Source organism: Puma concolor, chromosome B1 (genome assembly GCF_028749965.1).
Source record: "Puma concolor isolate L17-30 chromosome B1, mPumCon1.1.hap2, whole genome shotgun sequence".
NCBI lineage: Eukaryota > Metazoa > Chordata > Mammalia > Carnivora > Felidae > Puma > Puma concolor.
Window position 1 is genome coordinate 19,672,398 of NC_141670.1, and position 72,089 is coordinate 19,744,486.

Genomic DNA, 72,089 nt, shown 5'->3' on the forward strand with positions numbered 1-72,089 from the left:
TATATGTTGAAAACCTTATCTCCATGTGATTTTATTTGGAGATAGGGCCTTTAAAGAGATAATTAAGATTAAATGAGGTAATATGGATGGGTCCCTAATCTGATAGCACTGGTGTCCTTAAAAGAAGAGGAAGAGACATCACTGAGAAAAGACGATGTGAAGATAGAAGGAGAAGTCAGCCATCTGTAGGCAAGGAGAGAGGATTTAGGGCTAAGTCAACTCTGCTGGCACTTTGATCTTGGACCTCTAGCCTGCAGAAGTGTAAGGAAATAATTTTTTTAAGCCACCAGTCTATGGTATTTTGTTATGGCAGCCCTAGTTGACTAATACAGGTATGCTCCAGAACACAGAATTATAAAACACAAAGGATATTTTCCAAATACATATTTTAGTGTTCCTCAATCTGTGTGGCATGAATAGCACAGAAGTTCAGAAACAGGTGCCTGGGTGGCTCAGTCAGTAAAGCATCTGACTTCAGCTCAGGTCATGATTTCATGATTTGTGAGTTCAAGCCCCACATCAGGTTGTCTGCTGTTGGGGCAGAGCCTGCTTCGGATCCTCTGTCTCCCTCTCTCTCTGCAACCCCACCCACAGGCTCCTGCTCTCTCTCTTAAAAACAAATAAACATTAAAAAAAAAAAAACAAAGCTCAGTAAAATTACTTCATTACAAAATTTCCATAGATACAAAATTATTTCATAAAATACTACGATATATTTTTAATGAAGAAAATGCTAGTGAATTCAAATAATAAAAATGACAATGATAGTTACATATATTTAATAACACAATATAATTATGTAAGATTTTGCCCTAATATTATAACATTTGGTAAGTATTTCTTCTATGCCAGACCCTGTACTCTTTTCATGCTTTCTTTACTATGAGAAAATTAAAGTGTGCAGAGATACTAATTAATGCATAAATGGTCCTAGAGTTAATAAATACCTTAGGAATCTAGCACATTCTTAGGAATCACTTGGCAGTGTGACCAACAGGGGAACAGCATTCATCATATACTTCAAAGCAGAATAAAAATTATACCAAAACATGGACCTGGTCCAAGACTGCATTTATCAGTTGAGTAAGCTAAATGCCAAGAAAGTTTAAGAAATATGTTCAAGATTAGACATCTAGTTAGCAGTAGAATCAGAACTAGAACCCACAGTGATTCAATAATAGTCAAAATCTCCTTCCTTCCTCTCCTATATATTAGGAAAAACATAAATTTAAAAAATGATTCTAAAACTAAAATTATGTACCAATAAAAGGCACAGCATAGGGAACATAGTCAATGACACCATAATAGTGTTGTTTGGTGACAGGTAGCTACACCTGCAGTGAGCATAGCATAGTGTATAGAGAAGTTGAATCACTATGCTGTGTACCTGAAGTTAATGTAACATTGCGCGTCAACTATACTCAAATTGAAAAAAATTAAAATTATGTATGATACTGAAAAATGTGAGTTCTAACCAAAACAAATATCAGATGTCAAAAATAATTTATGATTTACTTTATTTCCAATTCTGGTAGTTAGATTTCATACAATCCTAATAAGAACACTCACAGTTTTAGGACATTTTATACCATTCATGCTTACATTAAAAAAATGTATTCAATGGGAGAAAAGGAGAAGATGGTGGCAGAGTAGGAAGACCCTAGGCTCGTCTACTCCCATGATCTCAAGTAGATAACTAGCAAATCACCCTAAATGCCCTAGAAATTGACTTAAAAACTGATAGAATAAACTCTACAACTAAAGGGAGAGAAGAGGCCACATCAAAGAAGTGCCTAGACTATACAGCCTATTGGATTTTTGCTTTCATGAAATTAATTACAACTGATAGACCTAAAAACCTTGTCATTAAAATATTTTTCTCTCGTGGGGTGCCTGGGTGGCTCAGTTGGTTAAGCATCCAACTTCAGCTCAGGTCATGATCTCACGGTTTGTGAGTTCAAGCCCCTCATCAGGCTCTCTGCTGTCAGCGCAGAACCTGCTTTGGATCTTCTGTCCCCCTCTCTCTGCCCCTACCCTGCTATTCTCTCAGTCTCTCTCAAAATAAATAAATAAACTTTAAAAAAATGTAACAAAACTTTTCTTTTATATTGAAAAAATAATGTGTATCCTCTGTTTACTGGTGAAAAATGCTGTCCTTTTGGATCTACTCCCAATTAGACAAACTTTTTAATAAAGTAATTTAACATTAGAAAACTTATTCCATGCAGAACTGATGTTGATAAAATATGGGTTTAAACAAATTTTTAATAAACAAGAAATGATAAATAAAACTTCTCCATGATATCTTAAAGAAAAACAACTTGCAAATTGTAGATTGAGAGAATTTTGATAATGAAATATATATTTAAACATTCAGTTTAGGTTTTCATTTTGAATTTTAAGCTTCTTTATATAAACATTAAAGAGTAAGAATTGGGAGTACTTAATTATAAGTTTAGTTTTTAAGGACATAGAATATCTTCTAAGCATGCACATGAGTGGGGGAAAGAGAGGGAGAGAGAGAGAGAGAGAATCCCAAGCAGGACCCATGCTCAGCACAGAGCCAGATGTGGGGCTCGATCTCATGACTGTGAGATCATGACCTGAGCCAAAATTAAGAGTTGGACACCTAACCGACTGAGCCACCCAGGTGCCCTGTTTCTTTTTCTGACTTAATATTATAGGTGCTTCATCTGTTCTTCCCCCATCTTATCTGACTCATATAGGATTTAGACAGAAAAATCTTAGAAAATCAGTATGATTGGAATTTTCAGGAAAAAGGAATCTATGGATCAATCCTGAAGAAAATCTTGATGAAATGTTTTCATCTAATTTAAAAGGCCAAATTTGGAAAGAAAATAAAATATTTTGATAGAAACATGCTTTGCTTTTATTGTCATTGTAGGAAAGTTTCCTAGACATGTAATGGATCCTAGATCATAGTGAGCTTTCTATTACAGACAAGTCTCATTAGATAAATGTTAAGTGAACATCACCTATTCTTGGGGCCACTCCAATTGGGAATGCCATGTGGAAACTATCATATAGATATCTGAAAAGCCTCAAGCAGAAGAATGTGTATTCCTCCATTCATGTCTAATATTGATGAAGTTTATTAAATCACACCTGAAATCTAAATTTGGTTGTATTGTTTTTGTACAATATACAATATCCTGTTATATGGTATGTTATTGATAACAATAAGCTAGTAGTCTCCAAACTTTCAATTTGAATCCGGTTTCTTAAAAATATTGTAAGTAGGAATGTTCCATTTCTTGAAATATAATATCTACATAAAATGAATAGATATCCCATTAGTAGCTAATCACTCTTTAAAACATTACTAGGAATAATGTAAAATATAAGATTGGAATATCCTTCAAGAGTATAGATGCCAAAAATTCTCAAGTATTACAAAATTAATGAAGCAGCACATTAAAAAGCTGAAACACCATGATCAACTGGGATTTATCTCTGGGATACAAGAATTTTGGTTCAACATATGCAAAACAGTAAATATGATACAGCACATTAATAGAATAAAAGATAAAAATCATATGATCATATCAGTAGATGCAGAAAAGCACTTGACAAAATGCAACCTTGCTTCATGATAAAACCACATAACCAACTGTATATAGAAGGAAGATATCTCAACACATTAAGACCATATATGATAAACCCAGAGCCAACATCATACTCAGTGATAAAATGATAAAAAGATCAGGAATAAGACAAGGGTGCCCACTCTTAACATTCTTATTAAACATACTCCTGGAAGTCCTAGCTAGAATAATTAGGCAAGAAAATGATATAAAAGGCAATTAATAAGAAAGAAATAAGTAAAATTAACTTTGTTTACAATGACATAAATCTATAGAAAATCCTAAAGATGCCACCAAAAACCTACTACAACTAATCAACAAATTCAATAAAGTTTGCAGGATGTAAAATCAACATACAGGGGCACCTGAGTGGCTCAGTCGGTTGAATGCCTGACTCTTGATTTTGACTCAGGTCATGATCTCATTTTTCATGAGTTTGAGCCCCATGTCCGGCTCTGCATTGATAGGGTGGAGCCTGCTTGGCATTCTCTTCCTCTCTTTCTATACCTCTCTCTCTCTTTCTCTCTCAAAATAAATAAATAAACATACAGAAAAGAGTTGTGTTTCTGTACACTAACAATGGAATATCTGAAAAAGAAATAAAGAAAATAATCTCATTCACATTAGCATCAACAACACCAAAATACGTGGGGATAATTTAACCAAAAAGGTAGAAGATCTGTACACTGAAAACTGGAAGGCTTTGATGAAAGACATTGAAGAAGACACAAATAAATGGAACAATATCCTGTGTTTATAGATCAGAAGAATTGATATTGTTGAAATGTCCACACTAACCAAATCCATCTATAGATTCAATGCAATCACTATAAACATTCCACTGGAGTTTTTCACAGAGGTAGAAACAACCTAAAATTTGTTTGAAGTCCCCAAACAAATTTTGTCTCTGACTGGACAAAACAATCCTGAGAAAAAAAGAACAAAGCTAGAGGCATCACACTTTCTGATTTCAAACTATATTACAAAGTTGTAGTAGTCAAAACAGCATGATATTGGCCTAAAAACTGACATACAGACCAATGGAATAGAATCAAAAGCCCAAATATACATCCTCCCTTGTATCATCAACTAATACTTGACAAGGGAGCCAAGAATACTCAATGAAAAAAGGAATACTTTTCTTCAGTAAATGGTGTTAGAAAAATTGGATAACCACATGAAAAGAATGACATTGAACTCTTATTCCCCTCCACTCACAACAATAACTTGAAATAGATTAAGGGCTTAAACATAAACACGAAACCATAAAACTCCTAGAAGAAAACATAAAGAAAAAACTCTTTGACATTCATCTTGGCAGCAATTACCTGGATATAATAGCAAAAGTACAAGCAACAAAAGTAGAAACATATGAGTGGGACGATAACAAAGTAAAAACTTCTGCACAGAAGAAGAAAGCATTAACAAAATCTAAAGGCAATTTATGGAATGGGACAAAATAGTTGCCAGCCCTGTATTGTATACAGGGTGAATATTCAAAACATTTAGAGAACTAATACAACTCAATATTAGAAAAACAACGCAATTCAAAAATGAACAGAGGAACTGAATAGACATTTTTCCAAAGAAGATGTTCAAATGGCCAACAGGTTCAGGAAAAGATGCTCAACACCACTAATCATCAGGAAAATACAAATCAAAGTCATTATGAGATACCAACTCACCCGTTAGAATGGCTATCATCAAAAGACAAAAGACAAGAGATCACAAATGTTGGCGATGGTTGAAGAAATGTTGGTGGAGGGGCACCTGGGTGGCTCAGGTCCTGACCTCACAGTTTGTGGGTTTGAGCCCCACATCAGGCTCCGTGCTGATGGCTCAGAGACTGGAGCCTGCTTCGAATTCTGTGTCTCCCTCTCTCTCGGCTCCTCCCCCACTCATGCTCTCTCTTTCTCTCTCTCCTTCAAAAATTAATAAAAAGATTTTTTAAAAAATTAAAAAAAAAAAGAAATGTTGGTGGAAATGTAAATTGGTGGAGTTAGTATGGAAAATAGTAGGGAGGTTCCTCAAAAAAATTAAAAACAGAACTACCATATGATCCAGGAATCTCACTCCTGGATACATGTCCAAAGGAAATGAAAACAAGATCTTGAAGAAATATCGGCACCTCAACAGTACTATTCACAATGGCCAAGATATAGAAGCAACTTAAGTGTCCATCAATGGGTGAATGGATAAAGATGTGGTAGATAAATATACAATGAAAAATGTTTAAACGGGAGAAAGAAGGAAATCCTATCAATGGTGACAACTTGGATGAATCTTCACTACATTATATTAAGTAAAATAAATCAGACAGAGAAAGACAAATACTATATGGTATCACCTACATGTAGAATCTATAAAAGTCTAACTCAGATAAACCACAGTAAACTACAGTGGTGGTTATCAGGGATTGATGGGGGAGTTGGGGAGATATTGGTCAGAGGGCACGAACTTCCAGTTGTAAGATTAACAAGTTCTGAGTATCTAATATATGCATGGTGATTATAGCTAATAATACTGTATTATATACTTTAAAGTTGATAGGAGAGTAGATCTTAACTATTCTCACCACAACAAAGAAATGGTAATTATGTGATGGGATGGAGGAGTTAGCTAATGCTATGGTGGTATTTTGTAGTATATAAATGTATTAAATCAATAGGTTGTATACTTTAAGCTTACACAATGTTGAATCACAATATTATACACTTGAAACTAATAGTACATTGTGTGTTAACTAACTGGAATTTAAGTAAAAACTTAAAGAAAAACTGAAAAAAAATCAGCTCTCCCTATTTATGAAGTCTTCTAATTATGGATGTTTCTTTCCTTGTGATTGCAAATTCAAAGATAACATACCGCTGACCTCTTTTATGTGAAATATTTTTGTGTCTAAAGGAAAATTGTATCTGGGAAATTCTATGAACATAGTTAAGATTGCATTTACCAACACTAATAAATAATGTAAAAAAATCCATGAATATTGATTTCAGAAAACCTTCTCTTTTAGAGATGAACCACAAGTGTAAGTTAAAGAGCAGTTCTTTTGAAATACAGGACCATAGGGGATGAGCAGTGTACGTAGTTGCAAATATTAAACTTGTTTTTTCATTTAGAGAAGGTAATGGGTTTCCACATATAGCTATTATGTAAAGAAGGATTTGTAAATGCTGATTATTCTTTGACCATCTGCCATTCACTGGAAATAACTTTTTTAAACAGGTTATAAGTCACTGACTTCTGAAGGTTAATTTAAAAAATTTTTTAAATGTGTGTTTATTTTTGAGAGAGAGACAGTCTGCAAGCAGGAGAGGGGCATAGAGAGAGGGAGATACAGAGGGAGAGGGAGAGAGAGAGCTGTTAGCTCAGAGCCCGACTCGGGGCTTGACCTCATGAACTGTGAGCTAGTGACCTGAGCCGAAGTCGGATGCTTCGACTGAAGCCACCCAGACGCCCCTGAATGTTAATTTTTAAGAAAGAACTTTCATCTGTGAAAATAAAATATTTGGAAAACAAAGGTGAGATTTAAAAAATTATTTAAATATTAAGTAAATTTAACCTTACGTCAATATCCACTTGATTAGATAAAGAGATGGTGATTATAAAAAGACATGGAGAAACTTGAAAAATACAATGTGAACCAATACTTTTGAGGATAGTAGAACTATGTTTCATAAGATTACTCAGCTATGAGCTCAGATATAACTATTCCATGTATAAGTTTGCATAATCCTACCTTAAATAAATCTGCATCTTTCATATTTCCCCCCCTGGGAAGGGAATGCCAACATAAAATATCAGATCATCAACATATTAAAATCTCAACCACTGACATCATCTACAGTTTATCTTCCTCAACTCTTCAGCAGGCCTTCTCAAGCGTTAGCCATAGTTTTCGATCATAAGACTATACTTACTATATTCCACTCCACCCACTGCACTTGACTGTAAGCACTTATTAAAAAATGTTTATTTATTTATTTTGAGAGAAAGAGAGAGAGAGGAGGAGGAGGGGCAGAGAGAGAGGAGGAGAGACAATTCCAAGCAGGTTCTGCTCTGTCAGCCCAACGTGGGGCTGGAACTCATGACCTGAGCCAAAATCAAGAGTCCGATGCTTAGCCGAGCGAGCCACCCAGGGTCCCCACCTTTAAATACTTTAAAATCAGAAATGCCATTTGCCTTCACCATCCTAATTGAGGGCCTGTCATGGCTTGGCCAATTCTGACTCCCCACATGGTATGCTTACATGTATGTACAGTTTACTTGTTATCTTCAGCCCTACCTCCTTCACACTGGTGTTTCACCTGCCTCCTCATCAATAATTGTGAAATTACAAATTCACGAGCCTTCTTATTAAAATTAAAATTTGTGGAAGGGTCTCGAAATTATTTTTAAAAATTACTGAAATGCAGCAATTGTGGAATTGAATACTCTTTCCTCATTGCTTAGAAAGAGGTGCTGAGTACTACAGAACGTTAATGGCTTGTTGTTGACTGGGATTGACTGGAACCTATCTAACAAACTATTTTCAAACAATTAAAATAAATCACTGCAATTACATTGCCTCCTCTGGCTATGTTATTTTTAGTCACAGGTATAATAAGATTTCCCAGTAGGTTTTAGAGAAAAGCGGGGGGATCTACTTGTGGCATGCTAAGCATCCCAGAGATCGTGAATTAATGTTGGATAGAGCAATCAAACCAGCAAACACTGGCAACAGTCTTAATTTTCTAGTTAGAATTCGTTGTGGGTGGGCAGGTCAATCACTGCCATTTAAATCCTCACACCTGTGTATCTTCACTGTTTGGATCAATGACAAACTTAAAAGCAAAACAAGCTTCACCCCCAGAAAAACACAACTCTTGAAATGACGAGTGACAAATTCTACAAAGGAAAGTGCTGGCCTGTGGTGTTCTTGACTTTTTTTTTTTAAGAAGGATTTATGTTTACTGTAGGCAAGCGCACGTGTCTTTGCATACTGATGAGATCTCAGGTGCAGTGTCATTGAACTTGAGAAAGCAAAGCTTGCAAAATGGAGGAATGCAGTTAAGTAAAACTGCTGCAGATTGTAACCACCTGCTGTCAGGCTGGCTCTGTCAGTGCGGGAAGTGTATTTCCAAGTTTTCAGAAAACAGATCGACCACTACTCTTACTCTCACAGAATACTGATGAGTGAAATGGTTCTTAAATTAACCTGAATTTCACTATTAATCTCTACTCAAGAGAGAAAGATGTGAGTGAAGGTTCATGCTCAAAGTAGAATGTGTGTGTGTGTGTGTGTGTGTGTGTGTGTGTGTGTGTAGGGTCATTGGTCAGCGGAATCATTCACAGAATAGCTTAGGTTTTAAAGCATATTGTAAATTAGCAACTTAATTTAACAGATATATACTAAAATGTTAATCATGGATTACATATGATACCAGTTATTATTACCAGAATATAAGTTTTATGAAAGTGGGCATTTTCCTACTTTGTTCACTGCTATACCCTCAGCATTAAGAAAAAAGCTGATCTCGTGGAAGGTATTTAATATATATTTGGTAGAATAACAGGGTGTATACTTCTAAGTTTATATGATTATTTATAAATGTTTTTCCCTTTCACTTATATTAATGTCTTATTCTCCTACTCAGTATCCCATGAAATTCAAAGTAATTCATCCTACCGTGCACCAGGAACTTTCACATACGACACATTATTTAATGCTCATACAAGTTTATCACATTTCATATTTTACAAGTAAACAGAGTGAGACTCAAACGTTGTTCAAAGAAAAATCAAAGATTAGTTAGTAAATATTGGAGTTTGGTCTTGAGCCACTTGATGGTGTTTACAAAATTTAGGTATCACATGTATTCCGGCTCCTGTTTGGACTCTGTTGCATTGTGTTCATTTCTTCAACTAAAGTTGTGCATCTAAAGTTATGTTTACCCACTTTGAGTTTTTTTTTTTTTAATTCTATTCCATATCATGTATTCGCTCACTTATAATTTACCCTTACTTACTTGCAGAAGGAATGAAAAGCAAGTGCTCCTCACTCTACAGTCTTCACCAAAGAGACTAGAAGACCTGGCAGGTGTCCGAAACTCAATACAAAGCATCAGGGATGAAGGCCCAAAGGAATGGTGTGTCTCATCCTACATAACATCCGACAGTGGAAACAGGTGATGACAAGAGTCTCTTGGAAAGCAGGATAGAGGAGACCCAGTAAAAGAGGAAACCTAGACACACACACACACACACACACACACACACACCTGCCTTTAAAAATATATATACATAGTTTGGAAAAAATAAAACATAAACAAAAGAGAGAGAATAGTATAATAAAACTGTTGCATCTATCAGTTTCAGCAATTACCAAACTATAGTCAATCTTATTTCATCAACATTGCCCTCTGCGCTCTCCTTTTCTCATCCCCCTGGATTATTATGAAACATATTCTCAACATCATATCATTTCATCTGTGAATATCTCAGTATGTAACTAAAAATAAGAGTAATTCTTTAATATAATTAAATAGCCTAGCATTTCTTATGTATCTCATATTAGTTTAGGTTTTTTTGATTGAATCGGGATCTAGACCAGATCCATATGTTGCAACTCGTTGATATGTTTTCTAAATCTCTTTTGATCTTTAGTTTTCTCTACTAATTTCTTTCTTTTTCCTTGTGAGTTCTTCTTCGATTTTTTTTTTTGTCTTGTGGAATTTTCCACCCACTGGATTTTTCCAGCAGAAATTTTTCCCTTGATGTCATTCATCACATCCTTTGTTCCCCATATTTCCTGTAAATTGTTATTTCTAAATCTAGAGGCTTACTCAAATTCCAATCTGACATTTTCACAAAAAAAGATTTGTAAGTGGTGGGAGCCATCTGGAGGCATCCCTGTCGTGAAGACAGCAGCCATTAATGACCCATGCCTGGATCCATTATTGCATTAGGTGTTGCAAAGAGGTAATCTTATTCTACCACTTCTTTTCCACTAATTAGTGAGAATACATCTGTGAAGAGAAACAATCCCTTCTGTGTGCATACCCTGAGGAGAGGTTTATATAGGAAAGACAGAATGAAAGCTTGATTATTGAAAACTGGGACATGTTTGAGGGTAAAAGGGGGTCAGATTCACAATGATACCAGAGCAAAAGGTGTAAACTTGGTAAGTTCCAAGCAAGATAGAACATGTGGCTGCTATATACATAATTCATTGTTACTTTATAAAAACACACACATGTACTTTTTTCCCCACCAGCCTACAACATGCATATGGTGGGATTAAAAAATATTCAAACATGGCTATCTTATAGTCCCTGACTTTATGAAGATTTCTGAGAGAAACACTAAAACAGAAGTACACTTACAGCTTTATGGGCCAAAATAACAGAGAGTTGAAAGGTTGCAAATGGTTCTGCCCACATCCCATTTATCAGAATTCAGGCACATGCCCTCCCCCAACCAACAAGGGAGGCTGGGAAAATTCTGGCTATTTTCCCAGAAGGAAGTTGTAAAAGGGATGATGAGCAATTAGGAAAATTATACAGCATGCTGTTTTTGTGCAGTAAAAAAATGAATTTTGAATATATGGAATTTATTATAAGATACTCATATGCATGTGTACATGCAAGTTCATGATAATATTAGTTTCAGATTTTTGCAGGCAGAATTCAGACACACAGTTTCTAAGGTTTAATTATATAACCTCATCTTTAAAAGGGCTAGGACTATTATGGTAACTAAGAATAGGATCTTGGTAAATCTGCCAGGTCCATACATAAATTAATTTGATATTTAAAATAAAAGCTTAAAATAAAGCAAAAAATGTTTTGTTAGCTTAGACCCCCCAATTTTCTATTTCACTTGGTTTAGATGGATGATTTCTTTTTTTTTTTTTTTTTGGTCTGTTTTTGTGTTTAAATCTGAAGTGGTTTTCTTTCACAAACTAAAATATATACTTACCAGTTTAAAATTTCCATTACTACATCACAAAACACTTGACATGATTGAACTTCAGTGAGAGTAGCCTTTAACCACTAGGTCATTAGAATCAATACAGTAAAAGGACATCGGGATGTGGCTTCTCAGTGCAGCTAAACTAGCCAAGTGGATCATTCATCTTATTTGTAATTGCATCTATATAAAGTAATTGTTACAAGTGTGTTCCATCAACATGATTTTATCTTCTTGTAAAACCAGATCAAGAAATGGGTATTTTGGATTTGATGTGAGTCCATGTCAGAGAAGAAGCAAGGGACAGAAGTGCATTGATTGCTAAATGAAGTCTCAGCACCTACAACCTATGGTCCCTTCTCACGACGATGATAGTACATCAGCTGCTATGCTCCAATTTGAAAACAGAATTTATTAGAGGGTTGGGAATATTTCTTAGCTTAAAGTAGACTGATATTTAACTGCATGTGGGGATAGCAATAAATCATGCTAGATCAAAGGTCTGCAAGTTAATAGCTAAAAAAAGATTGTAGTATTTTCTTTCATTTTAGTCTAAAATCTCTCGAGTATATGCAATGTAATGGAAGCAGATAACTATGTCCATATACAAATTGTCTTGTGTTTTACATCCAGACATTGAAACCCCTGCTCAACATTTCCCTTCAGGTCCAATTCATGAACCTGACACTTATAAATTTAAGAATCAAATTGCAGATCATTTTAAGCTGCATGTAAGGCTGAATTGTGAACTCACAGTGAATGGAAATTTTCAGTACACATTTGTTCATTCAGGAGAAAATAGAATGAGGCTTTTTGCCATCTGATTTAAGAGGAAATCAAACATTATAGAATTGATTTGAAGATGCAAACTGATTTTAATTGAATTCTCATCGTCTTCTACCATTGACAGACACTTTAGCTTGGTTAGGTGATATGATTCATGAGATTTTAAATGTTTTCTTAAAAAAATAATTTGCATGCAATTTGATACTTGGATTCCAGAAAACTTATCTTTTGGCTATGTTTCCTCACAGTGGGAGATGGAAAACTAAAGCCATAATAGACTAATTAATCAAATTAAATACCATAATGCTTTCAATTCCCCACATCCCTCTTTGCTCGTAGACACAGACCATGTCTAAAAGGACTCTAGAATAATGCTCTGTCTTAAAAAGGAGAGAACATTACATACATTGCTTAAAATTTTGTAAAATCCATTCTAATACTCTTACATATACTAAGGACATGGGCTACATTAAGAAATGCTATTAAAATTATGGTATTTTCAATTATTGAACCAGTTCTGATTTGGGCCCCAAATTATCCCAGAGCCAAATGTGAAGCTGTTTCTAACGTAGAGAATATCTAGGGTAGAGGATATCTAAAATACTCTCAAAATTATTCATTTGCCGTCTTCTCTTTTTTAGTGACATTTTAATTGAATGTATGCATGTCTGAGTAGTTTTCCAAAATTCTTTAACCAGATAATTTCTAATTTTATAGGAAAAGCAGAAGTCAGTTTATCCTTAGGATTATTGTGCATCAAATAAATAATAGACGGACAGAAGATTCTAAGGAGTTTATCGTGGCTTCTCTACTCCTCCGTAATCAACTAAATGTCTTGTCACGAGCTTCCGAATCCAAGAAAACACAAAAAATTATTACCTGACAGATAATTCTTTATTACGTGGACAAGACAGCCTTGTACTGGAGGACCAATCTCCTTAAAAAATATTAGCTAAACTGCAGCGTTGGCAACATATATTGAAGGACAAAGCAAAGCTGCATGAGCCATGTGAATGCTTTCTCCTAGTTGTGTTTACCAAATTATCTTTGCCTTTTTTTAATGTGGCAGTGTTCTTTTTTAAGAATGCTAACGCTTTTATAACACATGGGCAGAATGTGGATTGTGAAAAAAAAGGGAAAGCCCATTCCACAAGTGAGGAATTGCTCATTAAAACTCATGTCAGGACTTTGTAGGGCACATTGAGGCCATGATTATTAGGACTCTCTGCTGGAATGAAGGTTCAGTTTATATGAATAATAAAAAATGCACGTTAAAATTTGGTAATACCACTTACAGGTTCTGGAATTTTTCTTCAAGAAGAAAGGACACATTGAGATACTTGAGTCACAGGTGATGTGATGAGAGGGAGGTTTGCAGAAGATTAATCTGGCAGTTGTATGCCAAATGTGTTGGATTAGAAGAGACTGGAACCTAGGAGGTCACTAATATTTTTTTAATATAAAATGTATTGAAAGAAGCCTATGGTATTGGTCATAAGAATAAAAACAATGGACTAAATGTAAGAAACATAATTAAAGAGGCTCCTGGGTGGCTTAGTCAATTAAGCGTCTGACTCTTGGTTTCTATTCAGGTCAGCATCTCGCAGTTTGTGGGTTTGAGCCCCATGTCAGGCGCCACACTAGCCTGTTTGGGATTCTCTATCTCTCTCCCTGTCTCTCTGCCCTTCCTCTGACCATTCTCTCTCTCCCTCCCTCCCTCCCTCCCTTCCTCCCTCTCTCTCTCTCTCTCTCTCTCTCAAAATAAATAAATAAGCTTAAACAAAGAAATATAATTAAAGAAGATGACACTTAATGACTAAGTGGACTTTCTATTTGGAGTTGATAACTCTAAAATGTTAATTACACCTTTATTATCAGGAAAAGTATACTGTTGTAGACAGAAATCATTATAGCCAACACAAAATAATTAATATATGAAATGAGAGCAATTAAACAAGTGAGTTGTAAAGAAAAAACTATGTGGTTCATACCTTGTTGCAACAGTTCCCTGCTGAGGAACACTGACCAAATGACAGTTTTTATAAGATTCTTCTTCCTAAACTATTAAATGGAATAATAAAGTACCTACCTGTAAAGTTTATTGTGAGGTTTATTGTTTATTAACAAATACAGTCCATGTAAAGTGCTTGATGCATGATGTCTCAATAAATGTTAGTAACTTCTGTTGTTGCTATTGTGCTGGTGGTTATTGTTGTGTTTCGGAGACCAGGGAGATAATCCATTAGGAGAAAAATTGGGGTATGATTTAAGATATAGTCATCCTACTGAATAGTCAAATAGGCTGCTCGAGATAAATGATTATAGTTCATGGCTGGTTCCCAGCTTGAGACGTGGAACTGAGAAGAATTAAAATAGGGATAAAAGTTCACATTATGGAATTGACTTCCTTTTACTGGGATGAGGTAAAATGAAAACAGGAGAAGTCAAATTTCTAGTTTTTCTTCACAAAAGAACTGGTTAAATGGCAATCACACACCAGGATTTCAGGCAACCAACTCTTAGGTAAAGAATCTAGAAACCCATGTGCCGATGCAACAAACATCCTTCCTCAAAGAGGTCAAGATGCTACCATATGGTATTAGGGTTTCCTAAAGAGTTTTCTGCAGAGTGCTCATTCCTCCAGATATTTCATTTAGAAAGTTTTCATATCTAATCTGCTTTAGAAATCTATTAGAGATCTGGAAAGTCCTGCAGGAATCTTGCTTACTTAAGCCAGAATTCCTGAAGTTATTCAAAGAAATCCTCCCCACTTCTCTATTATATCTAATAGCAATCTGAGGTATTTGTGTACTAAGGGATGGACTTACTCTATTTATTGGTCAGAATCTTTCCAACCCAGATAAACCTTTTGTGCAGGGAGAGATAATCAGCTCATTTTATACTTTGCACAAAGTAGATAATTCCTCAAAAATCCTCAAATTCCTCTGAATCAAAGACCACACAGAGTTATTGACCCCAGAATAAAACTGTTGGTCCTTGCCTCTGTCTTTGTCTTTTGCATCTGTCTTTGTCTGTCTGTGACTTACAACCTTGAACTTATCTGTTCAGACCCTGATGGCAAAGTTCTGTTCACCCCTTCCCCTGTTGAATTCAGACAAACCACTCCTCCCAGATTTGTTTTGTGACCGCTTTGTACACAGTGATACAATATAGGAAGGGAAAATATTGGTATAAATGTACAAAATTGTAAGGTTCATATATATTTCAGTAAGTTTAAATCTGTAACCTAGAGATAAGAGTTGCAGGGCCCAACAAGAAGTGTTACAATCTGCAGAGGACCATTCCTACTTATTCTTTGTTAAGCAGGAACTTAACATTCTCTCTGGGAAATGACCATAAAATCCCTCCCATTTTCTCTGCCACCGTCCAAGAATTATAATGAAGTTAGTGTCAGCCATCATTCCTTGTTGCTATGCAGAATGGATTTCCCCTGGAACTAAGGAAAAAACTCATGGAGAAAATTTCAGAATGAAAGAACATTCTACCATTCACTCAACTCTAATTAAACTGATAGACAGATAGAGATATATAGATATAGATACAGATACAGATACAGATATAGACAGGTATGTATATAAATATGTAAAAACAATGTTGCTCAGAATAATAACCACTTTCAAAACTCTCTGAAATACATACCTTAGAATAATGCAAATTCTACATTAGACAAATTGTTTCATGAAAACATAATACATTTTAGAGAGGCGTAAAATTTTGTGTTACTTTTGGAAACACAAAGTAATCTAGGGCTACTCTGTCACTACAACCTCAAATAATAGTACAAGATTACTAACAAACACAGTCTGTGTATCCTTTTCCTATGAATTTTGAATTTTCAGTGCATCAGCTTATGTTATTTCAGGTGAGTGTGTGTGTGTGTGTGTGTGTGTGTGTGTGTGTGTGTGTTAGGTGTGCAGCCCATAATAAGCAATTGATTGGTAGTAGTTATTTTTATGAAATCTTCTAAAAACGTTAGAATAATACAGTTTTAGTGTCAACACCACTTGGAAAAAACATGAGGCTTGGTCCTTATCTACTTTATTCTGGAATGTTGTCAAGAAGCCAATTTTTAAAGTTGGAAGAAACTAAAGGAACAAATTTCTGTAAATGTTGTAAGACATATTTGAATATTGTAAGACATATTTGTATGGTTAAATGTTGTAAGACATATTTGAATATCAGACACATAGACTGGTTTCAGTAGTATCTGATGTTATTGACAACTATATGTTTAGATGAATAGATTGCTTCATTGTTATTCTGAACATTTCCATAGACCAGGTTGTCTATGTGACTGGAGTTTGGGGAAATGAAAACTCTGACAATATTTGGTGGATTATGTAACCTGACATGCTTTGGCTCAATAAGGCCTCATACACCTCAAGCAAAGCAGTTGAAATCACAGAAGAGATAATGTCCAAAGGACCATGTTTTAAAAGATGTACTACAAAGTTTTCTGCTACTATTTACATGGTAGAATATAACTGGAGAGCTTTTAAGCTGGAATGTTATTATTACATTTATGAAAATCATACTGGTGTAGTAAGAGGAGTGGATTAGTGTGGGAGAAAGATTAGACTCTGCATGCCAAACTAAGTTAGAAATATGTTCCTGGCTTTCTCTAGGTGACTTAAAGTGATGAAAACTAATAATGCTTATATAAAACTGATGTTTGATAAACAGAATATCCACAGACAAGCCTGGTAATTTAATTAAAAAGTAGGTTTTATCAGATAGAAAATAATTTGGCTAAAAGTAATAGAAAAATCAACTCAAATTAACTTAACTGGTGTGGTTAACAATGAATTAGCTCACAAACACTAGTTCCAGAGGCAAGGTACTCCTGGCATCGGATTGCCAGAATGTTCTTCACTTCTCTGAATTCCCTTGGCCCTATTCTTCCTTCCATTTGTCTCATTTTCAAAATGGCTGAAGCAATTCCAAGAATCACATCCAGACATAGCAGAGGTGTAAAGGACCATCTCTTTTAGTATCTTCTTATGACTGAGAAAACCTTTTGTAAAAGTCCCCTTCCTGTCTTCTTTAAATTTATCCTTAAGTTTCACTGACCAGAAATGAGTGAGTTTTATGTCCACCCCTGTCAGAGACACCAACAAAACCAATGGAATTATAATGATTGGCTTTAACAAGAAGAATGTGTCCATGAGCTGTAAAAAGGGTGCCACTCTCTAAGGGTGGGTGACTGAAAAACTGAATTCTGGTTAGCATGGAAGGAACAAATGGTGTTGAGTAGTAAACCCAAAAAATTATACTGTCATGAACAGTCAACTAATATATATCATTACTGGAAGGGGTGCTTCATCTGGAAAGCAGAACTTTTTTACTAGCTGCTGCTGGTTTCCAGAACTCTATTATTCTAACACCATATTTCCAATCAGATCTTTACATCTACATAATTTTTCAGACTAATTACGGAAGAGCATGTTCCTCCTTTTCCCTTTTAAAAATTTCTACTCTCCCTTGAATGTATTTTTTTCTAAAGCAACTTGGATGACAGTGAATGAAAAGTTCGTTCAAATACAGCCATTTTCAGGGTTCTGGGTGGCTCAGTTGATTAAAAGTCTGATCTTGGTTTTGGCTCAGGTCACGATCTCACAGTTTGTGGGTTTGTGTCCCATATCGGGCTCTGCCCTGGCAGTGTGGAGGCTGCTTGGGATTCTCTCCTTCTCTCCCTCACTCTCTCTGCCCCTTCCTGATTGTTCTCTCTCTCAAAATAAATAAATATACATTTAAATATGCATATATATATATATATATATTTTTTTTTAAGATGAGCCATTTGAGTGTCACTTTCCACCCTCAAATTTTATGGATGATATAGTGAGAAATATAATGGAAACTTAAGGCAGTTTAATATTGTTTCTTATGAGACCGTGGTGGTGTACAAATGGTGGCTCTTCAAGTGCATTCTGTCTGAAACTGAAATTGACATGTAAACAGTCTAGTGGGTTTTCAGGCTGCTGAGGATTTGTTCTCCCACTTTTTGGCAGTAATCATCTTTACCCTCAATCCACTACTCTCTGTGACGTAAATTCTAAACATGTCCTATTAAGTGAAAAATAGTGAATGATCTTGAAATTAATCCTATTTGATGAAATCAGCAGTGAATGTACATAGAGATCAAGAGCATTGGTAACACATTAAGATTCATAATGTTATTTTCAGTAATTACAAACACTGTGTTCCTCTTAAATATGCACTATAAGCATTGTGAATACGTAAATGGTTTATTTGGCATTTCAGCTTTTATAATAGAATAAACAATAAAATGAAGATAGTTTTATCCTTTAAGATAGCACATTAGTAACTGAACATGACTTGCATAAAGTAGTTCAATTCAAAGGAAACAATAGTAGATTGAACAAAATCAATGACATCAATAACAAATTACGATTTGGGGAATTAAAACTTAGTTAAGACAGACAGCTGAAGATAGAAAAGAGAAATAAATGAAGGAAGGGGAGAAAGAAGGGATGGATAGAGGAAGGGAGAGAGAGATGGACGAAAGAAAGAAGAGACTTACTTTGGTTATATGTCTTAATTCGATTGTGAAGGTGCTGTAGCACATGACGTTTGGTGTGAGGCTTCACTAATTTATTTGTATATATTTTGTTGCCAGAACCTACAAATATATTGTATGCTTAGAATTATTCAATCAATTAATAAATAAATAAGTTCCCTAAAATTATCCATTGCAATCACATTACTTAATAGTCAATTGAAATTCCACATTAGAAACCAATGACCCTTTAGAAAGCACTATCATGGTTTTATACTGAATATTGGGACATTTCAAAAATAATAAAGGTATTTCTCCAAATAAAAAATAAATAAATGAATGACTCAAATATCCTTAGTGAATATTACAGAGAATGAAGTGAAAAGAAGATAACACCTCATGTGCTAGTTTTCTGATTATTGTCAAATAAAATTACAGGGCAAGAGACTGATTACAAGGTATAAATATTCTGAATATGCAAAACATATAAATGCAATGGAATCTCATTATTCATGAATCAACTCATTATCTATTGTTTTCTTCCTTTTTCTGCCTTTTTATTTAATAGATTCTACAATCTAAGAGTTTTGTAACCCCCAAAACTCTCACTTCTATCACCCTTCAATCTACTATGGGATTTTGCCAATTTCCAAGAGACTGGATATTGAGAAGACAAAAAAGGAAAAGCCTATAAAGAATATTGGAAGAGAAGGACATAGAATTCATGTGAACTTTCATACTTTAAAGACCTGTCCAGATCATTAAAAGAGCAAGTTTTTAGCCAAGGTTTTTGTTTTGTTTTGGTTTGGTTTGGTTTGGTTTTAACTTTTTCAAAGTAATTCATGTTACAAAGGCTGAACCCATCTGAAACTGTATGGTTGACAATTTCAAAAATTTTTCCAGTAGATATCAAGTAAATAAATCATCTGAAACATCTTGTAGGAGACTTTTCCTTTGTCTGAAAGCTGGCACTACCTGAAAATATTTCATCTACGGTGTCAGAGGGATTCCTGGAATGCTGTTAATGAATGAATCAGGAGGGCAAGAAAAGAACCTTGAATTTACTTTATTGGATTAATTATAACTCTGAAAAGCCATTACTGCTCAATTTGTGAGCTCATAAAAATCTCCTTTATAAATAAAGGAGACTGTGTTGGGCCCTGACTATTGGTCTGTTGTAGCCAGTGTGCTTTATTCTCTCACCTGAAGAAGGATAGATGTAAGAAGCAGGTTAACTGCTGGTTGCCTCTCAGATAATCCCTGCCTTGAAGTCACAGACCATGACCAAGATAAAACACCTAAAACACTCTTAACAGAAAAGAAGGAGACCATTGCCTGGAGGAAAAAGAGATTACCTGTATGCACATCAGATAGGACCCAGGAGCACAGACCCAAATACCATATAAATCCAAACTATTTTCAATCAATACTAGAGCAGTCAGTAAATACTCTATGATCTCAGGGTAAAATAACGCTCAGAATTTATTTCCTCATGGGAAAAAAACATATTTTCCAACAGAAATTATATTTTCTGAAGCAGGTAAGATTCACTTGGATAACCCCTGAGGCCTTATACTCACTCTAGACCACAAAATAAATATATGTCTGTCTGAATATTTGGCCTAGGTGAGGGAATCTGGGCACACTTTATCAGGCAATCCTATTTCCATACCATTTATTGTACTCAGGGCAGTTTGGAGCACACAGTGTACAACAGGCATCCCGTTAAATAGAGATTAGTGTGCTTGTTGAGCAATCATTCAAATCCAAGTGAACTTGAACCCTTAAAAGCTGCTTAAGCACTGCCAAAATAATACTGTCTTTCCTGTTCTGGTTCATTGTTTAATTTCAGGTGGGGGAAAGAAATCTGAACTGCCAGAACATGCATAATGAAAAATGTGATATGATTTCAGTTTTCAAATATACCAACCAAGACTTTTCTGCATAATATTTTAGTTCTTTGTATCAATAGAATACTTATCATGTGTAGAAACCCTTCCCATGAGACTTGAAAAATATTATACATATTCACAGTAGCCATATTAAAAAGAGATGCTACTTGACAGGCCCAGTCTTGCCTCTGGCACTTGGAGATTTCATACCATTTATTAAATTCAGCCAAATATATAGTTCAAGAGTCCTTCTCCAAAAGAATGGTAGAATAAAGTAAAGGTAGTCTCTCCTGCTTAGGAATCTCCACTTTAGGATGGGGTCAGTGGAAAATTACTTGACATTTCAGCATGTCTAACTCACGCATCAAGAGCCAGAAGCAAAGGGGCACAAAATCATTTCTCAAAACTTTCCAGTGTGCCTTGTTGCAACTATACGATATTCATTAAATGCGTTTTAGATGCCATGTTATAGTTTTGGTGTGGAATACTGAAAACAAGCATTACAGCCTAAAGCCTACAATAGAGAGAGCAGCTAACACCCCTGGAAGGAGTCCTGACCAGGGATACAAGAGGGTATAGTATTAAACTTTGTAAAAATAGGTGAACGAGATTTTGTACCTTCTCTAGGCAAAAAGTAAACTGCACACTGAGCACCATCTACAATGAGCACTTACTGATTTCACTTGTAGGAAAATTGATAAACGTGTATGGCACAAAGAAGAGCTAGATAAATCAATCCTCCAATATTTCAATGTGATAATACAGAATAATTGTAGTTGGCATACTACAAATAATCTTTATCTATAGAGTAAATGGTTATTGATTTAAATACATTTCATAAAGCATTCTTTCAGAGATTACTTTGGACTCATTTGGATTTACTTATTTTACTAAGTGAGGATGTATATGTTTCTTTTCTCATGGGCATGGTAATAAAAGTGGTTTCTCTCCTTATATGTAAATTCCATGAGTTTATTTGTACCCTGAAATTATTAGCCTGATGGGATATTTTGTAACAGAGAAATTTAGAAACATGATATAACTAGAACTCAAGTGGCATCAGGAAAATACTGACCGGAGGAAACCAGAATTGAATTCCAAACATATCAAGTTGGTTCGTCAAAGTCCTGGAATTTCTCAAGAAGAGGAAGGCAAGAGTGTATCAACTTTAATAATAAAAAATACAGAATAGAGGGTCTTAAAATGGCTCAAACTGATGAATCAGACAACAGGGGCAAAAGGATAGGTAGGATACAAATCAAAGCGGAGACACTGTGTCTAAGATCTAGGAGAGGTTTGTCAGTCTATAATTGGTAAGGATTGAGAACCACAGGACTGCAGCCTCAGGGTGATATGATGGCTACCATTAAAGATATGTTCTCTGAAATTCTAAGTAAATATTCAGTTGTTCTTGGAACAAACTTAGAAACACTGAGAATAGCTATACAAATTATTGAAAAATAGGAACAGGACAAATAATTGATTAAAAGAAATGGAATAGGACAAGAACTTGGTTTCTTTTATACTAGATGAAGTCATTGCAGATGGAATCTGCAAATGGAACCTTTGCAGTGTGAATCAACTAAACAGTTTTCTAAGTTTTCCTCTACTCTCCTGCTAAATGGCAAGACTAATCTGGAACTAAATCAGATATAAGTTGATTACATTCCACTACGAACACAGAAAACCACAGATGTGAGAAGCCCAGTCAGGATTATACATGTGTTGTACTTCCAAAGTGAATTATTTTCTTTGTCCTCTGAACCTGGTCGTAGAGATAGTCTAAATTTCCAAGTCTCTCTTGGAATACATATGCTAAAATGACTAGACTCAGGCTAATTAGATGTAAGGGGAAGTGATTTAATTAAAAGTCCAATCTATTTCCAAGTTAAGTCAAGCTGTTTCCCTGGACATTGATAGCACCGCCCACCCCCAACCACCACCACTTTTCCTCCTGGCTAGAAAATGAGCACAGTGCAGTAACCAAGCTTCAGTGTTTTATTTTTTTTTTTTTTATTTTTTTTTTAACATTTATTTATTTTTGAGACAGAGAGAGAGCATGAACGGGGGAGGGGCAGAGAGAGAGGGAGACACAGAATCGGAAGCAGGCTCCAGGCTCCGAGCCATCAGCCCAGAGCCCGACGCGGGGCTCGAACTCACGGACCGCGAGATCGTGACCTGGCTGAAGTCGGACGCTTAACCGACTGAGCCACCCAGGCGCCCCAAAGCTTCAGTGATTTAGAGAAGCATAGGATCTGAGGGAATCCACAAACAACAAAATGGAAGCAACCTGGGCTTTAAGGACCTCAAGGAGCTCCAGGGCCTTCATGGCCATAGACAGATGGGTACATGAGTGAGAAACAAAAATACATCACATTTAATCCACTGTGTTTGGAGGTCTATTATTTACAACAGCTTAGCCTTTCTCCTAATGAGCTCACTAGAAAAAAGAAGTGTATTTGTTATATCACTATTCTGGCCAATACCGAGTCTAGAAGAAAAGGTAAAAGGACACGCGAGGGAAATCGTCATAAAGCACCAGCATTGAAAAGGAGATGCTTTAAATTTGACTTAGTTATTTCCAAATATGGGAAAATTTTCTCTATAACATGGAGTTGTAAAGACAAGTGGTAGTTGTTAAAACTACTCATACATTTTCAGTTCAAAATTGAAGGCAGTGTTTAGTTAGAAACACCAAGAGCCAAACAGCACCTCTACTAGACTTCATCATGAAGCTTTCTCACTATGGAAGCTTCTCTGTCACCCTCATCCATTCTCTGTCACTGTCTTTGTAATTGCCCATTATGATACAGGAATACAGTAATGTGGTCTTTAATAGCAAGATGGTGGAGACCTTTCATTTACATGGGAGTTGTCACTTTAATGGATTGCAAATTTCATTGTTTAACGTGCTTTACATATGATGTTTTCTAGTTCTAGCCAGTTGTGATCTCTTCATTTTGCCCCACATATCAGGGTATCCTTGTTGACTGGCTTTTATACTCAATCTCAAAAGAGAGTACTTGTTCGACAAGTCTCTATAACATCATTTTATGGTCAGTTTCTATGGTCAATAAAAGCAATATCTAATTGTGTTTTACCACCTATTTGTATGAATTATTGATTTCATAATATTGATATTTGTTTGATGATTACATGCTGTAATTTCTAATAAGTTTATTGGCATGTACTATTATGTCAGTTTATTACAAAGATAATAATTACCATTACTAAACTATTAGTACACTAACAATTATTAGCAAATGTATGAGGCTAAGTTATTAATAACTTGAATCATAGCTAATATAATAGTTACTTTATCTGTAGGTTATCTCACAAAGCTTTGGCCTAGGCATTACAAAATATTGATTAGCTCTATTGTAACAAATGTTGTTATGCACTAAACTGAAATAATAAAAAGAAAAAAAAATTATTCTTTTAGTCTTTGATTTTTCCATTTACCTTTTCTAAGTCTTGAACTCATTAGGATCAACTCCTTGCAAAAGAATCTTATTTGTATTGTAGCTCCATTATTCACATTGTGAAAAAACTTAAAGTAGGGCACACATCTTTTATTATTTTAGTTGTCTGTTTGTGTTAATTAAACAGCATTAGGCTCAGACATTTGCCCTCAGTTAACATTGCAGGGTTTTTGTTTTCTTTTTTAATGTTGTGGAGAAATTCCTCCTTCCACATTTATTTAAATATTTACTTGTTCTGAGAGAGAGAGAGAGAGACAGAGAGAGACAGAGACAGAGAGACAGAGAGAGTGCACTCTCAAACATAAGCAGGGGAGGGGCAGAGAGAGAGACAGAATCCCAAGCAGACTCTGTGCTGTCAGTGCAGCGCCCCACGTGGGACTCAGTCTCATGAACCTTCAGATTATGACCTCAGCCGAAATCAAAAGCTGGATGCTTAACTGACTGACCCTCCCCGGTACCCTTCTCTCTCCACATTTTGTCAGAAATGAAACAATTCTCTATATAGCCTCTATTTTTAAGTTTGATAAGGCTACTATAATACACATTTGGATTTCTGTTTTCCTGGGGATTTAAAGTCAAGTTTGAACAGATTCATGACAATATCAAAATTAACACGGGGAAATATGTAGCTACGAAGCTATTTTAAGGGGTTTATTTTAATGAGGAGATTAGAAGATGGCAACCTTGGAGAATTATACATTTTGGTTATTCCTAAAATGTTTTACTATTTTACCTTAATAATTTGGAAAAGTCATAAAGACAGTCAAGAATAAATTAATATAAAGCTCTCTTCTATTGGACTTTATCTAAAGTTTAGAGTTAACATATAGGTTTGAAATTTAGTTTTGGATCAAACAATTTCACTTTCCATTAACAGTAATATGTTTTCTATGTAAAGAGCAGATGTCTGTATGTCATCTCACAAAGGTTAGTCCTAGGGATTAGAAAATATTGTTTAGCTCTATTGCAAAAAATATTGTTATGCACTAAACTCAAACAAGAAAAAGAAAAAAAATTACCCTATTAGTCTTTGACCTTTCCATTTACTTTTTCTAAGTCTTGAACTCATTGGGATCAACTCCTTGCAAAAGAACCTTAGTTTGTATGGTAGCTCGTTCCAAATATTTATTATATGATTGAACTGATTCAAACTACAGAATCTTTAAATTAGCACAGATGGAATTTGAACAGTCACAATAAATCATAAAGAAAATTTGAAGCATTCACGCTCAGCACTTACACCTTCAGCTATCATAAACTCTTAAAATGTTAAACTCAATTTGAAAATGTATTCATTTAATTCCCAATATATCGCTTGATGCTTTGTATGTGCTACCTGCTGTTCTATTTTCTCTGACAGGGGATGATACATCAGTAAATAAAGCAGACCAATAGCCTTGCCTCCTGGAACTTACCTTCTAGCAAGAGGAAGAAGGAACAAATAAACGTAATAAGTAGTTGAAGTATTTTATAGGTTCTAAGGTGATGCATACTTTGCTCTAAAAAACAAAGTGAAATAAGTCAGAGAAAGACAGATATCATATGTTTTCACTCATATGCGGACTCTGAGAAACTTAGCAAAAGACCATGGGGGAGGAGAAGGGGAAAAAATAGTTTCAAACATAGAGGGAGGCAAACCGTAAGAGACTTTTCAGTACGGAGAACAAACTGAAGGTTGATGTTGGGGGCGGGGGGGCAGGGGATGGGGGGAAATGGGTGATGAGCATTGAGGAGGGCACCTGTTGGGATGAGCACTGGGTGTTGTATGTAAGGTATGAATCATGGGAATCTACTCCTGAGCACACTGTATACACTGTATGTTAGCTGACTTGACAATAAATTATGTTTTAAAAACAAACATAAATAAATAAATAAATAAAAATAAAAAATAGAGCACAGTAACAGGACATGAGTGTGGAGAATGTACAGGCTGCAATTTTAAATAGGGCAGAGGGTCAGGTTAGATGTCACTGTGGAGGGGGAAATTCGTGCAAAATGTAAAAGATGTAAGCAAATGAATCAGATGGATATCTGGGGGCAGAGAATTCCAGAAAGAGGAAATAGGGATGAAAAAAGCCCTAAGGTGGGAGCATGCAATGTGAGGGTCTGCGCAGCAAATCACCCAGCAGGTCTCAGTACAGGGAACAATCAAACGCTAGAATAGTAGGAGAGGTGGGAATATGGAAGCAGTGAGGACAGGTCAGAGATGGGTAAGGAATATGTTTGTAGGACATTTTAGGATTCAGAAAATGATTCCAATAGAAAATCTTTCAATGCTTCAATAGATAAATTTTAGTGTTGTTTTCTAATTTTACTTTTGTTGAAAAAAATCTCTGACAGCAAAAGATAAGTGAGGATAATATGTCACTATGTGTTGGTTAGTTTTGCTCTACATCAAGCTTGAACAGGAAGACTAAAAATGATGTGTTAGTTTATTTTTATTTCCATCAGGAATAATTTTCCATCAGAAAATTGATAAGAAATGGGTCCTTCTTATATTTAAAGTATAGGAGGAGAAAGAAAGAAAACAGAATGGGGATTCCTGAATGTAGTAAGACCTAATTCTTTCCTGTGTTCGAGCATCCCTCGTCATCTGAAATGTAAATTTGAATCATGTACGTTATGTGTCAATGATTCCACATTTTTTGAAAGCCCAAAACCAATCCATAAAACTCATATGTTCTTAACTCTTCTGTTCAGAAATAAATGACATCTAACACAAGCAATGACAAATGACTCTTTTAACCTTGAATCAAACTACAGTAAATGCCAACTAGGCACTTAGAAGAAGCTATTCCATTTTGTGTACTTTGTATCTTTCGGAGGCTTAGCCACATACCAGACTTGAAATGGTTGTGTTCAGTCATTTTAGTTACTGGTACACCTATTCCTCCATAATTCAAAAATAACTAAAAGGATTATTTTTTCTCAGAGCTTTCCAAAAGAAAACACCTTATCACCTAGATGAAGTGTGGAAAAGTTGAATTCTAAAGCCAAAAGGGTTATGAATGTCCAGCGGACTGAAAACATAAGATTATAAAAGGCAACTGGAATGGACATTGTTTTTTTTTATCGTCTTGGCCATTAAACACTACATTTAACATCCCATTTTTATCTCCTGGTCTTATTATTATACCCAAACCTATGCTGTTTAAACACACATTAAGAAATCAATTCATGTTTTTGTTTTTGTTTTTTTCCTGGTAAAACTGATGAAAAACAGAGGAAAGTAAAAACATAATCTAAGGGAGGAGTAGAATGTAAACAATCAGCCATTTTGCCCAATAGGCTATCTATTCATGAAATAATTTACTCTTATTTCATACATACAGATTCTAATGGTATAGTAAAATTGTTTTTAGAGACCATATTCATTTCGTCTGAAGGGCACTCTCTTTGATATGTGGTACTGTGACAGCAAAGATAAAGTGCTAAGTGTTAGCTATTTCATCTGCAATTCAAGATTTACTGTGCTATTCAAATCAATCGTAATGTAATATTGACAGAGCGAAGGGGGCCATCTCAATATGTCTCAATATATCTCCCTCAGGGCAGATTTAGTCCCCTCAAATTTTCACTGTGTGGCCTCTTAATAAACATAGATTCTTTCTCACATAACAGTGTCTGCATAACTTCTGTTATGACTTTGAGGCAGTGACACTTATGGTGGAGTTATTCCAGCTTCTTCCATAACAAATGTATCATCAATTTTGCACTCGTCAAGGAAGACTGGAGTCCCAGTGGGTCCAATTGTAAAGAAGTTTGCCATGTTCTCTCAATCCCTGTTTCTTTCCCCCATTATGATATAATTTCAAGGGATCTTGTGAAATGAACCATGACATGCCAAAGGCTGGGCTGGCCTTATGGATGGGCAAGTAGAAATGGAAATTAAGTAGAGAAAGGAAAAAGGAGACCAGCTTGTGCTTAAAGGTCACACAATTACCTTATCATGCTATTTCACACTCAAAATTTAATTTAGATTTCTTAAAACTTCTACCTCTAGGGTGCCTATAAAAATCAAATACCACTGAGAGTGTTAGGAACATAAAGTTAGAATAAATTTATCTCAAATGGTTCCTAGAAGAGTTTGCTGGAATAGAATAGAACAATTTACATCTTGATAGAACTGGGGAAGGCTACCCGTGGTGCTGCTATCTGTGCATACATAAGCATCTTCAGAAGAAAAGTGATGCTGAAAATAGATGCACAGAAGGGAAGGCAAGTTTCACTCATGCCAACAATTTGCCTGAATCCACGTTAGGCCACCAAAAGCAAGCCTGTTTCACCTCCAGCTACTACTAAGGGGCAGTAAACGTGATTCTGGTGAAACATTAAGGATGCAGATTGCCCACCCCTAAGAAATTCTCAGGTCATCATTTCCTGCACCAAAACATTGCTGAAAGAACTTTATTCACCTACTCACTCATGCATGTACTTAAATGTTAATATGCGGAATTTGCTTGAAATCGTGGACAGCACTCTGAAAGATATAGAAAGGAAGGGAGCATGACCTTTTTCTCAAGGAACTCACACTCCAGTGGGAGAGATAAAATCAGAAAAAAAATTGTCATAAGAAGAAGAAGGTGATGGAGAGAGGTTAAAAATGCTCTAAAGAGTGCATAATTTGAAAAAGGAACTTTGACCAGGAAAATGAAAAAATTCTTGATGGAGGAAATAGCATTTGAAGTGGGCTATGAAGCCAGATGGTTTCAACAGGCAATACTGGTGACAGCAACACTCAGTATATATTGAATAAATAAATGAATAGTATAGAGTTGAAAGTGTATTGGATTAGTATCAGTGATGTGGAGTCTACCTCCAATTCTGTTATATTCTCTTGGGCAACCTATTAAACTTTTCGAGCCTCAATGTCCCCCTCTGCAAAGTAGGAGGATTACATTGTCTTTAAAAATTTTTTTTTAATGTTTATTTTTGAAGGGGGGAGAGAGAGAGAGAGAGAGAGAGAGAGAGAGAGAGACAGCATGTGAGCGGGGGAGGGGCAGAGCGAGAAGGAGACACAGAATCCGAAGCAGGCTTCAGGCTCTGAGTTGTAAGCACGTGAGATCATGACCTCAGACTAATCTGGACACTTTACTGACTGACTGACCCAGTTGTCCTGATTAAATTGTCTTTAAATTCCTCTGTATAATTCTATGAAGGCAGGGAGCCCATGTTTCTTTTTCAAGTTTCCTGTAGAGAAAATGACTATATTCTTGATAGTATTTAGTAAAGTGGCAGAATTCTACAGAAGATACTGTGGTTATCCAACTTCCATTCTACCCTTCTACACTTCCCTTCATTTTGTGTAGCTGCCAGGAAGTTTGAGTGGGGTTCTCTTTATCCCCAGATCCAAAGGTACTTCCTGCTTTTCCACTACTTTTGACCAAAAATATTATCTCATCATTCAGCATCTAACTCAGTCTCACACCAGGACTAGGCATAAATTGGTTCAAAGCTGACCAATAAGACCAAACTTGGACATTTATTCAATAATTGAGGAAAGTAGTCATTTTTCTCAAACCGGATGCACAAAAGAAGCTGACAGCTATCCAGTGACCACAAGGATAACATCTTGAGGATAAAGGTGACAGACAAGAGGTGAAGATGCAAAGACATCCGGTGACATGGAAACAGAGCTCTGCCCACACTGACTGAAGCCCATCTATCTTTGGACTTGTTCATTTGTGAGCTAATAAACCCCCTTCACTGTTTAAGGCATATGAGTTTGACTTTCTGTGTCTACCAACCACTGTTCTAAACCACTAAACCACTTAAAGATTTTTTTTAATAAAAGTATTTTTTTCTAAACCAATTTTACCAAACAAATCAAGTACTAAACCATGCATTCAAACATTCATCTTCTCAATGAGAGAGCTTACAAAAGCTTATCTGACAAAATTTCCAACAAAAAAGGCTATGGCTTTCTCTCTCTGAAGTGGAAATCACAGTTACCTTTTTGGGAGAGCTTTAACAAGAGAAAGGATTTTGAAGGATGAAAAGAAGAAAATGTCTATTCTCTAGAGACTTTCAATCATTCTGGTATAATTTTAGACCAGGATATTTTTGGTACGATCCTTACTTCCCACCCCTTTAAAACTTGAACCCCAACTCATTTCCCAGGGAGTGCCAGTGTTTTCAAGAATTGAAAAGAATAAGGAGTAACCTTTAAAGTCATGTAGCGCACAGCTTTCTTCTACATGGGAGGCTCCTGCCTCCCAAAGAGGGGAATGGCCTTGTTTGGGAAGGTCAGTGTCAGAGTGGGGACAGGATCTCAGGTGTATGTACATCCCCCGACCCCCAGCCAGGCAGTCTGTACTTCATTTCAGCTGCACGATGCTCTGATTTGGCTACAGAATCTGTTAGCCATCCATGTATGCACATACCTGCGTTAATGAATTATTTTCTTTTCATTTAACTCCCAATTCACAGATTATAAAGAAGCACTGAGAATCAAAGAACCCAAATTATTCAAACAAACATTAATGGTTGACACAGGACTAAATACAGATCTCCAGACTCTACCCACATGCTCATTCCTGACTTGCATTCCATTATCCCTACTGAGTAAACAGCACACCTTGAATAAATGTTTCCCTAAATTTTTTGATGAATAAATCAACTTTTGTGATTACAGTCATGAAAATGTTAGAGTTTGGGAATTGGAAAAAGCCTTAATGAAAACTTTCCACAATTAATTATGATACCAGAATCTACTTGCTAGGCCTGTTATTTCTTGAAGAAGAAGAAGGCAGTCTCCACTCTACAAAACAAACATCCTCTCATTTTTGTGGGGCAAGGCATGTCATGCAAATTTGAGCACTAAGGAAGTATTTGAAAATATTTCTCTTGCTATTTACTACAATACTTTTATGTAACAAAACCAGAGAGAAATATTTAGGGAATAGCACCCTATGTTACTATAGCATTTAGTATGTACGAAAACCGTTTCTTGAATTACACAGATTATTGTATATAACTGCACATTGAAATATGACTATATATGAAATGTTACTTCTCTTGTCTGTTAGTTTTTCCTGACTTTGAATTTCCTTTAATGAATGCCAGGAAGAAATGCCCTTGTCATATATTTGGCTGCCATACTTATGCTTTGCTTTGGTGGGGAGTTTTAATCACGTATTCTATCCCAGTACCAGAAAGATTTAAATTGTCTAATTCAAATATTCAGATGACCAAACAATCTTTTCCTTGTGATCAGAAATAACTACTAAGTATCATAAGCTCTGAGACAGAAATGCTCAGCTGTATACAAATTATAAGATATTCTGAAATATCTATGGAGTTTTGAGAAATTAGTTACCTATTTGGTTGACCTACCCATGTGGGCACTTGCAATGATATATTTTTTTTGTTGGCTCAACTTTCTCTTCAGACTGTGATTAATAATAGGTAGTGGTTAAGTTTTTTAGAATTTATTGAATTTATTGAGGACCACAATTATATATTAGATAAAAATTGAAATAAACAGCCTTGGTTACTCTAATGTACTATACATGAGGACATAGAAAGTATGCTGAAGAAAGAATGAACGTTAGCCCCAGATAGACTTCAGTTGAAATCCTAATTTTAATGTTTTTTAACTGATGTTTTGGGAAATTCACTGAAATATATTTGGCCCTCTCTTCCCTTTTTGTAAAAAGGGAATACTAGTATCTACTTCTAAGAATTTTTTTTGAAAATTAGAATTAACTATACATGAGTTAAAGAGAGTCAACAAATTTGTAAGTCAACAAATTGGATGTTTGTAGACAACAAATACCAAGTTTTCCATTTACAGCGATAGTTTAATAGGAAACCATATGACTCTAATCTTTAAAAGTCATGTCTATTTTTATCACTTATAAAAACAGATTCACTTTCACTTTTGCCATAATATTCATCATTAAACAACATAGCGGGCTACATCTCATACTTCAGTAACCCAATAGGACTGTCACAAATGGAATTATTTAGCACTGAAAATGAATGAGCACCTATGATTTATTCAATGTCATATGTTAGCATGGCCTCAGTTACTTAGAGCCTCTGTCCCTTCTTACTTTCTTCCAGTGAAGAAGCTTCTAAGAACTAACACAATTAAAAATTGATTTAATGCCAAACTAGGATGAGAACTTGTTCACATCCACTGGTGAAAACAATATTATGTGATTAAACTACAAAGATAAACAAGTTAGCTTATAAATGGAGAATGCCAGGGGCTCTCAGCCCTTTGTCATTCATATTTTTAATAACATGAAAACAATTTTTTTATGTCGTGTTATAACTTATCACCTGTCGTTTAAAGAACTATTGTGCTCAGATTAGTATCATGTTGGATGTGGTGTTGTAAACAGCTTTGTAGAAACGTTGTTTTCTGTTTCAGAAAATGCCGTGATGTGTGTGCTAATAACTAGCTGCACCAGAAGAGAATGAAATGGTTCTAGTTTCCCCACACTTTTACTTGTTGATAATCAACTTCTCAATGTCTTTTTTGTATGTCTTTGCTTTCATCTTTCTTCCCTATTTCTTAGCCATATTGTCAGCTAGGAGACAAATTTTTATATGTTATCAAATGTGGGATTAAGAAGTATCATGAGAGGATTTCAATATAGCAACTGTTTGGCTAAGGTCATGCCACAGTGAGATAGAAAGCGATGGATAAAAAGAAAAATCACTTAAACATGAGGAAGTATTAATAAATCAGGAGAAATCAAGTGTGCAAGGGGAAGCTGGGTGTTTTGTATTCTGTGTTCTCAGATATACAGTTTATCACCTGTGTAATTACTCTACCATGTAGGATATGCATTTGAGCAATTGCTGTAAAGTACTACAAAGTACATACAGCAAGACCTCTTCATAATATTTCCCCACTTAATCATTTCCATATGTAGGAAGCCCCTGACTTATACAGACATGACCCTCTAGGTGTGAGGTTCAAGCCAGGGACCCAACCAGCCCTCCCCATCCATTCCTTAGAATTGTATTAATGATGTATAAGAGCTTCATGGGTGCTAGGGTTAAAAATACAAGCCAAAGGACATCAAGATTCAGTCTAATGAAGAGGAAGGACAGAAAATAAGACACCGTTCCTTTAGTAGAACATAACTTTGAACAAGTTACTAATATGAACCTCTGTTTAGTCATCTATAAAATATGGATAATAGTTGCCTTGTGGAATGGTTTTAAGGCTTAAATTACGTGTGTATGGAAGATGCTTAGCACTGTGCCTGCAACAAAGGAAGAATTCAAAGAATAGGGGATATTTACGTATTGCTATTATAACTCATGCTAGTTTTATTATTGATGGTATAATGCCACATTAAAATGCTTTTCCACCCAATTAGATGATAGACTAGTTAGCACATTAAAATATGCAGGCATGTTAAAAAAGTAATTGTGCCAGAAATTATATGTGATAATTATAAATGAATGCCAGGGAACCCATGCCAGAGATGTTATTTTTAATATTTCTCTCCAAAAAAAGAAAGAAAGAAAGAAAGCAAATTAGAGCTGGCATGACATTCTTATTCACAAAAAGATCAAAGCGAAAGATAAAAATAGCTTCCATGATGGTTATTAGACCCATTCCTCAACACAAAGGTTATAAAAGATTCTACAACTATGTGTCTAATGTAGAACATCTGAATACAAATAACAATTTTTAAAGCCTTAATCAACAGTCTAAAAGTTAATATCTGATCAAAGATACACAGGACAAAAGTAGCTGAATAACAGATCAGAGATATTGGAAAACATCAAATGTGGTTTTCTTAACAGTTTTTAAAATGCAGATAGTTATTGAATTTGTCTGGTTGGCTCTCCTTTATCTCTTTGTTGACACAGAGAATTAAAACTTTCCATCACTGTAACGTTTGTCCCTAATTTTGTGGTGGTAATAACAATGGCCACTAGAGGACAACTCTGCCCCAGACTGGCAGCTAGTGTGACCGGAACACTTGTTCTAGGCTAATGAACATTGATTGCCTCCATGCACATCAGCTAAATCAGGGATAGTTTTGAACTCCTGGGCAGGAAATGATTTGATGACCAGGTAGGGCACTGGGGAGGGGACCATGGCAGAGAACATCTTATTGACAGTCAATTGTCAGGTTTGAGGCAGAAGGGGAAGGCTTTGTCATTGTTCTACAATTATGCTAATTCTGACCCAAACAAGTATACACAGGAAATGCCTAGGGATCCAAAGGCTCACCTGTCCTCACAAATACCATTCAAACATTTTGGCTGACAATGCCACTGAAATGAGAGAAAAATACAGTTTCAACCTTTTAAATGGGGTGTTTCCTTTAGGTATTACATATATCACAGAAGATAGAAATTACATGTGATGACCAGAATGCTGAAAACAGAGAAACATCAAACTTTTATTTCTGTTCCTGAATTTCTTTGTTTTCATGATAGAGTTACGGATGTTCCTCTTAAAAATATGAAGGTGAAAGTGTGATGAGGAATCTTTGTTTTTCATACTGGTTATATAAACTACATTTGTGGGGTTTTTTTAGTTTATTTATTTTGAGAGAGAGAGAGTGAGAGAGTATGCACAAGTGGGGGAAGAATAGAGACAAAGGGACAGAGAGGGAGAACCCCAGCAGGCCTCACATCCTCAGTGCAGAGCCTGATGCAAGGCTTGAACTTGCAGACCATGAGATCATGATTTGAGCTGAACTCAAGAGTTGGATGCTTAACCGAATAAGCCACCCAGACCTGCCAGCATTTGTCGTTTTTTAAGAAATCTGGCACACTACTGAAGAAGTTTACTAACACATGGGATGCTAAAAAAAAAATTTGATAAACTACCTTTATGCCTCCCTCATTTCAATGGACTGCTTCATTTGTTTTTGTTTTGGTGGAGGCTGAAAAGAGAGTTGGTAGAATGGCTTTACTGATAGGACTAGAAGAGGCAGACTATACAAACTGAGAATGTGTGAAAATAAGCAAAGGCGTTAATTTTGAGGAAAAACGCTTAATTCAGCATCTTAAATATCACTTCCCCATGAGATTAAAGATAACTACTAATTATGTATTGCACAAGAGAGCTATAAAATCAGCAAAGCTGAATCTTTTTAAGTCGTATCTCTTTTAAAATGATATCCTAGCCTCATTATTATATGAAAATAATGTGCTAAAGCATTACTATGAAGGAACTTCCGCTCCCACTACAATAAATAAGGTCTTGGTTTGCAAGTATTGAGAAGGAATGTAAATAATTATATCAATTTTAAAGATGTGCCAAGGATATAAAAGTGGCTCAGAGATTTGTGGGTAGTTTACTTAAGACATAGGAGGGATATACTGACATGCTACAAAATTTGGGGATAAGGTTGATAAAATACTGATGAAGCAAAAATACGTGAGCATTGGTAGATGTGCTAATAGTGAGTATTTTTTTCTCCATTAAGAGTTCACCACCAGGAAATATGGGATCACAATGCAATGATAACAAGGTGACGTGATGCTGTCTCTAGAAGGGCATTAGCCCATCTGAAGTCTTAAAAAGTAAAATTTAATGAAGTAACGTCTATTATTGTCTCCACTTCTCTTCAGTGTGGGAGGAGTCTATCCTCTGGGATAAACTATTGGATCTCACTGTTGGTCACTGAGAAGAAGCATCAGGACCCTGTAATACTATAATACCATCCCAAGTTATCCTTTACACATTTTGAATTATTTTGGCTTTTCACTCAGTTTACTATGCAAGGATGAGAATTTTCTGCTCAACAGAGGAGAAAAATCTTAACCACTTTGCAGTATTAATTTTATTTTAGGAATTTGGAATTTTGATATAGTCAAATCTTTTGCCAGCTCTTAATTCTAATACACAGTAGATAATTAAAATGACTCAGATTTGGTATTATATACACAGGCAACCTGAACTGAGAATTAAGCCAATGAAAAACTATTTTTTAAAAATAAGCTATTTGTTGTTCCTGTTACAAAATTCCTCTAAAATAGTAGCATAAAACAGTAATGATTTATTGTTGCCTATAATTCTGCACATTGGCCATCTGGACAGTTCTTCTGCTGGTCTAACTGGGGTTCACTCATGCAGCTCTAGTCATCTGCTGGCTTGAAGGGACTGGAAAGTCAGGAGAGTTTCACTCACTTGTCTGGCAATCTGTGCTCTGTTGTTGGGGGGCCATTCAAAAGGTCAGCCTAATATCAAGAGATTGGAGGGACCCCATCTCTTGATGGAAGGAATAACAGCACTACATAGCAAAGCAATGTGGAGGCAGCGATGTTTTCTGCATTAGCAGCGTAATTCCATCCACCCTGCATCCTGCTCCAGGTGTTCCCTTTGTGCCCTTCTGGGCTTGCTTAGTATCTCAGCTCAATACTTTACAAACGACAGAAGTAAGACCAAAGGTAGGGACATGGGAAGCAGAAGCAGGAGTTACAACAGTAATTGAAGAGTTATTTTTGGTTGTTGTGTTAAATCCAAACTCTGTCCTTAAACAAACAAACAAAAAAAGATTATGGATCTGTGCTGACCTTCACAAAGAAAAACAAAAATCAGCCAAATGTACATAGACTTTAGAGAAAAAAATATTCTCTAAAAAATATTCCATAAAAATAAGGCATGTGGGAAAATAACTGCTTGCTAGAAGGCTAACATAAGAAATTTGCACCAAAATGCACTTACATCCATCCAACATGGATTTCACAAGCAGATCTTTTGTGTAAACCTAAGTGCCTCAAAAATTGTTGGGGCGCCTGGGTGGCGCAGTCGGTTAGGCATCCGACTTCAGCCAGGTCACGATCTCGCGGTCCGGGAGTTCGAGCCCTGCATCGGGCTCTGGGCTGATGTCTCAGAGCCTGGAGCCTGTTTCCGATTCTGTGTCTCCCTCTCTCTCTGCCCCTCCCCCGTTTATGCTCTGTCTCTCTCTGTCCCAAAAATAAATAAAAAACGTTGAAAAAAAAATTAAAAAAAAAATTGTCCCAGCCACCTTGCTCATGTTTTTATGCTTTGTAATAAAAATATTTCCCAGCTCTGAATAAAATCTAGTTTGTATCAGAAAAAAATAATCAAAAAAGTATATGTTCCATGAGAGCTGGAACATACACATTTTTCAAGTTGTTTTAAAAACAGAAATAAATAGTAGGTATGATATCTTTTTTTTGTTTAAATTGGGGAAAAAAGTATGAAGAAAGAAGATCACTAACAAAATTCCCAAAGAAAATGAAATATTAGGTATAAGGGAACCACTTAACAGTAGCTAAAAGGAAAATTGATGACAACTGAGGTTCCTGGGTCCCTGAACAACTTCAGCTGTTCTGTCCTTAAACTTCAAACAAAGGAGATGTTGGGCCACTGGGAAATTACTGCTCAAGAACCTACCATGGCTTCCTTTTAACCAATAAATCAGACTCCTTCTTGTGGAGACATAAGAGTTTCTATATGCAGCTCCCACTGGAAGTGTCTAAGCTGGTCTGCCCCAGCTCGCCAGAAGGAGCCTTCCGTCAGCTTAGGGAGCCACGTTCACACTCACTATCAATCATGCAGCTTTCCATCTCCATGCTGGTGCTCACATCCTATGCATTCTCAGTCTGTCCATCTCCAACACCCTCTGTTAAACTCTATCCAACTATTCTAGGCCACACTGACCTTCTCCTTCCTTACTTCCCTAGGGAAAGTTTGGAACCGATAACAGGCAAATAATAATTCAAGAAACAGCAACAGCTTCTATGTTGGGTACTTTTTATGTGCCAGTACAATGAGTGAGGTCATATTTTGTTTTTCTAGCTCCTGCTCTCTCTCTCTGTCTCTCAGATAGCATCCTTACTGCCTAGTAAGCAATGATCTTGGCCTGTTGTATACAGTCTTGAGGAAAATTCCAAGAGACTATCTTCCAGTACAAACCCTAGAGGACAGATCTTTCTCTCCTTATTCCAGTGGCCCACAGGCAATAAACACAGGCCTTTGGCTCTCTAGCAAGTGATTAAAGGAGTAGTAGGATGGCCAGAAGTCATTCACCTTGGTGGTGGCTATCACCAGAGTAGGGTTCCCAGAGTCCTGTCAAGGCTCTTTCAGCTGTAAGACCACTGTTTTTCTTCCTGCTTCTTATCTTTCCGGAACTGCTTGGTTCATGTCATTCCTATATCGGCTCTAGGAAGATTTCCATTATTGCTGTGAGTTCCCCGCAACTTTTCAATAAATTGTTTTATTTCAATTAGCCTGAATCTCTTTCAGTTATTTGCAACCTGGTATTGTAAAAGAACCAAGCCCTATGGAAATTATAGACATAGCAGGTATAATTCCAAGTTACAGACACAGTCCAGAGAAAAGCTACTCTTTTTGTTTTCCCATAACTGCACTTGATGGCTATTTTGTTAGATGGTAGAAATGATTCTTAGTTAATTCAGGGAAATCTTAGTCATTCCCATGTTTCTTCAATCAGTTTAAAACCCCACCTGAATTCTCAGGGTTGCTTCTGGCTCATGAGGCTTATAAGACATGGGCAAGTAAGAAGGAGGCTCTGTTTCTCCATAGTTATCACCTGTCCATGCTGGTACTCATCGTGATGCCTGATTTCCCACCAGATTCATGACCATTGTTATGGGCTGAATTATGACCATTTCTCCTCAAAGTCACAGGCTGAAGCCCTAATTCCAGTGCAAGAGGATGTGAACCTATTTGGAGATAAGGCCTTTAAAGAGCTGATTAAGTGAAAATGACACTGTTTAGGAGGCCCTAATGCAATCTGGCTTGTGTCCTGATAGGAAGAGGGAATTTGGACACAAAAAGAGACACCAGGGATATGAGTGCACAGAGAAAGGACCATGTAAAGACACAATATAAAGGCAGACACCTGAAAGCTATGGAGAGAGGCCTAGGAGAATTCACACTTCCAGTCTCCAGAATGGCGAGGATATAAATTTCTGTTTAAGCCACCTGGTCTGTGGTACAAAGTGAGGGGAGCCCTGGCAGTCTAATACCATCGTTGCTAACCATTGCGGTTTACCAACTCCTATTCCTAACCTCTACAGATTAAAATCTGAAGCTCCTTCATACACTTCCTTGACCTTCCTGGGCAGTTCTAATTTCCTCTAAAACCCACATTCTTAAACACTACCTCAGACTATTTCCTGCCAAATTATACTATCAGATTGCCTGCTTCATGCATGGATGTATACCGTGTCCTTAAGGCAGAGTGCATTAGGTTACTAAATAATTAAACTCAAAGTCATATTGATGGCTGACACCTTCATGGATTTGGGGGCCAATTTAAGGTTGGAGAGTCTCTTCACTTTGCTCCAGGACTCCTGTCCCCAGCTAAAGTATCTTCTTATGAACTGATTAAAGAGGAATATTGGATGTGGGTCTCACCACACAATAACAACTGCTTTCTATGGAAATATTTAGGACAAACATTATAACAGTTTGATTTATACAAAATAAAGTTTCTATAAAATAACTAAAGATACACACACACACACACACACACACACACACATATATATATATATATATATATATATGATGACTTTATATAAAGTGGCTAATTCTAGAAATCCTTGAAGTGTTTATGTTACTAGGTTGGGATCAAAGTGAAACCAGTGTATTGTCCTGTTCAGAGTGGCCACTTAGTAAATATTTGTTTAATCTTTGATGCAGAGCATAATTAACATCAATTCATGATCTGCTGCTATCAACAATAATTTGTTAAAATTTTCACCTTTTGTTTTAGAAACCATAGGTGAGGAAAAAGAGCTGATTTTCCAGCTGAGAAATGAGCAAAAATGTTGCTGGACAGCCAACATCTGGTATCATTTAAGTCTGGACTGGATAGAGAGAGAAGAAAAAAGATTATACCAGAGGGAATAATCCTGTGTTGCAGGGAAAGGATGATACAGTTGGTCTTTTCAGAGATGAAACACCTTCCATTTTGCAGCCTCACTGCAAATAGAGTGTTTATCTTTGTTCAGTTTCTTGCGTTCCATTGTCTGGTAAACAAACTCTGGAGTCAAAAATGCTAGAATCCCATTTTCCCAAAGAATGATATCAAGGTATTTTAACCTTTCTAACTTCTTAGCAAGCTACTCTTGAAGGTTGCCATAGGTAAAAGTGCATTACATTCAAATGGAGGGTTTGGGTGGTGGTTCTTTCCAGGAAGGTAAGCAAAAGGAAGAAGGTCCTTTCCAGGTCAGTGTACTATATGATTACGAGGAAATTTGAGCAAATTAAATCAACTTGTGCTGGGAGTACAGATGTTATAAGTAATAACTCCCATTTAAATCAGTGGTGGATTGAATGTTGTTCACTTACCTTTAGAGCAATGTTAAAGCGGACAGAGTTCAGTGTATCTGAAATGCAGCCACACAGCTGCTATATACAGAAATATAAATCTCACCCGAGTTACATAAGCCTGAAATGAGCAGGATGAAGTATCACACCCCTTGGCCTTGACACCCTAGAACCCCTCACTTGCCGCAGGATTTAATCCAGTTTCGTTCATAAGCATTTTTACTCCTGCGACTTAATGACCCCTTTGTGCAATTATGATACTGTTCTTGGTTCTATGTGGCTATAGTAAAAGGCTATGAGTTATAAACTTTATAACAGAGTTACAATATTGATACTAAAATTTAAATGAATGCACTAAGGCTGGAAGCTGACTGCCTATAGAGATAGGTCTATCTCTTGGGGGAAAGCTAGACTATGAGAGTGATATCATACCAGATATATGTGACAAAAATGGGCTTACTACTTTTACCTAAGAAACCTATTTCCTATAACTGATGTCTCTTGTAATTTAAGATCTCTATTTCCAGGTGATCTCAGATATCATGTGGTTATAGTATAGCAGGTGATTCTGGGCAAGAAAGTGAAAGTTTGAAGACACTGCAATCACTAGTAAGAAAATAAGCCAGAGTTTAGCTACCGTTCTTTAGGATTATCATACACACACACACACACACACACACACACACACACACGTGCACACACACATCAGGGTGAAAACTCTTAGCAAGTTTTAAATATTTTCCCTTGTAATAGCCCAGATACTCATTAGTTGTCTGATCCCTGTTGGAAAAAAAAATTATATCTAATAAATGGCTGTGGGTTTCCGGACAAAAATACTCTCTTTTCCACCTTGCAGACTGAGAGAGACCATGTTGGAGGTGTGGTTGGAGCTGTTGGCCTAGTTGGCATGCTAATCCTGAATCCCAGAACCCACTGGCTTACCCACCCTGTGCCTGCAGCCCCCACCTTCCTGGGAGCATAGTCTCTGAGGAAGCATTGAAGCCCACCCCCACAGCAGCAATTCACTTCCCTAAAAAGACAGAAGGATTGAAGAGACACAAAGGTTGAAACATTGTTTCCCCCAATTTTTCAATTGATCAGCCATTCCCCCTACTGATGACATCAGTAAAGGAGTGGATACAGGATGGGCAAAAACTATCCATTTTAGGAGCTAAGATTAATTCATTACTACTGCAGTTTATTATTATGCAAAAAAGACACCAGTCTCATGCTAGCGTGTCTTCAGGTTAATCAAATGCCCTCTTAGATGGCAGTCAGAGACAGCTAAGTTAGGCTTATATGGGTGATTGTTTGGATGAGAAGTGCAGGTTCAAAGAAGGAAATACAAGGGGCTGCCTGACTGTGGCAAGGACGATTATTATTCACCCTTGTGTCACCAAGTCCCAAGAACAGGACAAGGCACTCATTAAATGTTTACTGAATGTAACTGATATGTAGTAGCACTTTTGAGAATAAATACACAATAATGCAGAGTTGCATGGCTTCCAACAACAGTGGGTAAAAGTAACAACTTGGGAGTTAGACTACCTGTAGTCAAGGTCAAATACGAATCCACTGTGTGCTACATGGTGACTTGGGTGAGATACCTAACCCTTCTGTGCTTCTCTGTTCCCTTACTGGTAAAATGCAAATGTGATAGTATCTACCTGAGAGGGCTGCAGTTTAAATACAGGAGGTAAGACGGGCATGACATAATGACTGGAAATAGTAGGAACTAAAATAACTTATGAAAAATATAAAATTGCTTATGAACCGCATATGCACTTAACTGAGATAGAGATTTCCCTAAGGATCCTTATTATATGGGGAGATACTTCTAAGGACATTTATAGATGGTAATGGAGAGGTATCAATAAGGACCAACACAGACAGTAAGAGAATAATATTGGATGCCACTATGATTCTATGCAGTTTCCTTTTTCTAAAGAATCTGATCGCTGATGCTTTCATTTTTACACATTTAAATTAACAATACTTGGTCATATATATTCCACCATGCTCAATGCTTCAGTCAGCATTTTGGTCCTTTCTAGCAACCCTGTCTTAGGTAAGTGTGCAGCCCAGCTAAAAATCAAGAATGGAGAACTTAATAAAATATGCAATAAAATGTGCACAGAATATTTTACCAACAATACTTAAATTATGTTACATTTTCGAATTTCCGTATCTGGGTTTGTTGAGTTAGGCACAAAATAATTTGTTATCCACTTGTCTGTGAAGAACAGATTTTGCACAGATTGGAAATTGGTTAAACTGTAATGACTTGCGACAAATTCAGAGAGAAATTGAATTTCTTAACTGGTAAGATGAACCTCAAAAACAGATCAAAGGGTAATACACCTGAACAGGAAGATGTCCAAGGAATGTCGTGGGTGGCAGTAGCCAGACCTTAGTCACCAAGCACACATTGTATTAGGTGCTTACTTCAGACTCTTCCATTCCGTACCTGAATAGACTTTGAGTTCTGCCTGAATTTCTTTGAGGTCACTTCATACTGTAACCCAGATATTTATTTTCACATCTCACATTTCCCTTAAGGCTTCTCGGTTGTCCTTTACTTTCATAACCACATATATTGCCTTGAGAGATCCTTGTTCTATAATTAATGGGAAATCTATTTTTTTCTTCCACTAACTCTGGGCTGGGGGCTATGGTATAAATTACATTTTTTCCCCAGTAAATTCTTTCCTTTTATGATAGTTTTCTATTCACTAAATTATTGATCCTTACTCCAGCCAATTTTTAATGACAGTTGTGCCCTTTTTCTGTACTATGCCCCAATATGCTGGATCTCAATTCTTTCATTCCCCAAAAGGCCTACCACCATAAGGACAGACTACTGACAAGAGATTTTTCTAAAATTTTGACTTAATAAGAGAGATTTCAGAATGTCATCAGACTACCAACAGCTGAGATTATAATGTTGCTATCCCAAAAATTCATGAGCCATTTCCTGAAAGAGATAATTTCTCCCAGTGTTTGTCCATAATTCCTGCCTTAGAGTAGCATCATCTGGAGGAAGACTGCTTGTTTCAAGATTCTTCCCCCCTTTCTAGGTACCAATCCTCAAACTCTACCTCCTTTTTTGACTTTCTCTGTCAAGCAATTGGCTTTCTGCAACTTACCCCAAATTGATCCCAGGGACATCATTTGAATAAGAGAGAATTCAATAAGGTGCTCATTACATAAATAGCTATCAATACCTGAATCTCACTTCTGTGCAGTAAACACACTGGAAGGAAATGGAAAATGGAAATGATATTTTCCTGTTAATGATTACCGAACTGTTAAGCTTTCCTACCAATTTCTGACTACAGAAAAACAGCAATGGAAATGTATTTCTCCTCTGTCCAGAGAAAACCCTTAAAAGTCATGTTTTTATTACTGTTATTTATACACTTGAATTATCTCTGTACTAGACCATGAGATCTCTAAAGTCAGCGTTCAGTTTTGAATATTAGCTAAATAGATCATAGTACCAATTGTGTACAGTGGGCCTTCAGTTAAATACATGCTGAATGAATGTCAGTAGAGGTTAGAGAACACCTAGGAAATGGAAAATTTATATTAATATAATTATGCAACTGTACCTAGAAAAATTAAAATTTTTAAAAAGAGTTGAACAAAATATAAAGAATTTGAAAAGTCATGACTCAATGCTTACTATACATACACCATAAGGAAAACATACAGCTGGGTTTTGAGGTGTGTTCTTTGTGCAGAACATTCTAATGAGTGCCATGGATGCATTTCAAAGATGAGCATGCTTGCCATATGCTATGTTCCAGTTAGTCCCATTCTTATCTATAGTCTCACTTTCCATGGTTTCAGTGGCCTGCAGTCAACCGTAGTCCAGAAGGAGATGGTCATCCTTCTGATATTGAGTCAAAAGGTCAGTAGTGGCCTAATGCTACAACACAACACCTATATCATTCACTTCATTTCACCTCATCACATCTGCATTTATTCATCTCACACATCACAAGAAGGGTTAGTACAGTACAGGATATTTTGAAAGACAGAGACCACGTTCGCATAACTTTCATTACACTATACCATTAGAATTGTTGCATTTAATTAATTACTATTTAAAGTTTATTTTGAGAGGGAGAAAGAGAGTGCACATGCGAGCAGGGGTGGAGCAGAGAGAGAGAGAGAGAGAGAGAAGCAGAAAGAGAATTCCAAGTAGGCTCTACGCTGTCAGTACAGAGCCTGATGCAGGGCTCAATCCCATGGGCCATGAGACCATGACCTGAGTTGAAATCAAGAGTCAAATGTTTAACCAACTAACCCACCCAGGCTCAACTGTTCTATTTCATTAATAGTTATTGTTAATCTCCTACTATCCCTAATTTATAAAGTAAATGATATTATACATATGACAGCATAGGAAAAAATATAGTATATTTATGGCTCTGTACTATTTGTGGTTTCAGGAGCCCACTAGGAATCTTGGAATGTACCCCCATGGATAACGGGATATTTCTGTATATAAAGGTGGTAGTGGAAAATATCACAGTCTGACCACATTAGTGGATGATTTATATCTTACAAAAGCAAACTGAGAGGAAATAAAACCATGATGTCACGTCATCATGCCACCAGTTCTTATTACGTTGGTAGTTAACAATGAAGACGCTTGAGATAGAGAATAGGACAGTCCTTTTGGCTAGATTCATTGATATCTTGTTATTTAACCATGCTGGAAAATTACATTCTAGCACATGAAGAGCAGTACTTCCTAATCATTCCAATTAGCTCCCCAAACCAGTCATTGGAAGGACTCTTTCTTCTACTACCAACGATGCTAAAAAAAGAATCAAATAAATCACATTTTCTTCATTTTAAACTTCCCCCATATAACATGTTACTGTGGAAAGCTGCTCTTGCTTATTGCTATTGATAAGAAAAACAAGACCATGTACAGAGGAAGATTCCTTGGTCTGGGTCTTGAGAGAGAAAAAAAGGTTTAGGGGCTACACGTCTAGGAAAATATCTATGGTAGTGAGTTAATGGTCTTTCCAGACTGGAACTGACAGAACTCAAGAAGCATTCTAGTCAAGCTGGGTCTGCAGGAAGGCCAGCCAATCTAGCCATGCAATGGCAATGATACTTAGATGCTATATTAGTGTGCTCAGGCTTCCATAACAAAGTACCAGAGACTGGGTGGCATAAAAACATAAATGTACGTTCCCATGGTTCAGGTCTGGTTTCTTCTAAAGCCTTTCTCCTTGGCTTGTGCATGGCCACGTTCTCCCTCTGTTTTCACTTGGTCTTTCATCTGTACACATGCATGCCTGCTGTCTAAATTTCTTTTTCTTACAAACACATCAATGAGATTGTGTTAGGGCCACACTAAAGACTGAATTTTAGCTTTATTGTGTGTTTAAACACCTTATCTCCAAATATAGTCACATCTGAGGTATTGGGTGTTAAGACTACAATGTATGAATTTGGGGGAGGGAATAAGGCAAGGGTGGAATTGCATCGTGAGCCATGCCTGTGTGATACATTGATAAACTCCACATGCCAGAGAATATTGTTTTTGTCAAATAAATAGGAATCTACTCAAAGTTTGAAACCCTGTTGTCATGACATGGACAGTCCCTATGTCCTCATTTGTCTATAGGAATTCCATGACAAGTTGTTTTTTGGTTTTGTTTTTTTAACAAATGATCTGGTAAAATGAAGTTACTTTCTACAAAGAATTAAGTAGTTCTTTAGGATGATTGCATAATTTTTAATAAATAATCTGTTAGACCACTATAAGCAGAAAATCAATATAAAGTCTGTACAAATTTCTAATTCTAGCATCAGGCATGTAAGAATTTTGGAGAAAAAGCAAAATTTAAAATACTTAACAGGTGTTTATTGCAACTTTGTATGCAGCACTATAAGGGGTACCATATAAAATAAAGCTGAAAAACTATAGTTTACTGTGGCTCCAGTAAAGACTCTTCACCTCTAAAAGATGAAAGAAACCATGAGATAACTTCACAAAATGAATTCTAAACCCTCACAAAATTAGAAAACTTCATTCTTAGACAAAAATTGAGAAGTTAAAAAAATATAATTTTGTAGCAGATATTATTTTATTCTATATTTTAATTAATAAAAGTTATTTTTATAGGATGACAAGCCTATGTAATAGAATTTAATTATGAATTAGTATGACTTAATTTTATAATTTAAACCACTTACTGAATCATATGAACTGTTTGTCTAAAGAAATATAAAAACAAACATTAATCATGCTCAAAACACTACTCTCTACATGAATGAATATATTTTTTCTGACAGTCTTGGAATTATTGAATGTCTGCTATTTAAAAATAGTAGGAGGATTGTTTCTATATCTGGCCATTGATCACTTTTAGTATCCATTTCAAACAACCAAAATCAGTTCCACAACAAAGAATTCAGTTATTTTATAAAATCACAGCAAAAAAGAACATAATTACAAGAAATAAACAATGTTACAAACAATGCTTATTAACTATAATAAACAATATTACAAATAATGCTTATTAATGTTGATAAAATGATTCTCTCACGATACACTCCTAATTTAATACTATCGCTGTTTTATAAAAGATCAACATATTTTTTACTGAATATTTACTACACCCAAAATAAAACAAGGTGCTATGTAGTATACAGCAATATAAGGTGAAATCCAACATCCTCAGGGAGCTTACAACATCGCTTAAAAGTTAATTTTACCTATTTGTAGAATAAAACATTAGTAAAATAACACATAGATGAGGCAGTAATGTAAAAGTATGAACAGAGTTCAAGAGAGGTAGAGAACCCATTCTTGTTTGTTTATGAAGTCATATTAAGAAAGAATTAAGTAGACAGAACTTAAAAAAATACTTAAAGAATTAAGAATATTTTTGTGAATAAAAATGGAAACAAGGAGTTACAAGAGTGAATTCCAGGTAGAGGAAACAATGTAATTACAGACATTAAAAAGTTATACTATGGAGTATGAATAAAAGGGTTTGATTGGATGGATTGGATGGTAAACTTTAGGGAAAAGAAGATAATTAATTTGCTTTTGGGAATATGATCTGGATGTATAATAGAGTCTTGAATGGCTCGATATGGCAATGGGTAACCTTTGTAAGTTTTTGAATAAGCTAGCAAATCAGAAAGAGTTGAGCTTGATATATGATAGTCATTTAGGAGTAATTTTCAAAAAAGCAATGGGAATGTTTATAACGTCTAAAACAAAAAGTTTAGATAGGATAACCTTACAACCTGATTTGCCCAAGACACTGTACATTTATTATGTACTGTCTTAGCATATCCCCTTTCTCTGTCAAAAGTGTCAATTTGGATCATACTTTATATAGTCACCCTAAACAGAGAGAAATCAGAAACCTCCAAGAACACTTACAAGTAATGATTATAAATGGAAAACAAATCCAGAAGGAGGTAAGGAAAAAGTGGGAAAAGCATAGAAATCTCAATTCCAATATGTTTACTGATAGTTATAACTGGTCACACATTACTGTATTTAGTATTCTTCACACAAAGCATGGAGTTATCCCAATTCCCATGTTAATAAGGAGTAAGTGCAACATAACATTTACATTAATATATTTTTTTGTTTTAACATCATAACTTGCTTTTCTAATTTTTAAAGTAATTTTAAAATAGTTTACACTCCTTAAACTGATACCAGCTCAAATCAAAAGAAATCGGTCATGAATGTGATACATAGTACAGCCCAGGAAACTGCAAGCAGTCTATCAAGTGGATTACTCACATGTACAAAACAGAATTCATTTGTGGAAGACTATGCATGTTCTTTTTAATATGATTCTATTTATTTTTATCCAAGTCCTCCATTAAATTTTAACCTTTCTGCAGGCAGTGACAGTTCCTTTTCTATTTCTGGTCAAATGCCTGATTACATGAAATAAAAAGTGAGGACTGACTGACTAGCTAAACAGTTTTCCGTGAGAGAAGGAAAATGCAATGAGGATGCATATACCAGCCACTTAAATATCTCACTAGCTTCATTGTGTATGCAAGTGTTTTAATAGCTTCACATCTGTACTGCTAACCTAGCTCTGTGACACATCCAGCAAATTTCCCACATCAACATCATGCTGTTTGTTCATATGCCTCATGTTTAACATTTTTATTATTTCACATTTTCCCTACAGAAGCCTGATCTCAACGGAGAGCTCTGAGACAGGAAAGCAAATACTTTTTATAAAAGAACTATATTTCTTTGTTATATTGAAATATTAATAAGTTTTCAACTATTTAAAAGCCAATTTGCTTTTACTAAAACTTCTCCATTGGACAGCTGTGATAAATTTTTAGTAGAAATACATTAAGTAACACTGGCATGTTAAAAGAATTAATACAGTTACAAACTGCTTTCTAGAATATTAGATTCTCCCATTCCTCTGTGTTTCATTGCCTGCTATCTCTAAGAAGGTTGTGTATAAGTACCCACGTGTCCATCTAACAAATGGAGATTGTGAAGTTTCCCTTGTTAAGAATTTGGATTAACAAAATTTTTTTTGAAGTTTATTTATTTATTTTGAGAGACAGAAAGAGCGAGCAGGGAAGGGGCAGAGAGAGAATCCTAAGCAGTTTCCACTGTCAGTGCAGAGCCTGATGCAGGGCTTGAACTTACAAACCATGAGATCATGACCTGAGCCAAAACCAAGAGTCAGATGCTTAACCAACTGAGCCACCCAGGCATCCTTAAGAATTTGGATTTTTAAGGCTTATTGTAAGAATAGTCTTAAGTTGATCAACTCACTTTCTTTTACCCTTTGCCACTGTCACTTTGTAATTATTGATATGGTTTTCCAGAAAGAATGGCTTCCTCTTTACTTTGTTATTGAAATTACATGGGGGTATTTTCACATTCACTATTCACATCTTGAAAAATAAAAATACTTATTTTAATGTTTTAAGTATTTATGCAATAAAACTTGAAAGTACAGAATAGACCCTGGAACATTTTAGAAAAATGATACTATATTAGTTCTGAATGATGACAAACTTAAACTCTGAACTCTTGACTTGGCTTTTGCTTACTCAGGTTCTTCTCATCACTTTGCTTCTTCCTGATATCTCGTTTATTGCCAGGTGGTTAAAATATAAAATGCAATATTAGCAGTTTTTTTTCTTTGTAGAGATATAGTTTATATTAAATGGGGGCTCAAGATGTTGACAGAGGAAGATCTTTAACTCGCCTCCCCATGGATGCAATGAATCTACCTACAAATAGAGCAATTCTCCTGAAGAAGAACTGAGGGCTGGCTAAACAGCTTCTGCAGAACAAATGATTCTGCCCTGACAGAGAATGGCAGAATAGACAGAGACACCGTAATGAAGGGACATAATGAAGTGTCACCTTTGACACTGTAGATCGCAGTGTGCGGGAACAGTACTGAGGAACTGTGAACAGATTCATCTGTCCTGGGGCATGGGAAAAATGCCACAGTTAAAAAAGCAACTATAACATAAAGGAATGAGTCCTAGAACCCTGCCAACAGTGGGGAGCTGCTGGAACTCTCTCCAGGGCTAGAGGTGCTGGTGAGCGTCATTATTTACATTCTGGTTCCAACTTGATAGTGCAGATAGAAGCAGGATCTGAGCTCCCTAGCTGGACTGCTGTCTCAGTGAGTGCTGTCTGGAGTTAGGAGATGGGTGGGTGCCACTGTGTCCATTCTTCCTCCACCTTGGTAGTGCAGAGGAAAGCAGGGTATAGTGTCCTGGCCAACCCACCACCTCAATTAGCTCTGGCTCTAACCCACACTAGTCCAAGCCACACCCCCCCAAGTCAGCTCCAGGACCTATGCCCATCCAACCTCTACCTGTTCTACCAAGGTGGCCCCAGGGCAGTTGCATATCAGGATACCCCTGGACAGTGCCCACTATAGATTCAGCCATTATACCAACATGACATAGGTGCAAGTACCCCAAAATACCCCAGGCCCACCCATGTATCAGTTACAGAAGATTCACCAGGGAACCCACTGTGAGAGTGCCCTGTGACCTCTCAGCCCACTCCCACCTCAGGTCCAGCTATGTCACCAGAATCTCCTGCAGTGAGCACAACAGGATCACCTGGCCCATGTCCATTTTATCTCCTGAAATCCTGCCAGGGAGCCCTATGATTGGAAAGCTCTGGGATCCCCCACCTGATCTGCATCACTTTAGCTCCAGTCGTTCCTGCTAGGGTGGGCCCAGCATGGAATGCCACAGGACTGCCAGCCTGCACCTTCTACAGCCATAACCAGCCAGTCTAAACCTCCAAACATGTGCAAATTATACAGGGACTTTTCCTAATAAGGCCATTCCTTTAGCACTACAAGAAATAGCTGGCCCCACTAAAGCATAGAAACAAATACAGTTTTCAAGATACAATATTAATATAGAGATATCTGTTGCATTTCTTTTTTTAAAGTTTATTTATCTATTTTGAGAGAGAGAGAGAGAGAGACAGAGAGAGAGAGAGAGAGAGAGAGAGAGAGAGAGAATCCAAAGCAGTCTCCACACTATCAGTGCAGAGCTCAAATTCACAAACCATGAGATCATGACCTGAGCTGAAATCAAGAGTCAGATGCTTAACCCAAGTGCCCCTGTTGGATTTCTATACACTATTAACAAAGTAGCAGAAAATGATATTAAGAAAACAATCCCATTTGTAATTGTATCAAAAATAATACAATAACAAGAAATAAATTTAATCAAGGAGGTGAAAGATCTTCAGTCTGAAAACCATAAGACATTGATGAAAGAAGCTGAAGACAACACAAACAAATGGGAAGATACATCATGTTATTGAATTGGGAGAAATTATATTGTCAAAATATCCATACTGTGAAAATACCCAAAGCAATATAGAAATTCAATATAATCCTTATCAAAACGCTAACAGTATTTTTTACAACACTAGAATAAATAATCTTAAAATTTGTACAGGACTACAAATAACCTTGAATAGCCAAAATAATCTTGAGAAAGAAGAACAAACCCGGAGGTATCACAGTTGTAGATTTCAAGTTATAATCCAAGCCATAGTAATCACAACAGTATGGTACTAGCACAAAAATACACACATAGATCAATGCACCAGAACACAGAGCCCACATTTATACACTCATTTAATCTACCACAAGGAGGCAAGAACATACAATGGGGAACGCACAGTATCTTCAATAAATGGCGATGGGAAAACTGGACAGCTACATGCAAAAGAATGAAACTGGACCACTTTCTTACACCATACACAAAAATAAACTCAAAATGCATTATAAACCTAAATGTGAGGCCTGAAATCATAAAACTCCTAGAAGGAAACATAGTCACCTCTTTGACATCAGCCTTAGTACTGTTTTTCTGGATCTGTCTCTTCAGGCAAGGGAAACAAAAGCAAAAACAGAAGCATCTTACACACCTAGAAAACTGATTGGAAGATTAACACAACAATCTGCACAACCTGAACCACAGAATTCAGCAGGTATACAGCACGGAGAGCTGAACTTGGGGAGCAAGAAGCCACAAAAGATAGGGAACCTCTTTTGCAGGTGGAGAGAGGATGGAGACTAGGGAAAGGGGGAGCATGTGGGAAAAGCACCGCTCCCCAAAAGCAGCTGGAAAGAAAGTGGAAAATTGGAAACAGCCACAGGGACTAAACTAAAAAGGGAGAAAGGAGAAAGGAGAGGGTTTAAAATCCATTAATACTATAAACAAGGGGAGCGCAAAGGCTGCAACTCTGCAGCTTGATACCTGGCGGTGCTCTGGTGGGAAGGGCGAATCTCCAGGAACTCAGTGGGGTCTGGGAGGTTCTCAGGCCACACGGGGAAAAGCGGTTCCACTGCTGGAAGGACCTTTGGTAGAGGCTGTTGAAACCACTGGTCCCAGCAGACCCCGGAAGGTTGTTGAGGGTGAAGCCTGGTGCCAGGTGTGTGTTGTGATTTTCCATCATCCCTGAAATGCTGCTGCTACACTGTCTCATGAACTATTTTTGGGGCGGGCTGGCACCTGGCCGTAGTCTCAGGGCACCAGCAGCAGCAGGGTCCAGCAAGCATTCGTGGGTGCAGCTGATATTCGGCCATTACTCATTCGGCCAGTGCTCGGTGAGACCCTCCCGCAGAGGGGCGGAACGGGTCAAAGCCTCAGTCCTTCTCAAGTAAGGAGCTGGGGAGAACAGACACATCTGAGACAAAACGTGGGAGAGAGGTATTGCCTGGGGCCTGGTCATGGAGAGGGAAAAAGCAGGGAGTGGACAAGAGCTGAAGACAGAGGACAGTGCGCGATTGCTGATCGGGGAGAACTGAGGTCCAATACTAGAGACTGGGTAGCTGGGTGACGCCATTTTTACCACTCCCACACATGTGCATGTGCACCTATGAGCACCTCAACAATCCACCCCAGTAGGCTAGCAGCGCCATCTATTGGATAGCGGAGCTGTTACACCAAGCCCCGCCAACTGGACCAACTTCGCTCTTCAAGAACACAAGCCTCACCGCTTGCTTAATTTATGGACTATAAAGAGCTACATGGACTGACTTCTAGGGAAAAACGAAGTAATTTCAGTACTACTTCAATCTGTTAATAGGTTTATCTATTCAATTTTCTTTCTCTTTTTTTCTTTTTCTCTTTTACACTTCTTTTCTTTTTCTTGGATACAGAAAGTGAAAAAACTCATTTTTATTTTCAATTTTTATTAAAAATATCTGTCTTTAATTTTTATTACTATATTTTTACTTTTGCATAAATTTTTTCAACTTCTACTTTACTTCCATCATTTTATTTTAGTCTACTTCAGTGTACTCACCTTTTCAAATTTTCAAAAAATTTCCTTTTTTTCTTTTTCTTTTCTACTCTTTTTCATTTCTCTTCTTTTTCTTGAATGCAGAGAGAAAAACTTCATTTTTACTTTCAATTTCTTTTAAAATATTTTTATTTAATTTTTATTAGTACATTTTTTCTTTTATGTAAATTTTTTCAAATTCTATCTTACTCCCTTCATTTTTTCAAATTTTCAAACTTTTTCAAATTTTCAAACGATTTCATTTTTTTCTTTTCTTTTTTCTTTTTTTATCTTTTTTTCTTTCTCATTTCTTTTATTTTTTCTTAAATACGGAAAATGAAAAAATTCATATTTCTTTTTAATTTTTATTAAAATAACTTTCTTTAAATTTTTTCTACTATATTCTCTACTTTTGTGTATACTTTTTCAAATTCTATTTTACCCACATCATTTCATTTTAGTCTACTTTAGTGTATTCATTTTTTCAAATTCTCAAACTATTTCCTTTTTTTTCCTCTCCCCCGTTGTTTTTCTCTAATCTGTCAAACCACTTTCTTTTTTTTTTAATTTTTTTTTTCAACGTTTATTTATTTTTGGGACAGAGAGAGACAGAGCATGAACGGGGGAGGGGCAGAGAGAGAGGGAGACACAGAATCGGAAACAAGCTCCAGGCTCTGAGCCATCAGCCCAGAGCCTGACGCGGGGCTCGAACTCACGGACCGCGAGATCGTGACCTGGCTGAAGTCAGACGCTTAACCGACTGCGCCACCCAGGCGCCCCTACTTTCAACACCCAGACCAAAACACACCTAGGATCTAGCATCATCTATTCGATTTTTGTGTGTGTTTTTAATTTTTAATTTTTAATTTTAATATTTTTTTAATTTTAATTTTTTTAAATTTCAATTTTTCTACATCATTAGTTCCTTTTCTCCCTTCAAAATGACAAAATGAAGGAACTCATCCCAAAAGAAAGAGTATGAAGAAACGACAGCCAGGGAATTAACCAACACAGATACAAGCAAGATGTCTAAAACAGAATTTAGAATCACGATAATAAGAATACTAGCTGGAATCGAAAACAGATTAGAATCCCTTTCTGCAGAGATAAAAGAAGTAAAAAGTAGCCAGAATGAAATTAAAAATGCTATAACTGAGATGCAATCATGGATGGATGCCATGGCAGCAAGGATGGATGAGGCAGAACAGAGAATCAGCAATATAGAGGACAGTGAAATTAGAGAAAGACAGAAATCATATGACTTCACTCATATGAGGACTTTAAGAGACAAAACAGATGAACATAAAGGAAGGGAAACAAAATATAAAACAGGCAGGGGGACAAAACAGAAGAGACTCAGAAATATGGAGAACAAACTGAGGGTTGCTGGAGGGGTTGTGGGAGGGGGGATGGGCTAAATGGTTAAGGGGCATTAAGGAATCTACTCCTGAAATCATTGCTTCACTATATGCTAACTAATTTGGATGTAAATTTTAAAAAATAAAAACTAAAGTTAAAAAAAAAGAATGAAATCTTGTCATTTGCTAAAACACGGATGAATCAAGAAAGTATTATGCGAAATGCAATATTTCAGACAGAGAAAGACAAATGCCATATTATTTCATTTACGTGTGGAATCTAAAAAATAAAAGAACAAACAAAATGGAAACACACTCAAATACAGAAAACAAAGTGGTGGTTGCCAAAGGGGAGGAAAGTAGAGGGGGGGTGAAATAGGTAAAGGGGATTAAGAGGTACATGCATCCAGTTACAAAATAAATAAGTCATGGGGCTGAAAAGTACGGCATAGAGAACATAGTCAATAATATTGTAATAACACTAAGGGGACAGATGGTGAATACACTGTTACGGGGAACATTTTGTAATGTATAGAATTGTTGAATCACTATGTTTTTAGACTTGAAATTACTATAACACTGTATGTCAATTATACTTCAATAATAAAAAAATATACACGCAAAAAATATTTGATTTAGATAGTTTAATAAATTTTGATAAAACATATTCCTATATAATCCCCCCTATCAGGACGAACTGCATTTCCATCACCCCAAAAGTTTTCTCATGTCCCTTTGGTAGTCATCTGTCCCCTTTCCCATTCCCCCAAAACTACCTGTCACTGTCACTTTGCCTGTTCTAGAATTTCATATAAATGCAATTATATAATACTACTTTTTTGTGTGTCTTGATTTCTTCATTTAGAAAAATGTTTTGAGTTTCATCTGTGACTGTATATCAGTTGTGTGTTTCTAGTCATTGGGGAGTAGTTTTCTATTGGGTGAACATTTTTTTACCCACTCATCTATTAAGAGGTATCTATTTCGGTTGTTTGCAGTACTTGGATATTCTAAATAAAGTTTGGACAACCCTTGAATGTACGTCTTTTTGCGTATGTTTCACATCTCCCAGTTAAATGCCTTGAATGAAGAACTGTGTGTAGGAATGTATTTATCTCTTTTAGGAACTACCAGTTTTCTTGAATAGTTGCATGTTCTCTACTCCCAACAGTAGAAGAGGGAGTTCTACTTGCTCCACATCCTTGCCAATTTGCTGGTATATTTCACTATACTCAGTTTTATCTTTGAAAGAGATGAACTTTTGCAAACCTGTGTACAAAATCCTATCTCCTGGGGCACCTGGGTGGCTCAGTCGGTTAAGCATCCAACTTCGACTCAGGTCATGATATCACAGCTTGTGAGTTTGAGTTCCATGTTGGTCTCTGTGCTGGCAGCTCAGAGCCTGGATCCTGCTTTGGATTCTGTGTCTCCCTCTCTCTGCCGCTTCCCCAGCTCTCTCTCTCTCTCTCACTCTCTCTCTCAAAAATAAATAAACATTAAAAAAAATCCTATCTATTGGAAACTTTCTCTGGTCACCTTGTGTTTTTTTTGCATGTGTGCTTCTGTTTGCTTTTTTGTTTGTTTTGGTATAAATAATACCATCACTAGCCTCAGTTTTTTCTAACAATCTCCTTTGCATTTTAAGGAGACTGTCTTTCCATGATTCGACAATCAGACATTTTTAAAGATGCATCCCAGTTTTCCATTAAATACAACATATGTTAAAGAAAATTAAACCGTAACAAAAACAGTTTCATCACATTGACCTTAACATCTTATGGTAACAAATGTATTTCTCTCTATGATGAAAGCATTCTACACAAGAAAATGATTGAATTTGATTTTTATAATGATCTCATGAGTAACTTTTTATTTTTTATGAGATAATTCATTTTTTAACATTTATTTATTTTGAGAGAGACAGAGAAAGTGAGCAGTGGAGAGGCAGAGAGAGAGAAAGAATGAGAATCCCAAGCAGGCTCTGTGCTGTCAGCACAGTACCCCACCTGGGGCTTGATCCCACAAACCATGAGATCATGACCTAACCCAAAATCAAGAGTTGGACACTTAGCTGACTGAGCCACCCACGTGCCCCAAATAAGTAACTTTTAATACAAACTTCTCATTTCAATTATAGGCAAATGTGGTATATTAATGCTCAAATAATTAGATATTACTCAGCATTAGATAATAATTAGATATCCATAAATGTAAATAACTTTTCTGAGTCTCAGTTTTTCATAAGTTAAATGAGGTTATACATAACTATTCCACAGAACTCTTTTTTATTTAAGTTTATTTATATGGGAGAGAGAAAGAGAAAGAAAGCACAAGTGGGGCAGGGGCAGAGAGAGAGTGAGAGACATAATTCTAAGCATGCCCAGTGCTGTCATCATGGAGCCTGATGTGGAGCTTGAACTCATAAATTGTGAGATCATGACCTAAGCCAAAACCAAGAGTTGGTCACTTAACCAACCTAACCTCCCAGGCTCTCCACAGAACTCTTAAGATGATTAAATGAGTCAATATTTGTCAAAAACTTAGCATTACTTCTTGCTCTTTTTTTCTTCCAAAATGTTATTTAAATTCTACTTAGTTAAAATATAGTGTAATACTGATTTAAGGAGTAGAAATTAGTGATTCATCACTTACATATGACACCCAGTGCTCATCCCAACAAGTGCCCTCCTTAATGTCCATCACCTATTTAGCCCATCCCCCCATCCAACATCCCTCTAGAGACCCTCAGTTTGTTCTTTATTATTAAGAGTCTCTTTTGATTTGCTTTCCTATCCTTTTTGATTTGCTTTCCTATCCTATCTCTTCCCATAAGATCATGTATTCGTTTCCTAAATTTGACATGAGTGAAATTATACAGTATTTGTCTTTCTCTGATTGACTTACTTTGCTTAGTATAATACACTCTAGCTCCATCCACGTCATTGCAAATGACAAGATTTCATTCTTTTTGATGATGGAATAATATTCCATTGTATATGTGTATACCACTTCCTTCTTCTTTATCCATTCATCAGTCAATGGACCCTGGGCTCTTTCCATACTTTGGCTCAAAAAGTTAAAAATAGGGGCGCCTGGGTGGCGCAGTCGGTTAAGCGTCCGACTTCAGCCAGGTCACGATCTCGCGGTCCGTGAGTTCGAGCCCCACATCAGGCTCTGGGCTGATGGCTCAGAGCCTGGAGCCTGTTTCCGATTCTGTGTCTCCCTCTCTCTCTGCCCCTCCCCCGTTCATGCTCTGTCTCTCTCTGTCCCAAAAATAAATAAACGTTGAAAAAAAAATTTAAAAATAAAACTACCCTATGATCCAGCAATTGCACCACTCTATATTTACCAAAGGTTACAAAAATATAGATTTGAAGTGGTATATGCATCCCAATGTTTACAGCAGCATTATCAACAATAGCCATTTCTTGCTCTTTAGGAATGCACAATACACTTAAAAATGAATAAACGCTGGTAACCCCACCCACATATAATGCTTCCACATGATCAAATATGTACTAGCACAAAGAGTCAGTTTCTATCAAATTTGGATATCTTGTAAACCATGTTCTTCAAAATGGGCCATTTAATAAGCTGCAAATTTCCAGAGAGTTCTTGTTGTCTATTTGTTTTGTTGTCTTCTCAAATTTTCAGTATGTCATCCACTATATTTGGTTAAGTGGCTCTGTAATACAACAGAATCTAGCAGAGTCAAAATTCTGGCAGCATCTTAAAACAATGACCAAAAAAACCCACACAAACACAACTGAGCTGGCCTTCCTTATATATGCTAGTTGTTTTTGTTTGCTTGTTTGTTGTAGTCCCCATCCCCGCTAGGAGAATGCATTGATCCTGATAGTGTATATGCTTTTCACTACAGAATAATCAATAATACTTCTAATTTTAATATCACTTAATATCATTTAATATCAATGCATTTTAGAGTCTCCCATGAAAAGGTGATCTGTAGGCTGAAAGAGTAAGATTACCCATGTGGAAATCCATAGAGCGGGTCTCCCTTCTCCAGTTAAACTCAGCGTATCCTCCCCACACAGGCCTCAAGTCACACTAAGGACATTTTAGGAAATGAAGACAACAAGTTTTCCTACCTTTTAGATTCTACTAAGCAGGTATGTTACTGAAATACTTTGGGAAAGTGTTAGGCTTTACTATCAGTGATATAATCAGGTAATGTGCCCAAATAAAATTTATGGTAAAAATAGAAATAAAAAATATTTTGTAATACTTTGACTTTATGGAAATGAGTTACCGTGTTTCTGAATTCTATGCCCTTGGATGTCAATATAAGTTATTCACATTTAAACTTCCTCAGATTCTCATTTTTAGCATGCTATAACTCAGCTGTAACTTTTTTGAAGTCATATGTGGGAGCCTCAGCTGTTAGCCCCAAATCAAAAACAAAATCAAAACCTACAAAAATGTACTCATAGTGCTGTATTTCATGAACTGCCATAGCAACTTCTATTAATGTAGTTATAAAGGTTTTCACTTTTTGTTTTCGTTACTTTTAAAGTCAATTTGAAACCTAAACTGCACATCAGACAAATAATTGGCGCTCAGATCCTCCACTGATGAGCATGGTGTATGGATAGGAAGGATCTCCATAAATCTGCTTATAATTTTCCTCTCACAGAGTTCTCTAAAATAAGCCTGATTTGACTTGTAGTGAACTTAGTCCATTTTGGAACTTTTAAATCAATAATAAAAACTTCTAATCTGTGCTGCCCGTCTCTAAATAGCCATGCTATTGTCCTAGATGCGTTTTTGTACACATTTGGCATTTCAATTGTTAACGTCTCAATACTACAGGTGCCATGATATTTGATGAGGATTTGTGTCAGAAAACCATGAAAAGAAGTACTATTAACATCTGTCCAATATATACTCTATAGTATTGTCATTTTTTTCTAAAATGCAGATAATTGCCAGATTGTCAGAGTGAGCTATTAATTCCCTAGAAACGAATGCAAATGTGAAGAAACATGCTGATTTTTGAAAACACTTTTCACAAGAACCAAAGGACAATATGTAATTTTCAGATTTTAAAACTTCCTATTAGAGTGATTTTTTATGCCCTTTTCTTGCATGGTATCTTTCATTAACTAAATCTGAGTTAAAGAAAACAAGTTTTCTCTTCCATTTACATTGATAAGTTCAATGAATTGGGAAAGGTAGTGAACTGGAAAAATATGAAAATTGACTCTTTAATGATGTTTATTAAAGAATAGGAGTTTTATACATAAATGTATGTTTTATTTCCTCAAATATGTTTATTGTCTACTTTGTCTATTCAGGACTTTTCTTTTTCTGTTTTCACTGTCAGGAGAAACTGCATAACAATGGAGTCTTGCTTTTAAAGACCAAGTCTGTACAAGTTGCAAAAAGATATGAAGACAGAATTTTTCATTAGAAGCCATAATTATCAACAAACTGCCAAGGTTTAGAAAGTTAAATGCTTGTCATAAGGTCATTTCACTAGTAAGTGGAAGACCCTGGATGTAAACTCACATACATCTTAACACAGATCTAGTGTTCTTAGTCTTTATTTTATCAGTTTTAAAAAATCCTCATTGATCATCTTCATGAACTGCATGGTACACTAACTCTTGAAATTCCTCATTATTTTCCTTTTTCCTCAAGTAAGTTCCTCTTTCTCCTTGTATAGGTTCTACCATCCTCAATCCTCAAAATATCTGCTCCATTTTCCATATCCTTGGTTAAGTGTGCTGTATTTTGGTTTAAAATGTTTACCATCCTTTTGTATCTTTTAAGTAATTTTTTTGTTTGTCTGTTTTTGGCATAACCAGCTTTTCCCCACCAGCCTACACATTTATAATTCCAGTATTTTTCCCAAATTCTCATTGTTTAAAATAACATAAACATCTGTCTATAGCAAAAGCCTCTTCATTTCTTTCATGGACATAGAGTCTTTGCAAAATTAAACAAAAATTCAAAACAGTTAAGAGACTGCATCTTATTATTAGATAATCTCTAAGTTTTTTTCCCAACTGCTTTCTTAACAGTTACATGATGTAAAGTTACTCGTTATATTATTTGTTGATAATTTTAAACCATAAGAGACTCTTAAAAACCGAGAATAAGCTGAGGGTTAATGGGAGGTGGGAGGGAGGGGGGGGAGGGGGGATGGGCATTGAGGAGGTCACCTGTTGGGATGAGCACTGGGTGTTGTATGGAAACCAATTTGACAGTAAATTTCATATTAAAAAAAAAGCTAAAAGAGAACTTATCAAAGACTCATTCACCTATTTCATTACTGAAAAAAATGGCAGCACAGAGGTCATGAGTGTCCTGCTCAAGGTTACAGAGTTAAATATTCTGGAAGAGATATAACTCATTTGCCTCCGTGTTGAGAGTTTGTTCCTTAAGCTGTGCGGTGATAAACTATTCCAGTTTTCTTCTGGAATGTGCATAAAATGTTATAATCATGACCACCATACATACATACAACCAAAAATGCTTATTAAAATAAACAATAGTCTTACAGCATTCAAACTGAAAATTATTTTAGGTCTAGTAAGGTGCTTTTAGTTTAGTTTTAGAATATTTGATAAGCACACAGAAATTGTTATGCATTTATTAGTGAATACATAAAAATATAAATTCTTTTCCTATAATGTAAAAGACAACCCTTGTGATAGTAACACTTTTATGCACAGAATGCTAATATTTACATTTCTAATACTATATCAGATAGGATTGGGTTAGTCTGTATATAATAGAAAAATGAAAATAATAGTGGCTTGACCATACAAGGTACTTTCTCATGTAATGGTAGTCAGGAGGTTTAGAGTCCAAAGCTGATTAATGGGTTTCATGAATGATGCAAAATCCTTCATTCATTTTTGCCACCTTCAATCCTTAGCATGTGACTCTCATCTGCAAGATTACTTCATGGCTAAATATGGCTGCTGGAATCTTAGCTATCAATCTGCTTTCCATGTAGCAAAAAGGAAGGCAAGGAAAAGCACAGAATATATCACCTCTCTCCTGAGTCAGTACTTAAGTAACTTCAGAGAAGTTCCACTCGCTGGTGTTTATGTATCACTTGACAGAACTTATACACAGAGGCTACACCTACTTACAAGAGAGATTCAAACATCACTTTATGTTAGATTCATAAGAAGGAAAGGAACAATGATATTGGGTAAAAAATAGCAATCTATCCAATATATGTAAACTGGAGAGTGAGGCCATATGAAATTTTAATTTATAGCCTTTAATTTATACCAGCATGACAATACAGTAAAAAGGAACTTAAAATTGCACTTCAGGAAATATGAAGAAAATTATATGTGGTATAATTTTAGATCTACTTCTAAGAAAGTAGATTACAAGCAAATCCTTGCAAATGTATGTACCTTAGTTGGCTTACTTATATCATAAAGAAATTAAATCTGCTTTTGAGATGATGTAAAATAATGCTAATGACAAAGATACCAGATGTGAAAAAAAATTTTATTTGTGAATGTGTAAGCCTATATATGTGTGTGTTATACATATAAATTATACCGATATATATGTAATATATGTAATATATAATATAATATATAACAATTATAATATATAAATATAATTATAATGATAATACAATATATAATATAATATAAAATTATAATATAATTATATATAATTATATTTAATATATAGTCATGTTATATATAATTATATTTAATATAATTATATATAATTATATTTAATATATAATCATATATATAATTATATTTAATATAATTATATTTATATATGTATATTATATTTAATATTTATTATACATATAATTATATCTAATAAATATATAATATATATTTATTTAATATTTATATAATATATTCTATATCATTTTAATATAACATATTTATTTAATATTTATATTATATTTAATATACAATTATATTTAATATATAATTATATCATATGATTATATTATAATTATATTAATATTATTTAATTATATTAATTAATTAATAAAAATTAATATTAATTATAATAATATATAATTTGGCAGTACTTATACACAGAAGCCACACCTACCTACAAAAGAGACCAAAACATTACTTTGTGTTGAGTTCATAAGAAGGAAAGACACAATGATATTGGGTAGAAAAGTTACTATCTACTCGACATATATAATTTGGAAAGTAAGGCCACGTGATGATATTATTTTCCCAAATATTAGTATTTTCCATGGAAAGTAAGCAAATCCAAGGCTATGACCCTGAGGTAGTACTCTCATTTCCATGTTACCTTTTCAGCTATAATATATTATTATCATAAATCTCCTACAGTGTGTGTATTTTTTTTGAGTCTGAATATCCTTAGAAAATTATTTTCTCCTGGGGCGCCTGGGTGGCGCAGTCGGTTACGCTTCCGACTTCAGCCAGGTCACCATCTCGCGGTCCGTGAGTTCGAGCCCCGCGTCGGGCTCTGGGCTGATGGCTCAGAGCCTGGAGCCTGTTTCCGATTCTGTGTCTCCCTCTCTCTCTGCCCCTCCCCTGCTCATGCTCTGTCTCTCTCTGTCCCAAAAATAAATAAACGTTAAAATAAAAAAAAAATAAAAAATAAATAAAAATAATTTAAAAAAAAAAAAGAAAATTATTTTCTCCCATTTACCATTCTAATTGTTCTTTTAGAATTACAAACACATAAAATCAGTTGATTATGGAATTACCAAGTTAATAATTGGCTGTTGCTTAATCAGTCTTTCTGAGCTAAAGCCAAATTAAATGTGAACATTTGGGTCATGAAGCTGGATGAAATGACTGATTTTGTCATATAAGATTGGGGAGACTTCAATGTTCAAACTGGAAAACAAAAAGTTTTAGTACTAAATTATATTCTTTGGTCATCAATTGAATGGCATTTTCTGCCTTCATTCACCCTATTTAGTACAATATTAATATTCTATCATTATTGCCTTCTTGCATGATATATCCTCTTAGTGCTTCAGTTATGAAATATATGAATTGAAAGCTAAAATGTCTTAACATCTGTACTCCAATTAATAAAATACTTAAAATACATTAAGAAACTTTAGATAGACAAATTAGTTTTTATTAAGTGGTAAATCTAAGTGGTCCCTAAGGAAAACTAAAGAATTATAAATATCAAGGAAAAACTACTTAGAATTGAACTAGACAGTTTGATTTCAGAGAGAGCATTATTCCTAAATCTTTTCTAAGTAACTCAGGACATTTAATTCTGAAAGTTCTAGACGGTCAAATACTATAAAATTAAGTATTACTGGAACTAGATACAAAATTTTCTTTAAAAATTGATCTAAGTCATTTCTATTTCTGTAAACATTCCATGAAAAGTACATTACAAAGTATTAGTATACCTGTCACTAACTGTAGGTAGGTGTTTATTCTTCAATTTCTCAAATATCAATGTAGATAGCTATTTATTTTTTATTACCTCTAGTAGGTAACACATTCAGAATTGTACATCCTATATTTAAATTTAGAAACAGGTTGAATAATAGATATTAATTTCATTTAATTAATGCCTTAGCAAATAAGATAGCTCTACATTTTCAGACATTCCCCATTTACTGAATTTTAGTTGTGGATCTGGAGGCTAGATCACATTACAGAGAATCTGCACAGAGATTACAGATTACAGAGCTGAAGATTACAGAGAAACATCCTGGCATCACCCCATCCAGAAAATGGGGTTTTAATAAAATTTGCCTTGTGTTCTTTAATGGCACACATGCATACACAAATCACCTAATTCCTGTAATTTGCTAATTAATTGTACAATGCTGGTCCTAAGTACATTTTTCCCACCTCAGAGCTTTTTATTTTCACTTGTATAAATTTGTGGACCTACTTTTATTTTTGTCACTTTTTCTCATTTCTTCTCTGTGACCCATGGCCCTTAATCATTTTTCTTAACACTTGATTTACCCTGACATGTTAGGCATTTATTTACTTATCATTTATATTTATCACTTGTTTTTTAGTTCTCAACTAAAATGAAAATCAGGGCTTTTGTCATTTTCCCACTATTCTGTCTTTCTCCAGCCTTTGAACTGTGCCTCGAACGTGCTAAATCCTCTATAGCTACTTGGTGAATATATGAATAACCAAATTATGCATCACAATTGCTGCCTCTTACATTGGCACTGATTCCTAAGTAATGTCCTACCTCTGTTCTTGTTTTCTTCTAAATTATTCTCCACAAGTCTGCCTAAATGGCCTTTTCAAAACCTAGTCATTCTCCCTTCTGTTTAAAATCCTTCAAATTTGCCATTACTGATAAGATAAAAGCCAAAGTCCATGGTGTGGCTCACAAATCCCTCTTGACTGAAACTTTGCCCTGCTTACCTTCTCTAGTTTACCTCCCTCACTTCCTGAATTTAAGCTACAGCCCCCATGTTTCCATTTTTCTCTTATACCTTACATAGTCCCAAACCAGAGTCCCTTGAAAAGACTTCTCTGAACATTTAAGGCCTTGCGAAGTTGGTGGAGTTGGAGGACCCTGAGCTTACCCCATCTCACATTTTCAACTTGATGTGATCCACATTCAAGTCAATAAACCAGAGAATAATATGAAGACTGGCAAAACAAACTCCACACCTCAATACAGAAAACAAGCTGCATCTGAAAGTTTAGGAAGGTCAGAAAGGTGGAGGGAGGCTGGCTTCAGGAGAGAGGGAGCCGCATGCATGAAGAGGGCAGAGAAATGGATCCTCACACCTGGGAGCTCACCCAGGGAAAAAAATACCCGTAACATTTGCCTTTAAACACCAAAGGTGCAGAATTCCATGAGTGTGTAAAACCAGTGGAACTTGGAACCTGGAGCTTTAAAAGTCAGCTTACTCAGCACTGGGCCAGCTAGGAGGGTGAGTGATAGCTAGGTCGCCACCCTTAAAGAGACAGCAGGCTGGGGTCACCTGGGTGGCTCAGTTGGTTGAGCATCTGACTTTGCTCTGGTCATGATCTCATGGTTGGTGAGTTCAAGCCTTGCATTGGGCTCTGTGCTGGCATCTCGGAGCCTGGAGCCTGCTTTGGATTCTGTGTCTCCCTCTCTCTCTGCCCCTCACCCACTCACACTCTCTCTCTCTCTCTCAAAAATAAATAAACATTTAAAAAAAAGAGAGAGAGAGAGACAGCAGGCTGTTCAGAAGAGCAACATAAAAGTGGCTGGGGCAAATGGGAGAAAGATCTGTTTATACAGATTTCAGAGTATATTGTGTGCCTTTCTATGAAATAGAGGGAGCTGGCAGGCACCATTTCCGCCCCCCCCCCCCTCCTGCTGCATAATCACAGAGCACAAGCGGGAGGTAGGGCTACAAAGATACTTGCTACCTAACCTGCTAGCAGTGCACCATGCCCATGAGTTCTCCTGAGGGCTTGCCCACTTGAAGCCTGCTAGCTGGCCTGGGCTCAAGGCAAATTCAGTTAAAGTTGCCCCGCCCAGTCTCCAGGTGCAAACAGCTGCTACAGTGCACCATGCACTTCCACCATGCAGCATCCAGCTACAAGGTGCACACCTCTCACCACACACACCATGCCCAGCTGCCACAAGGAGACCAACTGCCATACCATACCCTTCATTCAGCCCTAAGCCACCATAGCACTTCAGGGGATCAGGCATAGGACTAATGGACCAACACAACTTTTGCTAGCACCGCTGCGCTAGTCCCAAGTTCCCAGGCAGGCACTTCACTCAGAGTACGCCTTTCCCTCAGAGTAGGCCTGTCTGGATCCCATTGACATCACATAAAGCTAGCACAGCCCACAACAGGCAGAGAGTCAGAACAGACGACCACACAGAAAAGAAAAGTGACTCAGACACAACAGCAGGGTGTAAGAAACAGGGCTAGGATACTTTCCTGAAGGGCCAGGTACTGGTGAACAGGGGACAGTGCACTGCAGGGCATTACAGGAACTCTTTTTCATATAGCCACTACTTTCAAGAGCAGAAGACACAGCTGATTTTCTTAACACACAGAAACAGACACAGAGAGGCAGAAGTCCTCATAAGGAACTTAAAGGAATAATCACAAGGATACTTACCAGATTTGGGAAAAGAGTGGAAAACATAAGTTAGACCCTTAACACAGAAATAAAGAGTACCAGCAGAGATAAAGGGCTCAATAAATGAAATGTGAAACATGCTAGATGGAATAAACAGCAGGATAGAAGAAGCAGAAAAATGAATTAGTGACCTAGAAAACAGTAATGGAAAGTAATCGAGTTGAAGAAAAGATAGAGAAAAGAATTATGCAAAATGAGAATAGATTTAGGGAACTCAGTGACCCCATCAAATGTAATAACATTCATATTATAAGAGTCCCAGAAGGAGAGAAAGAAGGGGGCAGAAAATTTATTTGAGAAAATAATAGCTGGAAACTTCCCTAATCTGGGGAAGAAAACAGATATCCATATCCAGGAGACAGAGAGTATCCCCAAAATAATCAACGAAAGTGGGCATCCATTAAGCCATATTGCTAATAAATTTTCAAAACATAGTGATAAAAATATTTTTAGGGCAAAAATTTTAAGACAAAAGAAGTCACTAACTTACGAGGGAAAACCCATGAGGCTACAGAGATTTTTCAACAGAAACTTAGCAAGTCAGAAGGGAGTGTGGGGATATATATGAAGTGCTTAAAGGGAAAAAATCTGTAGCCAAGAATACTCTATCTAGGAAGGTTATAATTCAGACATGAAGAGTTTCCCAGACAAACACAAACTAAAGGAGTTTATGATCACTAAACCAGCTCCACAAGAAATATTAAAAAGGAGTTTTTGAGTGGAAAGCAGTGACCAAAAGGGACAGTATAGAGGTAGAAAACACAAAAACATTAAAAATGAATATTTCTCTAAAAAAATCAGTCAAGGAACCCACAAAAAAGGATATGAGTATAATAACATATACTTAAAACATGTAGAGGAGAGAAGAAAAGAATGTGTCAAACTTAAACTACCATCACTTTAACATAGACTATATGCAGAAGAGGTTATATACAAATCTAATTGTAATCATGTGTCAAAAAACACAAACATGCAATGAAGAAAAAAAAATCCAAATATATCACTAAAGAAAATCAGCAAAACATGAGAGACAGACAAGAAAGGACCACAGAAAATCTTCAGAAACAACCACAAAACAAATAATAAAATGGCAATAGACATCTATCAATAATTACTTTAAATGTAAATGGACTACATGTTCCAATCAAAAGACAGAGAGTGATAGAATAGATAAAAAAAATAAGACCCATCTATATGCTGCCTATAAGAGACCCATTTTAGACCAAAAGACAGCGGCAGATTTAAAGTAAGAGGATGGAGAAACAACTTCCATGCAAATGGATGTTAAAAAGAAGCCAAAGGAATAGTAATTATATCAGACAAAATAGACTTTAAAACAAAGACTGTAACAAGAGACAAAGAAGGATGATATATGAAAACAAAGGGGACAATCCATCAAGAAGATAAAACAATTAAAAATATTTATGTGCCCAATATAGGAGCACTCAAATACATAAAACAGTGACAAACATAAAGAAATGAATTAATAATAATAAAATAATAGTAGGGGACTTTAACATACCACTTACATTAATGGACAGATGATTTAAACAGAAAATCAATAAGGAAACAATGGCTCTGAATGAAACATTGGAATAAATGGATTTAACAGATATATTCAGAATATTCCACCCTAAAACAGCAGTATACATATTCAAGTGTATGCTTTTCAAAATATATCACATATGAGCCCACAAAACAAACTTCAACAATTTCAAGAAGATTGAAGTCATACCATGTGTATATTCTGACCACAATGCTATGAAACTAGAAGTCAACCATAGGAAAACATCTGGAAAGGCCTCAAATTCATGGAGGTTAATAACATGCTACTAAGCAATGGATGTGCAACCAAAAAATCAAAGTATAAATTAAAAACTACATGGAAAGAAATGAAAATGAAAACACAATGGTCCAAAACCTCTGGGATATAGGAAAAGTGGCTTTAAGAGGGAAGTTGGTAGCAATAGAGGCTTATCTCAAGAAGCAAGAAAAATATCAAATAAACAACCTAACCTTACACCTAAAGAAGCTAGAGAAAGAACAAAAAACAAAGCCTAAAACCAGCAGAAGGAAGGATATAATAAATATTAGAGCAGATATAAACGATATAGAAACTAAAAACAAACAAATAAACCAAAAAACACAATACAACAGATCAATGAAATCAGGAGCTGGTTTTTTGAAAAAATAACTTCTAGTGAGACCTATTAAGAATAGAAGAGAAAGAACTCAAATAAATAAGATTACAGATGAGAGAAGAGAAATAACAACCAATATCACATAAATACAATCAGGAGAACGTGAAGAAAAATTATATGCCAACAAATTGGGCAATGTAGAATAAATAAATCAATTCCCGGAAATATATAAACAACCAACATTGAAACAGGAAGAAATAATAAAAAAAAAAAATGAACAGACCTATAACTAGAAAAAAAAATTGAGTCAGTAATCAAAAAACTCCCAAAAAAGAAAAGTCCAGGGCCATGTGGTTTCACAGATAAATACTACCAAATATTTGAAGAGTTAATACCTATTCTTTTCAAACTATTCCAAAAAATAGAAAATGAAGGAAAATGTCTGAAATCATTCTATGAGGCCAGCATTACCCTGATACCAAAACCAGATAAAGACTCCAGTAAAAACAAGCAAACATACTAACAAACAAAAAACAGGCCAATATCCCTTATGAACATAGATGCAAACATTCTCAATAAAATACCAGCAAAGTGATTCAACAATACATTAAAAAAAATCACTCACCTAATCAAGTGGGATTTATTCCTAGTTTGCAAGTGTGGTTCTATATTTGAACATCAATCAACATGATACATCACATCAATGAGAGAAAGGATAAGAACCATGCAATAATTTTAATATATGCAAAAAAGCATTTGACCAAGTACAACATCTATTTATGATAAAAACCCTCCACAAAGTAGGTGTAAAGGGAACATGTCTCAAAAAAATAAAGGCCAAAAATGAAAAACCCACAGCTAACTCAATGGTGGAAAACTCAGGTATTCTCCTTAGGTTAGTAATAAGAGAGGGATGTCCACTCCCACCACTTTTATTCAACATAGTACTAGAAGTCTTAGCCATAGCAATCAGACAACAAAAAGAAATAAAAAGCATCAAGAACAGTAGTGAGAAGTAAGACTTTCACTATTTGCGGATGACATGATACACTATATAGAAAACCCACAAGACTCCACAAAAAAACCTGCTAGAACTAATAAAGAAATGCAGTAAAGTTTCAGGATAGAAAATCATTGCACAGAAATCTGTTGCATTTCTATACACCAATAATGAAGCAGCAGAAAAAGAAATTAAGGAAACATTCCCATTTATAGTTGCACCCAAAATAATAAGATACCTAGGAATAAACTTAACCAAGGAGGCAAAAGACCTATACTCTCAAGGCTATAAAATACTGATGAAAGAAACTGACGAGGATACAAAGAAATGGAAAGATATTACATGTTCATGGGTTGGAAGAACAAATACAGTTAAAATTTCTATATTACCCAAAGTAATCTACATAGGTATTTTTTTTAGTGTTTATTTATTTTTGAGACAGAGAGAGAGAGAGAAAGAGAGTGAGAGGGGAGTGGGGCAGAGACAGAGAGAGACAGAATCCCAAGCAGGCTCCACACTGTCACTGCAGAGCCCAAAGTGGAACTCACAAACCATGAGATCATGACCTGAGTTGAAACCAAGAGTTGGGCGCTTAACTGACTGAACCATCCAGGTGCCCTTCAAAGCAATCTACTTAATCTAATCTCTATCAAAATACCAATAGCATTTTTCACAGAACTGGAATAAAGAATCCTAAAATTTGTGTGGAATCACCAAAGACCCCAAATAGCCAAAGCAGTCTTGAAAAAGAACAGCAAAACTGGAGGTATCACAATTCCAGACTTCATGTTATATTACAAAGCTGTAGTAATCAAATCAGTATTGTAATGGCATAGACACATATACCAATAGAACAGAATAGAAAACCCAGAAATAAACCCACAATTATATGGTCAATCTTCCAGAAAGCAGTAAAGAATATCCAATGGGGAAAAAATAGTCTCTTTAACAAATGGTGCTGGGAAAACTGGACAGCTACATGCAAAAGAATATGACAGGACTACATTCTTATGCAATACACAAAAATAAATTCAAAATGGATGACTAGAAGCGAAAACAGGTAGTAACTTCTTTGACATTGACTGTAGCAACTTCTTTGTAGATATGTCTCTTGAGGCAAGGAAACAAAGCAAAAATAAACTATTGGGACTTCATCAAAATAAAAAGCTTCTCTACAGCAAAGGAAACAATCAACAAAACTAAAGAGCAACCTAGGGACTCAGAGAAGATATTTCCAAATAACATATCTAACAAAGCGTTAGTATCCTAACTACATAAAGACCTTACAAAACCCAACACCCCAAAAAACAAATAACAGAATTAAAAATGGGTAGAACACACATTTCTCCAAAGAATACATACAAATGGCCGATAGACACATGAAAGATGCTCGTCAACATTTACCATCAGGGGAATGTAAACCAAGACTACAATGAGATATCACCTCACACCTGTGAGAATGGCTAAAATCAACAATACAAGAAGCAATAAGTTTTGCTGAGGACGTGAAGAATAAAAGCCCACATGCACTCTTGGTAGGAAGGCAAACTGGTGCAGCCACTGTGGAAAACAGTATGGAGGTGCCTCAGTTTAAAAAGAGAACCACCTTATAGTCCAGCAATTGTATTACTAGATATTTACCCAAAGAATACTAGAACACTAGTTCAGAGGGATACATGTACCCTTATGTTTATAGCAGCATTTACAATAGCAAAGATATGGAAGCAGCCCATGTGTCCATTGACTGATGAATGGATAAAGAAAATGTGATACACACACACACACACACACACACACACACACACACACACACAGGGATACACATACACACACATACACACACTAGAATGTTACTTATCCGTAAAAAAATTAAATTTTACCATTTTCAAGGACATTGAGGGAGCTAGAGAGTATAGTACTAAGCAAATAAGTCAATCAGAGAAAGACATATACCATATGATTTCATCATATGTGGAATTTAAAAACAAAACAAGCAAAGTGAAAGAGAGAGAGAAAAATCAAGAAACAGACTCTAATTATAGAGAACAGCTTGATGGTTACCAGAGGGGAGGGGGGTGAGGGGATAGACAAAATAGGTGATGCAGATTTAAAGAGTGTGCTTGTTGTGATGAGCAATGGGTGATGTAAGGAAATGTTGAATCACTATATT